This window comes from Salvia miltiorrhiza, chromosome 1, assembly GCF_028751815.1.
Source record: "Salvia miltiorrhiza cultivar Shanhuang (shh) chromosome 1, IMPLAD_Smil_shh, whole genome shotgun sequence".
Lineage (NCBI taxonomy): Eukaryota > Viridiplantae > Streptophyta > Magnoliopsida > Lamiales > Lamiaceae > Salvia > Salvia miltiorrhiza.
Window position 1 is genome coordinate 6,596,133 of NC_080387.1, and position 72,089 is coordinate 6,668,221.

Sequence of the window (72,089 nt, forward strand, 5' to 3'; positions counted from 1 at the left end):
GCTCTGGCATGGCAGCCAGAGCAGAGGAGAAGGATGACAGAGCAGAGGAGAGCGCCAGAGTTGATAAGGCCAGAGCAGAAACTTCACAAATCAAGTACGCCATATCAACCACCAAAGCCTAGCCCGCCTCTGCCACCATCAAGTGTTGATCCAACCCAACCATTACCAAAGAAAGAAGATCCAGGGAGTTTTATTATTGGTATTGGTGAGCTGGAGAATTCACGGGCATGTTAGACTTGGGTGCGGCAGTCAATTTGATGCCGTATGCTATTTTTTAGAAATTGGGTAGGAAGGAAGAGGAGCTTAAAAGCACGAAAACAAGACTTCAACTAGCTAATGGAGCAAATTGTAGCACTCGTGGTCTTTTAAAAGATGTTGAAGTCATGGTGAGAGGAATCACGGTGCTAGCCGATTTTGTGGTGCTCGAGGCAGGGCAAGGTATTATAGGAAAGAATGGGCAATTTGTTCTACTTGGTCGGCCTTTTATGGCTACTACTCAGACGCGCATTGATGTGGGTTCTGGACCGTTGAGCATGGCCGGGTCTGGTAGAGCAGTAACATTCTCCGTTTTTAATAAAAAGCCTATTATTTCTAACTCTTCAATGCATATCTGTTCTCTTGTGGAGATTGCTGACCAGGAGGAAGAAGTAGAAATTTTCAGAGCTAACTGTCTTTCTCCAGCTCTGCCTATTCCGCCAGCGCTGATTACTCCATCTCTGCCTATTCCGCCAGCGCTGATTACTCCATCTATGCCTATTCCGCCAGCGCTGATTACTCCATCTATGCCGATTCCGCCAGCGCTGACTACTTCAGCTCTGCCTATTCCGCCAGCGCTGATTACTCCATCTCTGCCTATTCCGCCAGCGCTGATTACTCCATCTATGCCTATTCCGCCAGCGCTGATTACTCCATCTATGCCTATTCCGCCAGCGCTGATTACTCCATCTATGCCGATTCCGCCAGCGCTGACTACTTTAGCTATGCCTATTCCGCCAGCGCTGACTATTCCAGCTCTACCGCTGGAAGACAGAGCAAAAATTCTTCGAACAACACTGAACAACGCCCCAGCTCTGAACAGCGCCCCGGCTCAGAACAGCACGTACCAGAATTGTGCTGAGGAGAAACTGATGTGCACCAGCCCGGAAGAGGACAAAATTATACAAAATTTTCTTGATAATTTGCAGGATGAGGAGGCCATTGAAGATCAATTTTTGGCCAAGCTTCCACTCGACGTTAATGCCGTTCATGAGGTACCAACTACCGTGAAAGAGGATGCAACCGTTGAGGATGAACGGGCTGATGTGCTGCCGTGCAAGGATGATAACGTGTGAAGAGTGCAGAGTACACCACCTTCGGAAGAGAAGAAAGAGGAGAGATCTCGACATAGCTCTTGGCTCGAGAGAATGATGAATGCGATGAGCTCTGCTTGCTCATTAAGAGGACCCGCAACTGAACTGGAGGATGTTGTGCTTTCACGAGGACTAATTCAGCCGACGTTTCATAGCAATTTTGGTTAAGGGATCCTCTACGTCGGGCTGGCGACTTTAAAACTAGCGCTTAGTGGGAGGCAACCCATCGTTGGTCTAGTTTTTGTTTTTGTTTTTCTTGTTCTTTGTTTTACGTTTTTGTTTTGAGTCTTTCCTAAGTTTTGGTTGCTTGTGCGGATACTTTTATTTTTGGGTATTAACATCTTTATTTTTAGCGCTCCAATTTTTACTCGTACTTTGCTGCCAACGCTGAATAGGCCAGCTCTGCACCGGACAGAGCTGAATTTTTACTCTGAAGGAGGGCAGCGCTGCTCGTATACTCTGACTCTGCTGTGCCGAGTCAGAGCTGAATTCTACTCTGCAGTTGCCAGCGCTGCCACTCTCCACTCTGCACAGATCGCAAATTCCCACTTTTCACCGTCTCCTACGATGCTTCCGCTTTTTAATGCCGATAATCAGGGACATTTTCTCAACTCTTCTTATTTCTTTTGTGCCCTGAGGACATGGCATGCTTTAAGTGTGGGGGGGTGTTTTATTGTGCTTATGCTTTCAATTGGGCGAGATTAGTCTTTCTATGCTTAGTTTTTGGTCTCTAATCTTGCTAATTTTTATGAATTTGTGGAAGAGAAGATGGTTTTCGATGTGAGTTTCGGGTTTGTGAATGAATGGTGGTTATTCTTGTTTTACTCTTGATATATGTTTCTTGTTTATGCAAAGAATTTGAGTTTTGTTGCAACATGATTGTAAGTTAGTAAAACGTGATTTGTCCGGTAGATGCTAGAAGGAGTGTTGTCATTGTGATTGCCTACGATCGTATCTTATCTGTGAAATGTGAAAAATGTTGGACGAATTGCCAACTTCAAAATTGCCAGCTCTGAAACATCTGGCCTGTTCTGAAATGTGATAGCTCTGAGTCTCTGCTCCTCTAGTCTAACTATGAGCATGAGAAACCACGTGAAAAGACTTTAGATTACATCCAAATGGTTTTTATTTCACGAATTATGGCTCAACTGTCGAAAAACTTAAGCACACAAAGTGTGAAAAATAGTGATATTGATTATAAAGGCGATCACATTAGGGAATTCACTTCTAGCGGAGAATTGGGTCTGATCGAATTGCTTACATTACTGTTTTGTTGCTTCTTAAACTTTGAGTTACTTGCATGATCGAGAGATGTGGGTTGATTGTAAAATTTTGAATTGACTTTGAGAATGTTTGGATTGGAAATTAGCATGGTTGAAATCAATCTCTTCCTAGGATTCATACGGATTTTGCTTGAGGACAAGCAAAAGGCTAAGTGTGGGGGGGGGGGGGGGGTTGATTTATGCCTAATTGTTCTAATTTTAGGGGCTTGCATGTGCATATTTTAAGTTAAATCTTCTGGAAATTGGTGCGTTCTATGGTGTATTTTATGCTTTGCAGGAGATTTAGGTTCTCGAGATAAAGAGTGCAAATTTTGGAGAGTTTGGGCTAAGAATTACGTTTTTGTGCATACTCTGACACGTCAGAGAAGCGAAGCCCCGCATGCCAGAGCAGCGAAATGGGAAGCTAGAGAAATCAACATATCAGAGCTGAGGAATCACTAGTCAGAGGAATCACTCGCCATAGAAATCAAAGCCAGAGGAATCAAAGCCCAGAGCAGAGAAATCAAAGCCAGAGAAATCAAAAAGCCAGAGCAGAGAAATCACAAGGCCAGAGCAGAGAAATAACCATTTCTCTGGCGATAGCCATTTATCTGGCGCGAGCCGTTTCTCTGGCGAGAGCCGCGAATTCGGCCAGAATGGAGATGACTTGCAGCGCGCGTCACAGCTGGAGAGTTGCCTTATCTTGCACGATTTTATTGCCTTTAGAGTTCTACTTTGCATGGCAACTTCCATGGTGATCCATAGGGATTTGAAGTCTATAAATAGGGCCATACTTTTCATTGTAACAATCATACTTTGCCCTAGTTTTAGACGCCATCTTGGAGATCTGTTGGCATCCGAGACTTAGGAATTTTATTGCTTTTCTAGTGTTAGTTTCGATTTCTGTTTTAGTTAGTTTAGTTTATAGTTCTTTAAATTCATGTTTTAGAATAGTTCCTGTTTAGAGTTGTAATTACGTGATAGATTACTTCTCGAGACGATTTACGGTATTTCTTTAATCAAGTTTATTTATTTGCTTTTACTTATGCTTTCTTTAAATTCTGCAAATTTACTTATGCGTTTTTATGATGCTTTCTTTAAATTATGCACTTTGGTTTCTGCATAGTTAGATTAGATTAGAAGTTTTAATTAAAGTTATTTAAATTATATTTGCCTAGTTAATTCCTTTACTTTAAGTTGGTTTAAATCTTGCCTAGGGTTTAATAGTTTCACGCCTATATAATTTTAAGATTAAGTTTTATTTAAGTTTAAATTACAAGCATTAGTTACTAATTCTTTTTCATGTCTAGATAATTCTTTAGTTTAAGTTTCTAGTTAAGTTTATTTTCCCAGCTTTAGATAATTTTACAGCTTTCAATTCATAGTTTACAGTTTTCGTGTGACACGATTAAAAGCCCTTAAAGATCTTCCTTGAGAGACGACATTGGGTTAGCTTATCACTGCTAGGATATCCTTGTTCTATTGCAAGTCAATCTAGAGGTGTTTCTAGTTGAGTCAACAACCAATGGTATCAACTGATGACAGATGCATGTTAGTGGAGTTAATTCCAGAAAAAATGGGTTTCACCACTCGTGTGGGTACTGAGATGTCTCCGGCTCTGGAAAGGAAGGTGATAGAATGCCTACGACGTAATGCATATGTGTTCGCTTTTACCACAGCTAATCTGAAAGGGATAGACCGGACATTAGCAGAGCACCGCTTGGACGTGGATCCTATGAAGAAGCCAGTTATTCAGAAAATAAGGCATTTCGGGCCAGAGAATGATGCAACGATCAGGGAGCAAGTAAAAGCTCTATTATAGGCGGGCCATATAGTGGAAGTACAATACCCCATTTGGCTATCCAATGCAGTGATGCTCGAAAAGAAAGAAAAGGAATGGCGAATGTGTGTGGATTATAGGGATTTAAATGTAGCTTGCCCGAAGGACTGCTACCCTCTACCTCGCATAGATCAGTTGGTCGACTCAACCGCTGGGTGTGAGTTGTTGTTGATGATGGACGCCTTTTAGGGCTATCATCAGATCATCATGCATCCGGAGGACATCACCAAAACTGCTTTCGCAGTATGTTATGGAGTTTTTGGCTTTGCCAGAATGCCATTTGGACTTAAGAACGCTGGAGTCACTTATCAGCATATGATGGACATAATTTTTCAAAATCAGATTGGGTGAACTATGTCAGTGTATGTTGATGATATGATGGTTCAGAGTAGGGCTGCCACCTCAACCCGTCAGACCTAGAGGAGGTTTTCGATATTATCCGTCAGCACAGACTGATGTTAAATCCGAAGAAATGTATGTTCGGAGTCAGAATTGGGAAATTCTTGGGGTATCGGGTAACCCCGCAGGGCATCGAGGTAAACAAAGACAAAGTACAAGCTATCATGAGCATGACATCGCCAAGAAACATCAAAGATGTACAGATATTTAATGGGAGACTCACGGCACTCGGGCAATTTATTTCCCGATTAGCGGACAGAAGTTTACCTTTCTTCAAAATCTTACAGAAATGAACAAAATTCGAATGGACCCAAGGCTGCCAGCAGGCATTTAACTAGTTAAAGAGATACTTGGCGGAGCTTCAGTGCTTACCAAGCCGAATGTTGGGGAAATTTTATACTTATATATAGCAGTGGGGATGGAATCTTTGGGGTCGGCAGGGAAGAAAAGGGGCAGCAGATGCCAATCTATTTTGTCAGTAAGATGCTACAAGGTGCAGAGCTGAATTACTCCGAAATTGAACGGGCAACGCTGATCATTTTGGTCACGGCTCGAAGGTTGCGGCCAAATTTTCTGGCTCACAAAGTCATCGTGCGTACATCTTTACCACGAACCGCAATCAAAATACAGACTTTGGCAGATTTTATAAAAGAGACTACCAGAGTGGAAAAGCAGAAGCCCTGGAGAGCATCAGTCGACGGGTCTGTCACCAAAGAAGGCTGTGGGGTGGGCATATATATTCAGTCCTCCACGGACGATGACTTGCAGTTCGTTATTAAAATTTGAGCAGCGACTATCTAATAACGAGGCCAAGTACGAAGCTGTCGTCAGAGCCTTGAGGATTTTGTCAGAGCTGGAAGCTGAGTCGGTACACCTGAAATCTGACTCGCAATTGGTAGTACAGTAATTACTGGGAGAATACGATATCAAGGATAGGGAAAATGGCTGCATACCATGTCAGGGCTAAGGAGTTAATATCTAAGTTCCAGGACTGCTACATCGAATAGATACCGCATGAACAGAAGAACAGGACAGATCTTCTGGCTCAAATGGCCAGCGCAGTCGAACACAGCTGGACAGACTCAGTGACCTTACTCTTTGAGCCTAGTTCAGAAGGGAAATAGGGCGTATTAAGCGTGGACATCAAAGAGGATTGGCGAACTCCCATTATCCATTTTTTAGAAATAGGAGAACGGCTTGATCCGGTCATTTCTCTGCGTTGCCTCAACGGCAGATATTGTATAACCAATTATCAGTTGTATAAGAGGTCCTTCACTCATCCATTGGTAAAATGCTTGTCTCCGGAAGAAGCACAATTTGCTATCAGGGAAATCCATCAGGGCAGCTGCGGAAACCATGCTAGTTACAAGGATCTGATGAGAAAGATAGTCAGAGCTGGGTTTTATTGGCCTGCAATGGCGGAAGATGCCAAAGATTTTGTCAAAAAGTGCGAAGTTTGTCAAAAGTACGCTCCACGCATTAACGTTCCAGGGAAAACCATGGGAACCATGTATGCCACCTGTCCTTTCGATAAGTGGGGGATTGATATTGTGGGAAAGCTCCCTACGACCCAGGAGGGAAGTGCTTCCTCATAGTAGCAGTGGATTATTTTTCAAAGTGGGTGGAAGCGGAGGCAGTGACAAAGATAGATGAATATGCTATTGAAAGGTTTTTATGGCGCAACATCTGTTGCAGATATGGATCACCAAGAGTGCTCATCTCTGATAACGGGTCACAGTTCACAAGGAAGCGGATAGAGGACTTCTGCCACAGAATGGATATCATGCAGCGCTTTGTATCTGTGGCTCACCCATAGGCTAATGGTCAGGTGGAGCTTACCAATCGCACAATATGTAAAGGCTTGAAAAAGCGGTTTGAAAAGAGCAAAGGAAGATGGGCGGAAAAGTTGGCCAGTGTCTTGTGGGCTCATGGAACCAACCCAAAAATGGCTACAGGGGAGGCACCATTTACACTAGTGTATGGTTCCAACGCTGTCATACCAGCAGAGGTACGTTTGGCCTCACATAGAATTCTGCATTACGACCCCATCCAAAATGACGAACTCCGACGTCTGGATCTGGATTTCATTGAGCTGTGCAGAGACGCGGCCATCCTCAGGACTGCAAAATATAAGAGCATCATCAAAGCTGGGTTCGACAAAAAAGTGGCAGTTCAAAAGTTTAACAAATAGGATCTGGTATTAAAACGCAGAAATGCACTGCACCCAGCCAAGAAGTTTGATCCCAACTGGGAAGGTCATTTCGTGGTGACAGAGGTATTAGGCGGCGGAGCATACCACTTGTCTGACAGTGAAGGGAGGTTGCTCACTTGGCCTTTGAACATCAACACTCAGAAAAAAATTTATGCTTGAGGACTTATAGCTCGAACTTATCACTGTAGACCAAATACTCTTTTTCCCCACAAGGGTTTTAACGAGGTTTGTGGCCAAGTTTCTTTAATAAAATGAGATTCTTGGTTTTAGGGTAATTACCCGTGTTCGATCTCATTCTTTATTTTCAGCATGGTACTTATTTTTAACCAATTGAGAATTGCAGGGTTGTCAAACAATCGTACTTGACTTCTAAAGTACGCGCACGACACTGGGGGGGAGTAGGGGTGTATACCTCGTATATACCTGATACATTACTATTCATATCACATTTTTTAGGGATAAAAAATTCAAATTTTTAGATGTCGCCTAAGTTCAAGCTCCCAGAGCTGCCTTAGCGCGGGCAGCTACCTAAACTGTATCCCAATGCTGGTATTAACGTGAACACTTAAGATTTAGAAGTCGCCTAAGCGCGAGCTCCCAGAGCTACCTTAGCGCGGGCATTAGGAGGGTTAAATTTTTAGATGCTGCCTAAGTTCGAGCTCCCAGAGCTGGCTTAGCGTGGGTAGCTGCCTACACCAGATCCCAATGCTGGTAGTAGCATGAGCACTTAGGATTTAGAAGCTGCCTAAGCGCAAGCTCCTAGAGCTGCCTTAGCGCGGGCGTTGCGAGGGATTAATTTTTTAGATGCTGCCTAAGTTCGAGCTCCTAGAGCTGGATTAGCGCGAGAATCTGCCTACACCGAATCCCAATGCTAGTAGTAGCACGAGAACTTAGGATTTAGAAGCTGCCTAAGCATGAGCTCCCAGAGCTGCCTTAGCGCGGGCATTAGGAGGGTTAAAATTTAGAAGCTGCCGAAGCACGATCTCCCAGAGTTGCCTTAGTGTGGGCATTAGGAGGGTTAAAATTTAGAAGCTGCCTAAGCACGAGCTCCCAGAGCTGCCCTAGCTCGAGCATTAGGAGGGTTAAAGTTTGGGAGGTTGCCTAAGCCCGAGCTCCCAGAGCTGGCTTAGCACGAGCAATTGTTCAAGCCAGAACCCAAGTGCAGCTCGAGGAAAATGTTAAGTTGGGAAAATTATATAAACGGGGATATACAGAATCAGTTCATTTCGAATGATGAGTTTATCAAAGCAATAACAGAGGAAGCAGAATGATAAGTAATTTATAATAAGTGTCAAGCTCCATAAATTTACAGATCAAGATAAATGCATAAACAACTGTTCTGAAAAACAAATACTCCCTCCGTCCCATTATTTATGGCTTGTATTCCTTTTTGAGCCGTCCCACGTAACATGGCCTGTTTCCTTTTTGAGCCATAATTAAAACTTAATTAACAGCTTAATTAAACTACAACCTAAAACCTAATTTCTCTCTATTCTCGCTTTTCCTCCCTCTCTCTCACGTCTATTCTCCATCATTTCTTCTAGCCACAGCCTCCACTGCCTCCACCTTAGCGCCACCTTCGCCGCCTCCACAACCTCTACCCTCCACCGCCTCCACCGTAGCGCCGCCTCAACAGACTCCACCCTAGCACCGTAGAGTTTCTCCTTGCGGGTGGTGTCGATCTGAGTTTCTTTAAGGGAGAGGTGGTTGATCTGGAGGCGCCGCTTACACCTTTCCTGCCAGAACAATTGGAAGCTCAACTCCGTCCACGATTGTTTTTTTCACCCACTTTGTTTGTATGGCTCAAAATTTGAGAGATTTATGATGATAAATATTCTTATTGAAGTTGAGAGTTGCTGCTTTCGATTTATTTGGGGCTTTTCTTTGATTAATCTTGTTTTATTGTGTGTGCCCTTTTTCTGTATGTTCTTCTGTGTGCATTGTTGCCCAGCAATCAATTTCTTCAATTCATGAATTATATTCATTTTATTTTTTGGTAATTTGACGATTTGCAAATATATATACACCAGTGTTATAAGATGTATAAATTGTATAATTACTGAGTTTTGTGTGAGAAGAATTATCAATTTTGGTGAGTATTCAAAGTTAGAGCTTTTCATTCAGAATGAGTTCTACATGAGCAGTTATTCTTTGGAGAACTCATTTTTCTCTGTAGATTTTGGGATATTACTTTGGCTTCAATTTTTGTAATTTGTCAATTTTCCTTTTAGTTTCTGTGAGGGGGTAAAGGAAAAACTTAAAAATGATAATTTTCAAACGTAACTAATTAATCTCCTAATGGGATACCTTTCTCCCTAATTTTGTTCTCCTTAATCTTCGTGCTGAAAAGGCATAGGCCATAAATAATGGGACAGATGGAGTATATTTAAAAATAACTTATCTACTTAGGGAAGGTCTCATGTAGTAGAGGAGCCGGGGCTGAAGCAGGGTCTGAGTCGGAAGCGTCAGAGCTGGGGATAATGAAGGAAGGGCCTTCAGCGAATATAGGCAGAGTCCTTGAAGCGTCAACATCCGGGAAATGGTCTGGGTCCCTAGACAGATCCCCCACCAAGGAGCGACTAAAGCTAGCCTCATCATTGTAAAGTTTAGCCAATAACATAAGGATGTCCTCAGAGGAGAGCCCCACAGTGAACTGCTGAAGAGCATGGTCCAACACCGGGTACCACCAGTCAGGGCTGCTGGGGGCATTAGGATCGATACCCAATTTGGCATACAGAGCGTTGTTGTCCAAGGATCTCATCAGGGCTTGCAAATCTAGCTTTGCTGCTTGCGTCGGGGTGGCCCCAGTCATCTTTGCTCATCTCCTGCCAATTTCAGTAATCATATAAGTCAGGGCAAGGACAAACTTCCGCAAGAAATCTGGAGTTTTGCAGAAGGCTTCTATTGTCCCTTCGAAGAGAATTTTGAGGAACTGGTGACCGTGGGGCGACAGAAAGAACTCCAGCCTCTGGTCACGAGCCCCAAAGATATACCCTTCCCGGTGGGCTCGAATGCGCGCCTCCCTCCATCGTTTTTTGGATTCGTCATATTCTTTAGAGTAACGGTCCTTGAACCGATGCCCCAGCTTGTGGTTTTCCCTTTTAGCCTCTTAGTAGGCCGACTCTAGGGAGTTCTTCTCCATTTCCAGCTCTGCCAGTCTAGCTTGCGCGCGGGCCAGCTCTGCTTCCACCTCACTAAGGCGGGATGTCGCTTGAGAGGTTTCCTTTTCTTTAAGGGCCAGAGCAGACCTGGCCTCCTTCAAACCTTCTACCACCTTGTCGAAGAGCTCAATTCGGCACAGGGCCTCCTCATGGGAATAACAGAAATGAGATTAGATGATAAAGAAGTGGCGGAAAATTATAAAGGAAAGATAAAACATACCTTCATGTACATACGGCCCAATGATTCAGCTAGCTCCTTGCCTGAAACCTTGCGAGCAAGGGCCTGGTCTTCCGGGTGAACCCGGGCTAGCATTTGCTCATAAAATTCCCGCACTTCCATACTGGAGACGGGACAAACTAAGAGGGTAGTTCTTTCACCAAGGGCATCCCCTGGTCGCATTGGATCCTTGTCTACAGACTTGCCAAGGCGGATCGCTTTCCTCTTACGAGCCAGTTCCTCAACTTTTTCCTTGGCTGGGTTCTTCTTCCTCTTCTTTGGGGCAGCTTTGGCATCCCCAGGGCGGACAGTAGATACGGGCGAGACACCGAGAATCTCTATCTCCTCATCTACTTGCTCCTCTTCGTCCTCATCCCAAAGCCCGGTGTGAACTGTAGAGACTTCAGGAACACGCTCCAGAACTGGAGTAGGGCGACCGAGGCCAGGGGAGGGACTCAGGAAATCAGGATTGAGGAGATGCCCTCAGTCATCAGAATGTTAATAGAAGAGGGGGCCTCAGTTGGGCCGCCAAACTCTTGAGCATCACTGACAGTCCTGGACGTGTCAGCGTCGGAAGGAACGTTTGCAGGGCCACTGCCATCCTTGGCAACCTCATCACTGGGAGTCACAACCCGGACCTCATCCTCTTCTGCCGGGGCTGGAAGGAGGTTGTTGATTTATGCCTAATTGTTCTAATTTTAGGGGCTTGCATGTGCATATTTTAAGTTAAATCTTCTGGAAATTGGTGCGTTCTATGGTGTATTTTATGCTTTGCAGGAGATTTAGGTTCTCGAGATGAAGAGTGCAAATTTTGGAGAGTTTGGGCTAAGAATTACGTTTTTGTGCATACTTTGGCACGTCAGAGAAGCGAAGCCCCGCATGCCAAAGAAGTGAAATGGGAAGCCAGAGAAATCAACATATCAGAGCTGAGGAATCACTAGTCAGAGGAATCACTTGCCAGAGAAATCAAAGCCAGAGGAATCAAAGCCCAGAGCAGAGAAATCAAAGCCAGAGAAATCAAAAAGCCCAGAGCAGAGAAATCACAAGGCCAGAGCAGAGAAATAAAGCAGAGCAGAGAAATAACCATTTTTTCTGGCGATAACCATTTCTCTGGCGCGAGCCGTTTCTCTAGCGAGAGCCACGAATTCGGCCAGAATGGAGATGACTTGCAGCGCGCGTCACAGCTGGAGAGTTGCCTTATCTTGCACGATTTTATTGCCTTTAGAGTTCTACTTTGCATGGCAACTTCCATGGTGATCCATAGGGGTTCGAAGTCTATAAATAGGGCCATACTTTTCATTGTAACAATCATACTTTGCCCTAGTTTTAGACGCCATCTTGGAGATCTGTTGGCATCCGAGACTTAGGAATTTTATTGCTTTTCTAGTGTTAGTTTCGATTTCTGTTCTAGTTAGTTTAGTTTATAGTTCTTTAAATTCATGTTTTAGAATAGTTCCCGTTTAGAGTTGTAATTACGTGACAGATTACTTCTCGAGACGATTTACGGTATTTCTTTAATCAAGTTTATTTATTTGCTTTTACTTATGCTTTCTTTAAATTCTGCAAATTTCCTTATGCGTTTTTATGATGCTTTCTTTAAATTATGCACTTTGGTTTCTGCCTAGCTAGATTAGATTAGAAGTTTTAATTAAAGTTATTTAAATTCTATTTGCCTAGTTAATTCCTTTACTTTAAGTTGGTTTAAATCTTGCCTACGGTCTAATAGTTTCACGCCTAGATAATTTTAAGATTAAGTTTTATTTAAGTTTAAATTACAAGCATTAGTTACTAATTCTTTTTCATGCCTAGATAATTCTTTAGTTTAAGTTTCTAGTTAAGTTTATTTTCCCAGCTTTAGATAATTTTACAGCTTTCAATTCATAGTTTACAGTTTTCGTGTGACACGATTAAAAGCCCTTAAAGATCTTCCTTGAGAGACGACATTGGGTTAGCTTATCACTGCTAGGATGTCCTTGTTCTATTGCAAGTCAATCTAGAGGTGTTTCTAGTTGAGTCAAATTTTGGCGCCGTTGCCGGGGAAGGTTTTAGGCGTTTTAATTGTGTTGCTTTTACTTTCTTTATTTAAATTTCTGTTTTTCTCATTTTTACTTTTATTTTCCTCCCACCCGGTGCGTTTAATCCGTGTGTTAAGTGTTGTGTATGCAGGGATGCCGTAGTCTAAAAAGAAAACTAACTTCTGACGAAGCTGTCGTTTGAGCTTTGGGCAAATAAAATAATCATGTGCCCACAACTAGATTAGCTAGCGGTAAGTCCAGAGTCGAATCCACAGGGAACTGAGCAGTAATTTCTCTTGTAAAAGGGTGTCACTAAAAAGGTCTTGTTTTCTGCAGTGTTCTGACCAAAACGGGGTTATGGGCAGAACGGGTATCCAATCTAAACTGAAATAACAAAGTAGATAAATCAAATAACAAAACAATTCTGACTTGGGTTCGAATCACTAAACATGAATTGACACTCGATCATTGGTGCAAAGATTAATCACTATATTCACATACCAGTGGTTATAGGCATAAGAATGGTTGTGCCCCTATTGTCACTCGTCACGCACACAACAAACCCCCTGCCCAATCTATCCTTTCAGTTTATGATTCCTTAGAAGGGTTAGCTAATGGAAATCAACTACCCCGGACAACATCCACGCTCTCTGCGATGGCCTATCGCTAGTTGTGCTTTGCCCATAATGCTTTAAGAACTAGATAGACCCACTTGACTCTTATGCCGATATTTCACAGCAGTCACGGCTCCAACACCAGTTGTACTATTTTGGAGGTCGATGGAAACTCGCCTTTTACCCAAAGTATTACTTGTGACCAAAACTCCCTAGTTAACTAGTGATCAATTAATTAACCAAGTTATTTAAGTCTTTTTGGAATCAAACCTAGTGTATCGGGAATATGTTCATATAGTTATTATGCCCAAATTAGACCTCTCGAGTTTATTCATTCATGCTTAGATCATCTTACCCCAAATCAGAATATAAACTTAGCCAACCATAACGTAAATAACACAAGCAAAAGATATAAAAGAAAACATAACTGGAATTGAAATGACTTAAATGAAAATGAAAGTACCTACGGCCGAAAGTGCCGTGCAAATCATAAAATGCAAAGTACTAGGAAATTGCCCACAGCCTGGGCTAGCTTTAACTCTCAAAATAATGCACAACAGAACGGAATTTCAGCCCCCTTGGCTTGTGAAGCTCTTCGGGTATTTATAGGAATCATTAGGGTTTGAAGGCCCAGCCCATGACTTGCGGCCGGATCCATGCAAGCATGGAGATGCGTATCCTTTTTCAGACCTAATCTTCATGAAGATATATTTTCTTTTGGATAAGGCTGTGATTTGGCCTTATCGGTCTCTTTTGGATAGCTACCACCTTCCGCCTTTCTCGGACCCCCACTTGCACTTCTTCCTCGCTCGTCTGTTGCACCTCTGTCTTCTCTTTCCTTCCTTCTTTCTCTCACCTGCCAGCTCTCGTGCGGTACTTATGGACATAAGGGAAAATCCTGCTTTCACAATCCCTTTGCTTCTGGCGCATACCTCTTTCACGAGAGGTGGCAGCGCTTCCGACCCCTGGAATGTTCTGAGGATTCTTCTGCTCAGCTGACTTGGCTGCTCTGGCGTCCAGAGGAATGACTTCCCCGCTGGCTTCCAGAGGAATCGTCTCCGCTCTGGCATCCAGAGGAATTGCTTCCCCGCTGGCTTCCAGAGGAATCGTCTCCACTCTGGCTTTTGTGACTCCTCTGGCCCTTTGAATCCTCTGATACTCCATTTCTCTGGCACTTTGGCTTCTTCCCCGCAAGTTGGTTCCTGCCATTGAACTATGCCCTCCCAGGCAACCAAACCACACAAACACACGGAAAAAGACTCGATCTAGACTTAAAACAAACACAAAAACAGAGCACAAACCTGGGCTCATCACACGCACACACTTTAAACACGATTGTCCTCAAGCGTGCATGCATGAATTTGCCCAGGAAACAGACACGAACGAAAAAGACACACAAAACATAAAAAAAATGAAAACACACAGCATGCTAAACTCTCTCAGTCCAACAGTAAAATGAAGATCAAAAGTAACAACAAGTAGCTGGATCAAACAATCAAAATTACCATCAGTTGAGTCAAGATCGGGTTGTGGGCATAAGGATGTTCCTCCCATTTCACTCTTTCTCTCAAGTGTTTAGGCTCGTGTTTACACTCCGGACATCTTGATTGGGTTCTGACCATAAGCTTGCCTATCTTCTAATATCTTCCCCTTTAGTCAAAGTCCTAGATGCATCTCATTAGGTCTTTCATGGGTTGTAATGTGGCGTAAGGCATAAGGTGAGGATTTTTGGTACGAGGCTAAGGTCATACTGAATTTCATTCTGGGCAACTGACTTCCCAAATTCTTTTGATCCTTGCCTATTCTTACGGGCCTAAGCACATTCTTCCCTTTATTCTTCCTTTTTTTTTTTCTTTTTCTCTTTCGTTTTCTTTTTATTTCTTTTTTTTTCTCTTTCTGGACTTTTCTCTGTTTTGGGATTTAGATTTCCCATTTTGCATTTTCTTTGCACTAGTCCTGCCCATAGGATGCATTACACCATTCTCCCCTTCTTTTTTTGTTTTGCCCTTAAGTTCAGTTTTGACCGGGATGGCTCAAATTTAGGCAAAATTACAAGTGAATTCAAAAGAATTATTAAGCTCAAAATGGTTGCAAGTGATAGATGTAGGGTTGGTCAGTTTGGCTTAGTGGGCTTAAAGAAAGAAAATGCCTAAATCATTCAATACACCTAGACTGTGTACACAGGGTTCGACCAAGAATCAAGGCAAGTTCTAGCATTCCCCTTAATCAAGATGTCAAAATTCACACAATGAAAGAAAGAATTGTTTTGGCATAAAGTAACAATTTAAAAGCTCAAGTTCTCACAAGGTATGCCCAATTCCCTATCCATCGTCCTCAACTACATACGGCATAGAGTTTGCTTAATCTCACTCACAAAATTGCACTTTCAAATCATCACAAACTGAGTAACCTCGATTGTACAGCATGCTTTACACAAACTTTAAAACATAAAAAGATACCAGGTCTTCCCTCCCACTCACACACTTTGCCTTAAGGCAAAGGGTGTGAGAACAAGGATTACCTGGTAAAACCACAACAGACGTCTTGCCCCCCCCCACACACACACTTTGCTTTGAGCAAAGTGGGTGTGTAGAAGGGGTCAAGGAAAACACAAACTAAAAACAAACTAAACAGGCAAACAACAGAAGCACAGACTCAAACGAACTAACAGAACACAAACACAAAGACACAATAAAACAAAACAAACTAAAAACTAACATCCTATGGAGGGTATAATTCAAGGAGCAGGTGCAGGCGGATACCTGAACCCTTGATGCTTGAAGAAGGCTAGAAGGGCCTTCTGGGTTGCTGCCAGTGCTTTTTGGGTCTCCACTATCATGGATTCAATCCTGTCCAGCTGACTCCCCTCATCCTCTGACTCTGATTCCTCAATCTTTTCCTTCCCTTTTTCCAACAGCGGGGGTTTGGCATTCGGCTGCTGAACATTCCCTCTCATCAGGATTGATAAATTTTGGCACACCCCGATCCATTCTGACATCTTTCATGCGGATCAGAGCTTCGATGTTCAGCTTCTCTGGCTCAACTTTGGTGTTCCCCTCTTCGATCTCAATTTCATTCACCTTGGCAAAAGCGGTGGTGAATTGAATGCAGGAAAGCCTCTGATTTGGCTTGCTGATTATGGAATCGATGTGCTCAATCAGAAAGGCCCCAAAATTTAGCCTCACCCCGCTGTGCATAGCCCACAGGATGTAGAGATCCTTCTTGGACATAGCAATTCCGCTGTCGAGCTTGCCGAAGAGGGAGTACGAGAGAATGCGATGGCAAACCCTCAGGGCTGAATCGCGAATCCTGTGCCGCTTAACCTTCTGAGTTCTGAACTGGCCTCCATCTCCTATTTCTGCCCACATTTCATCCCATTCCTGTGCAGTGAATGTGGGGATTCCTCTCTTCGCCTCTTTGTAGTCCTTCTTCTGCAGATCCTTAAGCCTAATCATCCCAAGATTTTGGTTGAGCTCATTCACGGACATGTCTCTGATCTCCCCATTCATGGAGAAACTCATGCCCAAAGGACCACAGGCTTGGTTGATGTCCACCTGCACTGATTCAAATACTTCTCTCACCACCTCCTTGTAAGCGTGCCCTGGCCAATCCAAGAATGCCTTCCATCCGATGTTGTTGAAATACTCCTTTACCTTGTCCACTATGCCCAGGGGTTTTAGTGCGTCCATATCCGGAATCTTGGGCACAACAATCCCTCTCTCCGCCATCTTCTTGCTCCTTGGTGTAGATGCCGGTTCTTCCTTTATCATTCGGATTGGGTTTGGGTCTAACACCTTCTTCCTCCTTTTTGCTGGAGTTTCTTCTTGCTCCTCGCTGGAATCTCCCTATTCTTCGCTCTCTGCAGCCGAACAAGATGGTTCGTTTCCTTCAGTGGATGATTCTTTGGCTGGCGTGGCCGATTTCTCGGCTGCCGGCTTCTTCCTCTTCTGGACAGCTGTGATGCGCCTTTTCTTGGACGACTCTCCCTTGCTTTCCTTCGCCTTGTCAGGTGTCGCTTTGCTCTTTCCTTCAACTACATGCTGGTCTCCGTCGCCGAGAGTAGGGACGTCGATTTCCGCCGTGAGTTGCTCGATTGCATGTTCGTCTACCGGCGAGGGGCTCTCGGTTAGCGTTGGGGTTTTGGATGAGGGAGTAGGTGTGGTTTCCATCGGAAATGGTTCTTTATGTGGGGTTTTCTTCAGTGCTTTTGGTTTTGATGGTGAGGGGTTTTCTCCGGTAAGATCGATTTCTATTCCGTCGGGTATTCCTCTAAGTTTGTTTTTGGGTCTGGTGGATACCATGGTGGCTGATGGTAGTTTTGGTATTCGAAAGGTCGGGAAGGTGGTGGTGATTATGGGAAGTTGGCTAGTTAGGGAAATGACGTCGTGGTAGGGGTTTTTAGGGTTTTTGGGGGATATAAAGGGCTGACAACTGTCACTTGATGTGACGTGCGTCAGGTGGTTTCAGCCGCGTTCTGCCCGAGAACCCCCTTTTGCCCTGGAATCATTGCTTCTCCCATCGACTGTCTTTTTGCCCATAACTCCTTCCCTGTTTCTGCAAAACAACTTCATACTTCTGCGAAGGCGGGAAACTAAAACTCGCCCACAGCTGTGGGCATAACCGGATTCCTGGGCAAACAAAAAACGAAAAACGAAACAAACTGAAAGTAAAGAATAAAACTAAACGGAAATACCAGGTTACCTCCTGGCCAGTGCCCTATTTATCGTCCTGGGCATGACGTGGTACCTTCCAATTAATCTGAGGTGCTTGTGGCTGGGTCGAGATCCACTTCTTCCCCAGCGTCGGGCTTATGCCCATAATAGGCCTTCAATCTTTGTCCATTCACCTTGAACACGTTCCCTGATTTTGGATTTTCGATCTCAACGGCTCCATTTGGGAATTGGGTCTTCACCATGAATGGGCCGGTCCACTTTGTACTCAGCTTGCCTTTTGTGAATTTGAACCGTGTCTGGTACAGGAGGACCTCTTGCCCATAGCTGAATTGCTTGCTTGTGATCAAAGCATCATGGCTCTTTTTCATTCTTTCCTTGTAGAGTACAGCATTGTCATATGCCTCCCTCCTGATTTCCTCGAGCTCTTGAATCTCTAGCTTCCTTGCTTGCCCTGCTTTGTCCCAATCATAGTTTACTTTGTTCACTGCCCAGAACGCCTTGTGCTCCAATTCCACCGGTAAATGACACCTCTTGCCATACACCATTCGATATGGCGACATCCCGAATGGAGTTTTATATGCAGTCCGGTATGCCCATAAGGCATCTTCCAACTTGAGACTCCAGTCCTTCCCTGTTGGGCCAACGGTCTTTCACAAAATAGTTTTGATTATGCGATTTGAAAGCTCGACCTGTCCATTGGCTTGTGGGTGATAGGCTGTCGAAACTCGATGTTGGACTCCATACTTTTTGCACAAGTTTTCGATCGAGAAATTGCAAAACTGAGATCCTTGGTCGCTGATGATTGCTCTGGGTACACCAAACCTGCAAAAAATGTTAGTTTTTAAGAAATTCACCACTACCTTTGAATCATTCGTCGGTGATGCTTTTGCCTCCACCCACTTGGAGACATAATCCACCAAAAGTAGGATGTACAAATTTCCTCTCGAGCTGGGAAGAGGTCCCATGAAATCCATTCCCCAAATGTCAAAGATCTCTACGGGCATAATGGGCATCATGGGCATTTCATTCCTCCTGGTTATGTTCCCTTCTCGCTGGCATTGTGGGCAATTCTTGCAGATGGTGTAGCTGTCCTTAAAGATTGTTGGCCAATAAAAACCATACTCCAGAACCTTAGCTGCAGTCCTCTTATGCCCAAAGTGTCCCCCACACTCCTTCGAATGGCAGAATTCTAGGATGCTTCCTTGCTCCTCTTGTGGAATACATCTCCGAAGCATTTGATCTCCGCATTGCTTCCACATGTATGGTTCGTCCCATATGTATTCTCTGCTATCTTTGGCCAATTTCTTCCTCTGGGCATAAGTATACCCAGGGGGTACATACCCAGAGCAGAGATAATTGCTCAAATCAGCGTACCACGGATCTTCTCTTCTTCCCTGGGCATAGAACAATTGTTCATCCGGGAACGTCTCCTTGATTGGTTCCCCTTCTTCCTTCCTCACGATCCTACTGAGGTGATCAGCCACTTGGTTCTGTGCTCCAACTTTGTCCTTTATCTCCACGTCGAACTCTTGTAGTAGCAGAACCCATCAAATCAGCCTGGGCTTAGATTCCTTCTTGGCCAGAAGGTACTTCAGAGCCGCATGATCGGTGTAGACTGTGGTCTTTCCTCCAAGCAGGTAAGATCTGAATTTTTCAAAAGCGAACACCACTGCCAACATCTCCTTCTCTGTTGTGGAATAATTGACTTGAGCTCCATTCAGTGTCTTTGAGGCATAATAGATGACGTGACTCTCCTTTCCCCGCTTCTGCCCAAGAACTGCCCCTATGGCATATCCACTGGCGTCGCACATTACCTCGAAAGGCATTCCCCAGTCAGGGGGTTGTATTATGGGTGCGAAGATTAGATTGTTCTTCAAGATCTGGAACGCCTCCTTGCAATCCTCATCAAAATTCCACTCTACTTCGTTTTGTAGCAGCCTTGTCATCGGTTGGGCAATCTTTGCAAAGTCCTTCACGAACCTTCTGTAGAATCCAGCATGCCCAAGGAATCCTCGTAGCTGCTTAATGTTCGTTGGATATGGTAGCTTGGCAATGATTTCAATTTTTGCTTTGTCCACCTCTATTCCTCTGCCTGATATCACGTGTCCGAGCACAATTCCTTCTCTGACCATGAAGTGGCACTTCTCATAATTCAACACCAAGCTCTTGTCCACGCACCTCTGTAGTACCTTTTCCAGATTGTCTAAGCACGAGTCAAAAGTTTGCCCATACACCGTGAAATCATCCATGAAGACTTCGATGCATTTCTCAAGGAGATCCGAGAATATGCTCATCATGCATCTTTGGAATGTGCCTGGGGCGTTGCAAAGCCCAAACGGCATCCTCCGGTAGGCAAACGTCCCAAAAGGGCAAGTGAACGTCGTTTTGCCTTGGTCCTCTTCTGCGACCCAAATCTGCATGTAGCCTGAGTATCCATCTAGGAAGCAAAAATATTGATTCCCCGCAAGTCTTTCCAGCATCTCATCGATAAAGGGTAGAGGGAAGTGATCCTTCCTTGTCTTCTGGTTTAGCTTGCGGTAATCGATACACACCCTCCAGCCGGTCTGCAATCTTGTAGCAATCAATTCTCGGAATTCATTCTCCACCACTTGTATGCCCGACTTCTTGGGCACAACGTGCACTGGGCTTACCCACCTGCTATCGGATACTGGGTATATTATGCCCAAATCCAATAGCTTGAGTATTTCTTTCATCACTACTTCCTTCATAGCTGGATTCAGTTTTCTCTGGGGATCTCTGACTGGAATTGTATCTTCCTCTAACAATATGTGGTGCATGCATACAGTGGGGCTTATTCCCCAAAGTCATCTTGACTCTGTTCTCGTTTTCAAGTGTCAACTCTGAGTTGATGATCACGGGCAAAGTGTCATCCTCGCCCAAGAAGATATACTTGAGGTGTTTGGGCAGAGACTTCAGCTCTAGCTTGGCTGCCCTTTGGATCGAAGGTACCAGTCGGTCTTCCTCCTTCAAGGTTGGGATTTTCAGTGCCTCAGTGTAGTTGACTTTTGTGCTCCACGTATTTAGTTCCTTCACCGCTTCCTGCAAATGCTCCTCTTGCAAGTCCTCCTCTGTTATGGCATTCTGGATTATTATGTCATATGGCTCCTTGAATGCTGCTCTAGGCAAAACCTCCTCAACAACTTTCTCGATCATGTCGACACTTCTCACCATCTCTGTATCAGCTGGATGCTTCATGGCATTGTATATGTCGAAGGTCACCGTTTCCCCTTCAAACTGACATGTTAGCTTCCCCGTATCACAATCTATGCGAGTCCTGGCAGTCTTTAGAAATGGTCTGCCCAAGAGCATTACAGGATCTCGTACTTTTGACTTCCCCATGTCGAGAATGTAAAAATCCGCTGGAAAGATGAGTTCCTCCACTTTGACCAGCACGTCTTCCAATATCCCCTCTGGGTAGACACTTGATCGATCTGCCAGTTGGATTACCACTCGGGTGGGCTTCAGCGGTCCTATCTCCAGGTCCTGGTACATGGATAAGGGCATAACATTGATGGATGCCCCCAAATCGAGCATCGCCTTCTCCACTTTCATTGTTCCTATCACACAAGGAATGTAGAACATCCCAGGATCTCCACATTTTATCGGCATATCTCTTTGTAAGACCGCGGATACAGATTCTCCCACTTGAAATTTCGCATCATCAGTGTATTGGACTTTCCTAGTGCAGAGTTCTTTGAGAAATTTCGCACATCTAGGCATAGAGCGTAATGCGACCAAAAGGGGCATATTGACTTCCACCTTCTTGAAGATTTTGACCAGCTCGGTTAATTCTTCTTTTTCTTGTTCCTTGGCTGCTCTGCCTGGAAAAGGAAGTATGGGTTCGGTCTGGCTTGATTTTTCTTTTCCCTTCCCAATCGCCTTCAGCTTTGCCTCTTTCTCTCTGGCAAATTCTTCCTCATCTACTTATCCCATTCCGACTTGCTCGTTAATCTCTGATTTTTCTTGTTTTTTCTCTGTCACCACTTCGGGTAGTTCCTTTCCTCCTCTGAGTGTCATGGCATTCACCTTCTTCACTTCCACTTGGGACGGAGTTTCCCTTGTTTGCTTTCAAGTCTGGCAACTGCTTGGGCAAGATGTGATAGTTGGGAGTTCACGTTCTGCATTCCTCCTCTTGTCTCCATTATGAATTTTTCGGTCTCATTCTGGAACTTCACTTGTTGCTGAGCCATTTGATGCACTAGCTCTGATAAGGAAGACCCTCTTGCTTGTTGAGGTTGTTGCGAGTATTGTGGTGGGTTACTCGTTTGCCCTTGGTTTGGCCCCAAATAGTGGTTGTTGCCGTACCTAAGGTTCTCATGCTGCCTCCATCCTTGATTGTTATACTGCTGTCTGTAGGGCTCAAAAGGTTTTTGGTTCTGCCCTCCATTGTTTCCTCCTGGCTGTTGCCCAATGGCATTAAGTTCTTCATCTTCGAAAAGTTGTGGACATTCATCGGTTGCATGTGAAGTTTCCATGCAGAGTTGGCATGCCCTCACAGGCTTCCGAATGTTAGGAATTCCCTGATTGGATGCTCCTTGGTTCGTCATAAACTTCTCGAACATGTTGCACAGCTTATCCAACTTTTCGTCTTGGGCAGAGGTGGCTAGCGTCAGAGGGTTCCTGACTATAGTTCATTCCTCATCTCTCGACTCCTCTGCCATGTCGGCTATTAGCTTGAAAGCCTCCACTGCGGATTTGTTTAAGATCGATCCTCCACATGCAGCGTGTAACCATTGCCTATCTTGCCTCCGGAGTCCTCCCACGAAATACCTAATAAGATCATGATCCGGTATTTGGTGTTGTGGGCATTTGGCCAACATCTGCTTGAACCTTCCCCAGTACTCATATAGAACTTCTACTGATCCCATCTTTATATTGCTTATTCGAGTTCTCAGATTCTGGATCCGGGCAGCTGGAAAGTATCGCTCCAAAAACTTGCTTTGTAGCTCCTGCCATGTTCGGATACTTCCTTCGGGTAAATCGTACAACCACTCCCTCGCTCCTTCTAACAGAGAGAACGGAAAAGTGAGGAGTCGGATGTATTCGCCAAGTGCTTGGCTAGCGGTGCGCACCTTTCCACATGCCATCTCAAAATCTTGTAAATGCCTTCGAGGGTCCTCTCCGGGCATATCACTGTATTTGGGTAGGATCTGGATAAGAGTATGCTTCAGCTCCCAATTTCCAGTGATCTCCGGCAGTACTATGGCTGAGGGCCGGAGGTTCAGGTTGCTTGGAAACATCATGTCTCGAAGAGTTTTGTTGGCGTTATCATTCTGCCCTTCTGGATTTTCTGCCATCTCCCTCTCCGCTGCTCTCTGTCTCTCTGCTTCTAATTGTCTCTCTCTGGTCTGTGCTTCTTGTTCTGCCCTGCGTCTAGCAGCGTTGTTCTCTCGAGCAATTCTTTCGATATCCTCGTGGAACAAAAGATCTTCGTTACCTGCACTCCTGGTACGACGCATACACAAACGTGAAGGCAAAACACACACAAAAATAATAAAAGAAATTACTAGCGCTCTCAATTCCCCGGCAACGGCGCCAATTTGACGAAGCTGTCGTTTGAGCTTTGTGCAAATAAAATAATCCTGTGCTGTAACACCCCGTACTTTTCCCTATGCTGTGAGATAGTGTCTTAACACTATTGAGAGAACTGAGATGTCGAGATGCGAGACTACTTTTTTTTTATGACCAGATAAGACAATTTGTCTTTTAAATAGATATACGAGTGACTGAACTGATGATAGAGTTAGAGTGATGAGATTCGAGAAATGAGCTGAGATAGAGATGCTGATTGAATTGAGTTGAGATTTTATTTTATTTCCGACTACTGGGAATAGATTTGCCAGATATCGAGTTATCAGAGATTGACTGACCTATTAAGAAAATTGGAATAATGAGTTGACATAAAGTCGAGGAAGAAAGAGTGAGAACCTTGATGAAAAAGAGTTGGTCCGAGAGACGTCTAGTTTGTTTGTCATTGCCGACTGCTTTGTTGTGACGTTATGTGAATCTACGTGACTGATTGATTATGTGATTTTCGTGATGTGTGTCACTGTGACCAAGTTATTATGATTTTTATGTGAGACGTTAGCATTTGGAATTTTGATTAAGTTTCCAAAGCAAGTGTGGTTTATATTTATCGAGAAATCGAATGATGCCGGTTTATGAAAATTTTTCCAAGCATAATATTTTTTTTAAATTATTTTTCCTACGAAGAGGAATATTATAATTGAGTGGGTGCACTAATATTAGTGCTATAATTATTATTTTGGTCACATGAATAATTATACTATGGTATTTTATTAATGAGTGACATTTCCATAGTTATTGTGATTTTTATTTAATTATGTTATATGCCTCAAATTACTAAGTGTAGAGATTGAGAGAGTAGAGATTGAGAGTGTATTATTGAGAGAGTACGGATTGAGAGTGTAAAGATTAGAGAGAGAGAAGTGTAGAGATTAGAGTGAGAGAGAGATTAGAGTGAGAGAGATCATCCATTAATTGCCAAATATTCCCTAAGATCTCAAATCTCTTTAAAGATACACAATATCAATTCAAATCTTGCAAAGCTAATTTCTCTCTCCCTCACTTGAAATTTTCGACAACATCACCTCTCTCCCTCACACACATTTTCGCCCAACACACACTCATCTCCTTCATCTCTCATTTCCACCATTTTCCTCCATTGATGAAAACCTTCGAAGCTTCCAAAAATATTACCAAGCACCTTAAACCACTCTAATATCTTCCATAAACACATTCTAGCCACTTTTAATCAAGAGAATCCTTGAAGAAGAGCTCCAAAGTTAGAGTGAGAAAGTGTGAATTTTGGTAAGAATTTGGGTAAGTGGCCATGTTTTTCTATAATTCTTGATTGAAGGATGTTGTATGTGTGTATTCTTGAAAGATGAAGCAAGAAAATCACCCCCTCCCTATTTCCTTAATTTTCGAAAAAATGGGTCTTCACCCCTTCAAAAATTCTTCTTTTTCTTTTCTTGATTTGGGGTGAAAAATGAGAGTTATGTGATGAGTATTGATGATTGAGGTATGTTGTGAAATATGTGCCTTGAGATGTGAAACTTTGATGGAAGTTAGTTTACCCAAAAATGGGAACTTTTGAGTCAAAGAGTTAATTGATGAATTGATGATGTAAATGAGTCTTTGAAATGTATATGATGATGATTGATGGAGTAATTTGAGTATATGATGTCAATTGATGATTTTGATGTGAGTTAGTTTACAAAAATTAGGGATATGTGTATATATGCCCTTATATGTAAATTGATGGTTTATATGTAAGATTAATTGGTTAAAAATGAAAGATATATGAATAGATTAAAGATTCATATGTGTTTATAATTTTTCAAAGAGTTTAGTTTAGTAAAAATTAGGACTTTTTGGTCTATGTGTTATTTAAGTGATTTTGCTTAAGATTTATGTTTTTAAGCATGATAGTAGTGTCTTTGTATATTTGATTAAGTCTATTGTAGGCTAAATAAAATTTTGGCTTAGTTTAGTTTGTATGAGTTTTGAGTTCTTGTATGATGTGAGTTTGATGCTTGATAAAATGAGGTCTAATTGCTCTATGATCATTATGTGAACTTTATCCATGTTTTGTTGAGAGTTTTATGTTGATACATGGATTTTCATTAAAATATAGTTTACATGATAAAAAGAGAATGAATATGTGAATAATGAGTTATATGATGTAAAAGATCATATTTGAGTATTTGAGTAAATTCGAGCATGAAATTGAAAAGAGAATTTGTTTGATGCGTTCGTTGAAGTGTTTTCTATGAGATTTGAGTTGATGATGAAAGAAAAGAGTCGAGATTGAGTATTATGAGTATTTTGTTGTATTTGAATGTTTTTAAGTGCTATAAGTGCTTAAAATGAGCTTTGATGAGTTTGCTTGGTTTAAATATTGAGTTGAGCATGTTTGCTTGTGTGTATGATTCGGAGTCGTTTTTCACGACGCACTGACATACTGTTTTCGAGGGTTTTTGATACCCAAACACCATGACAATTTTATGGTAAGTATATTTGAGAGTCTTGAGCATAACGGTAAAATTTCAAGTCATTTGGACTTCGTTTGCTATTTTTATAAAATGTAAGACTAAAACCGCTACGTTCTGTCGAATTGTTCGGTGAGTAGCCAATAGAGTCACCTTTTCCAGTAGCTTTCCTTAGCATTCGGGAACCAAAATTTTAATGGTTGAGACCTGAGTGTCTTAGATAAGTACCTACCAAATTTCAGACCTTTTTGACAACGTTTACTATTTTTCAAAAATCAAACTTTTCGGTTGCTAAAAACTGCCGAATATGGTAGACTGTAGTAAAACAGTCATATCTCCTAAACTACTTGGAGTTTTTGATCCTACTTTTTTTTAAATGAAACTAGACTCAAAGAGGTTTCTTTTGGTATAAGTTAAGACCCCAGGAGAGTTCTGTACATAGTCTGGTGAGGTTTTAAAGTTGAGTCAGTCCAGAGTGAAGTTTGTTTTTGACTTGTCTATGTGTGTTTTTAATATGCTTAAGTGTTTATACTTGTTTATGTGCTTGATTGCTATGAGTTTGAGCCGAGTTGGGAGTTAAGTCGAAAATAGGACGTATGAATCCTTAGAAGCCGAGTATACCTAGGGATTGAGTTTTAACGGGTAAATAGACGTTGAGTGAGAAGTTATAGTTAAGATGAGATTGGATTTAGAAATTGAGTTTCTGACTAAGGTTTGTTTTATCACATGAACCTTCGATGACGATGACGATGTGATGATGACATATGAAGGCCCGAGCGAGACGAAGAAGTAAGTTGCCTGATTTCTTTCCAGGATTAGCGAAGGACTTCAGGTGGGCAATATTTTGAGTATATGTTTATCATATGAACTTTCTAAAATGATTTGATGATGTTATGAGATTAACAAATGATTTGAGCTAAATGATATTTGAGAACTGTTTGACTTGCCAATTTTTGATGTTGAGCTTGTGTGTTACCCTCTACTGATGAGACGAATTCGGTCCTGCCACAAGCGGGATTTTGTGCACAGAGGTGACTGCGAGCCGTCTTCGGGTCGGCCGGTCACGGTACTTGAGAGGGAGGCCTACTTCTCAGTACCTTAATAACTGATGATGAGTTGTAGATGTGGTACATGCATGTTAAAATCTTTGACTGCAGTTCTTTACTTATGATGTCATGATTATGAAAACTGCATGCACAGATTCATTTAATACTAACTTATTTATGTGTATTGCTGAGATGTGGCAAGCTTCAAACTTATAGCTCTAAGAGCACCTTTCTTGTTTTTCGACTTTTGCCCACTGAGTATTATGTACTCACGCCCTGCATATATTTCTAAATGTGCAGGCTAAGCAGGGAGCGAGATTGGTCTGGTGCTAGTGGGGGAGAGTTTCTATCGATGTAATTTAAATTTCTATTTTGCCTTTATGATAATAGAGTCTTGATGTTGAAATACTTAGTTTTCTTTTGAGACCAAGCAATACACTCACGGTTATGTGTCTTCATACATATAATCGGTTCGCCTTTTGCTGCGATACTCTGCATATTATGCTTCCTTATGAAAAATGAGCTATACCCGTTTTGTTTTTGTTCGTGAAATTCCTAATAATTAAAAAGTTATGACAATGTTGACGATTTTACCCTTGGGCTAATTTTATGAAGTTTTTCCTTAGCATGCTTTGACGTGAGCTTCCGCATGACGTTCACCTAGTTTTTCTTATCTTTTATTCTTTAAAAATAATCGTATCGATACTCGTACCCCGCTATTACTAGTGTCGGGTTTTCGGGCTGCGACAGGGTGGTATCAGAGCAGGTCATCTGCTCTGAGTCTATTGCTTGACTGAGTTGAACCTTTGAAGGCTTCTACTCTTTTAAGATGAGTACTAGTCTAATTTGAATTCTTGAACTAGTTTGAGAGAGAGTCAGTTTGAAACGAAACCCCAGCACCCCATCTCCTCCGGCTTAATGAGGTAAGAGGTTGATGTTGTTTCTTGTTGCTTTCCTGTTGAAAGTTGAGTTTGTTTTACTAATAAGTTATGAATTGTTTTGATGACGGAATTGTTTGAGATGATGGATTCTGATATGAGGCAGTTGATGTGGAATATGAGGAGAAATGTAGAGGCTAGTATAGCCGATGCCCCACTGTACCAAACGAGGACGAGTATGTTGTTGATTGAGATGTACCAAGTAAGTTTCGTATCCATTTTTCTAATGGACATGATATTTTACAGGATGCAGAGTCGAGAGGAGGCAGCGATACAGAGACGATATAGCGAGGCGATGCGCTGATGGTTCAGGACTTCTGGACTACGAGAGGGCGATACTCTTGGGGAGTTTCTAGCGCTTTACCATCGACGTTGGTTAGAGGCTAGTGCCCATGGGATAGACGAGGCTGAGGCTATCACTCACCTGATTCCACAGTTGCCACTCGGATGGCAAGACTGGGCGGCTTCGCTGGTGCCGCAGTACATCAGGAGGACTGAGTTCGGGCGGTTAGTGAGCGCCGATTTCCGTGGTTTCATCGCGACGTTGAGCCACCGTTATTTTACTTTTGACGAGCCACCTCCACCGCCGTATGGACAGTTAGAGGGACCAGCCCAGGGAGGGGAGCTAGTTGTTGTGCCCCCACTTCCCGAGGAGCCGTTTCTGATTGCACCTCCACCCCCAGTTGATTCGATACCAGTTTTATCTGAGCCTATTGTTTCAGAGCCGACTATCTTTGAGACATACTCTCCAGTGGTAGAGAATGACCCGTTTTCGTTTCTATCACTCATTCCTTTTCCCAGCACCGAGTTACCGCCTTGGGATTGGACACCGGCGACGGCACCTTCGCCATTGCCACCTGTTGAGTCGGCGCAGCCGATTGTTTCTACTGAGCCTGAGATACAGTATGTTCCCTTCGATCCTTATCCGAGGGTTGCCCCGCTGCCTGAGCCTGGCACTTTGGCTTTTCAGACGTATATGCACCCGATTTTATACCCACCGTCCCGAGACGCCCAGGAGGGAAGTTCTCGGCCCATACACCTTGACAGTGATGAGGAGGACCCGGATGAGGAGACTCCAGAGATGACGGTCGGCTACGGACGGACTCAGCCATTGCAGCGTCACACTACAGCCGACGGAGCCGAGACATGGGTACCTGTTCCCGAGGTGCCGGTTTTTGGACCGATGATGGACACTGACGTTGAGGATGAGCCGAGTGATGACAGCGTCTATCGACTGATTGACGAGTACGGGAGTCAGGTGGCAGAGCAGAACGAGGAGACGGAGCCGAGTGAAGATATGGATGATGACGAGGCGACGAGCAGGGTTACAGGAGGTGACGACTGGTGATCACGTGTATTTAGTAGACGCATACATATGTATAGATGCATAGTTGATATATACGTATATGTATATATATATAGGTAGAGAGGCATAGTATAGTGTGTATGTGTAGATAGTATATATCTTTAGGTGCTTAGTACCTATGATGCTTGTATAGTTAGAGCATCATTTTAGTGTTAGGACCGTTGTACATAGGATCCTACTTTTGTAAAAGACCTCGAGAGAGAGGCAATTTTTCTTATATATATATATAGAGATGTTGATGATTAGTGAGTTTCACTATCTTTATCAGAGCTTTGAGAATGATGATGATGTTGATGTATAGTGATAAATGAGAAATAGAGATTGACGAGAATTATGAACAAAGATAGACGAGAAATAGAGTAGACAAGAATTTTGAGAATTTTGAGATCAAAAACGAGATATAGAAGCGAAATGAGAAAAAGAGAAATTGTTTTTTTTATGACGAACGGCTAGTTTTGAGGCCGATAGTTATACGTTTCTTTTTCCTGTTTAGTATGCCTCCGAGAAGAAGGGGGAACAGAAGGAACATAGATCGAGAAGAAGAGGAAGAAGATGAGCAGAGAGATCCCACACCACCACCTCCCCCACATCAAGAGAGGAGGGTAGAGGAACTTTTTCTGCGACAAAATCCACCAACATTCAATGGATCAGGAGATCCCGCTGAAACCGAGGAGTGGATTCGAAGTATGGAGAGAATTTTCAGATTTCTTCGATGTAATGATGCTGAGCGACTCATGTGTATGTCATATCAACTTAAGGGATCCGCAGATTTTTGGTGGGAAGCGAAACAGAAGACGATGAACGAGGAGCAGATAGTAGCTCTTACCTGGGAGCAGTTCAAAGAAGCTCTTTGCGAGAAATACATACCCCGAAGCTATCGAAAGAAGAAAGAGATGGAGTTTGTAAATTTGAAGCAAGGGAGTAAGACGGTAGCTGAGTATGACCGACAGTTTTGCGATTTAGCTCGATATGCTCCATATCGAGTAGATACAGATGAAAAGATGTCAGAACTGTTTTGCTCCGGATTAAAGCAAGAGATACGAGTCGTTTTAGCGAGTCAGAGTGCGCTAACCTACGCTGAGGCTTTAAACCGAGTGCTAGACATGGAACTAGCAATGCAGCCAGAGAGACCGAGTCAAGGCTCGATTCCACAATCAAACCCGAATGTTCAATCGGGAAATCATCCTTTTGCTGGACAAGGCCAAAAGGGCAAGAGAAAATGGGATGACCGAAGTCAAGGTCCCAAAAAGCCGTGGCAGAGTCAGAATGCGCCACCGCAGTTTCAGAACAGAGATAAACGACCTTATGTTGGCCCAGCTGCCCCAGCAGTTTTTCAAGGACCGCGAGGATTACCGCCTTGCCCGAAGTGCAATAAACTCCATTTGGGAGAGTGTAAAATGGGACAGAATACCTGTTACACCTGCGGAAAGGTCGGGCACTACTCGAACCAGTGTCCGAATCGTCAGCAAAGTGGGAGCGGAGGACGACCGAACCAGTTCCGGCCGCAACTCAAAGTAATGGAAGGAATTTTACCGCTACCTCCGCCACAGCAACAACAGCCAGCCTATCGACCACGTCAGTCAAAAAGGCAACCACCAGCCCCGCAGGCAAATCAACAGCATCACCAGAGGATGTTTGCACTGGAGCCGAAAGCACCAGAGAAGAATCAAAGAAATTTGACAGGTATAGGCGAGTTGAAAGGAGTGCCTATCGTAGTTTTGTTTGATACTGGAGCTTCGCATTCTTTTATCTCACATACTTGTGTCGATACCTTAGAATTGAAAGTAGAGCCTGCTCCACGATCTCTAAGAGTAACCACACCCATAGGCAGAACTACTACGGTTTCGCACGTGTGCCCTAACTTAGAATTTAAGTTAGAATCGATTAAGCTCGAGGCTAGAAACCTGAGATTGATGCCTATGTGGCACCTGGATATAATTTTGGGAATGGATTGGTTAGAGGAGAATCATGCGAAGATACAATGCAAAGAGAGACGGATATCTTTTCAGCCACCTGGCCAAGAACCTACTTCCTTCATTGACATTGAGGGAAAATGGAAGAAGACACCGATCATCTCGGCACTGCAAGCAAGAAAGCTCTTGCGAAGGAAGGATACAACCGCGTACGTTGTATATCTGAACCAGAGAGACGAATCCAAGGCAAATATTGATGACGTGCCAGTCGTGCGAGAGTATAAAGACGTTTTTCCTGAGACTTTACCGGGATTACCCCCAGATCGACAACTCGAGTTTACAATCGATTTAGAGCCCGGCGCAGCACCAACTTCGAAAGCACCATACAGAATGGCCCCTGCTGAGTTACAAGAGTTGAAGCTGCAACTTCAAGAACTTTTAGATATGGGCTTCATTCGACCCAGTGTTTCCCCGTGGGGAGCACCAGTTCTTTTCGTTAAAAAGAATGATGGAAGCTTGAGGCTGTGTATCGATTATCGAGAGCTAAACAAAGTGACGTTGAAGAATAAGTATCTGTTACCTCGAATCGATGATCTATTCGATCAACTACAAGGAGCGACCACTTTTTCAAAGATTGACTTAAGAACGGGATACCATCAGCTAAAGATACGATCGGAAGATGTTCCGAAGACGGCATTTCGTACGAGATACGGACACTATGAGTTTATAGTAATGCCTTTCGGTTTGACGAATGCTCCGGCAGTATTCATGGATCTCATGAATCGCATTTTTCACGAATACTTAGATAAGTTCGTGTTAGTCTTCATAGACGATATCCTGAATTACTCGAAGAGTAAATGAGAACACGAAGAACATTTGAGGATCGTGTTGGAAAGATTACGAGCGGAAAAGCTGTATGCGAAGTTTAGCAAATGCGAGTTTTGGCTTAAAGAAATCAATTTTCTTGGCCATATCGTTTCCGCGACAGGAATTGAGATAGACCCAGCGAAAGTTCAAGCGGTACAGGAGTGGAGATCGCCAACCACACCGCACGAGATTCACAGTTTTCTGGGATTAGCAGGATACTATCGACGTTTTATTGAGGGCTTTTCGAAAATCGCTAAGCCATTGACACACCTGCTGAAGAAAGAAGTCAAGTTCGTTTGGACGGACGAATGTGAGCGAAGTTTTCAAGAGCTGAAGAAGAGGCTAACTATTGCCCCAGTTTTAGCTGTTCCGAAAGCAGACAAAGAGTATGCAGTATACACTGATGCATCGAAGCATGGTCTAGGTTGTGTACTGATGCAAGAGGGAAAAGTTATAGCGTATGCTTCACGACAACTGAGACCGCATGAAGTGAATTATCCGACGCATGATTTAGAATTAGCAGCCGTAGTGCATGCTTTGAAGATCTGGAGACACCATCTCTATGGAGCACGGTGTGAGATATACACTGATCATAAAAGTCTCAAATATTTCTTTGAGCAAAAGGATCTGAACATGCGACAACGAAGATGGCTAGAGTTGGTGAAGGACTACGATTGCGGGATAAATTATCATCCCGGAAAAGCTAACGTAGTAGCTGACGCGTTGAGCAGAAAGAATCAGGGAGAGTTATGATTTCTCCTTACTCGAGAAGAGAACCTGATCAAGGAATTCAAGAGGATGAATTTGGAGGTAGTAATACCACCACAAACGACAGAAATAGTAATTTCTGCATTGAGCATTACACCTGACTTACGATCGAGAGTAGTCACAACTCAGAGAGAGGATGAGAAGATGGAAAGGTTGCGAATGAAGATTCGAACCGAAAAAGTGGAGAATTATCAAGAGACGGCAGATAATGCCATTTTTGTTTGAGGGAAGACTATGTGTGCCTGATAAAGAAGAACTGAAGAATGAAATCATGAGTGAAGCTCATGACACCCCTTATACCGCACACCCAGGAAGTACGAAGTTGTATCAAGACTTGAAAACAAAGTTTTGGTGGGAAGGAATGAAGCGTGAGATTGCATTTTTCGTTGAAAGATGTCTAGCCTGTCAGCAAGTGAAAGCGTTACATCAACGACCCTATGGCAAGTTACAACCATTGGAAATTCCAGAGTGGAAATGGAGTGATATAGCCATGGATTTTGTGACAGGATTGCCAAAGTCAAAAAGAGGAAATACCGCTATTTGGGTAATCATCGATCGATTGACGAAGAGTGCACATTTTATACCGATTCAGATTACTTATGGATCTGACAAGTTAGCTCAGATTTATATCCGAGAGATAGTGCGATTGCATGGAGTACCGATGACGATCACATCAGATCGAGACTCGAAGTTTACTTCACGATTTTGGATGAGCATGCAGAAAGAGTTGGGTACTAAATTGAATTTTAGTACAGCGTTTCATCCGCAAACAGATGGACAGTCCGAGAGGACTATTCAAGTTTTGGAGGACATGATCCGAACTGTAGTGCTTGATAGAGGAAATCAATGGGAGCAAGTTTTACCCCTGATTGAGTTTGCTTACAATAATAGTTTTCAGTCAACTATCAACATGGCTCCATACGAAGCCTTGTATGGAAGGAAGTGTAGATCTCCGCTTTATTGGGATGAAGTTGGAGAGAGAAAGGTACTTGGACCTGACGCGATAGAAGAGATGATCACTATTGTAAGACAGATTCGACAGAGAATAAAAGAGGCACAAGATCGTCAGAAAATCTTATGCAGACACCAGAAGGACGGAGATTCATTTTGAAGTGGGAGACAAGGTTTTTCTAAAAGTTTCCCCATCTAGAGGAGTTCACCGTTTTGGAGTGAAAGGAAAACTTAAACCGAGGTATATAGGACCTTATGATATACTCCCTCCGTCCACCAATTCAAGGCCTAAGGCAAGTGTAAATTACACTTGCCCTAGGCCTTGAATTGGTGGACGGAGGGAGTATTAGAGAAGATAGGCCCTGTAGCCTATAAACTAGCGTTGCCTCCGAGCTTCGCGAACGTCCATGACGTTTTCCATGTTTCTCAATTGAGAAAGTACGTGTTTGATCCAAAACACGTCATTCATCAAGAAGAAGTGTCCCTGGAACCAGATTTGAACTATGAAGAGAGACCTGATGCTATTCTGGACCGGAAAATCCAACAATTGAGGAACAAGTCGATTCCTTTGATGAAAATCCAATGGAGACATCACGATCAAGAAGAATCAACATGGGAACTTGAAGAAGAGATGAAAGAGAAGTATCCAGAGCTTTTTCCCGAAGGTGAATAACTCAAATTTCGGGACGAATTTTTTTTAGGGGGGTAGGATGTAACACCCCGTACTTTTCCCTATGTTGTGAGATAGTGTCTTAACACTATTGAGATAACTGAGATGTCGAGATGCGAGACTACTTTTGTTTTTATGACCAGATAAGACAATTTGTCTTTTAAATAGAGATACGAGTGACTGAACTGATGATAGAGTTAGAGCGATGAGATTCGAGAAATGAGCTGAGATAGAGATGCTGATTGAATTGAGTTGAGATTTTATTTTATTTCCGACTACTGGGAATAGATTTACCAGATACCGAGTTATCAGAGATTGACTGACCTATTAAGAAAATAGGAATAATGAGTTGACATAGAGTCGAGGAAGAAAGAGTGAGAACCTTGATGAAAAAGAGTTGGTCCGAGAGACGTCTAGTTTGTTTGTCATTGCCGACTGCTTTGATGTGACGTTATGTGAATCTACGTGACTGATTGATTATGTGATTTTCGTGATGTGTGTCACTGTGACCAAGTTATTATGATTTTTATGTGAGACGTTAGCATTTGGAATTTTGATTAAGTTTCCAAAGCAAGTGTGGTTTATATTTATCGAGAAATCAAATGATGCCGGTTTATGAAAATTTTTCCAAGCATAATATTTTTTTTAAATTATTTTTCCTACGAAGAGGAATATTATAATTGAGTGGGTGCACTAATATTAGTGCTATAATTATTATTTTGGTCACATGAATAATTATACTATGGTATTTTATTAATGAGTGACATTTCCATAGTTATTGTGATTTTTATTTAATCACCCTTTTCACACTTTATTTTAATTTCTCTACCATATGTTATATGCCTCAAATTGCTAAGTGTAGAGATTGAGAGTGTATTATTGAGAGAGTAAGGATTGAGAGTGTAAAGATTAGAGAGAGAGAAGTGTAGAGATTAGAGTGAGAGAGAGATCAGAGTGAGAGAGATCATCCACTAATTGCCAAATATTCCCTAAGACCTCAAATCTCTTTAAAGATACACAATATCAATTCAAATCTTGCAAAGCTAGTTTCTCTCTCCCTCACTTGAAATTTTCGACAACATCACCTCTCTCCCTCACACACATTTTCGCCCAACACACACTCATCTCCTTCATCTCTCATTTCCACCATTTTCCTCCATTGATGAAAACCTTCGAAGCTTCCAAAAATATTACCAAACACCTTAAACCACTCTAATATCTTCCATAAACACATTCTAGCCACTTTTAATCAAGAGAATCCTTGAAGAAGAGCTCCAAAGTTAGAGTGAGAAAGTGTGAATTTTGGTAAGAATTTGGGTAAGTGGCCATGTTTTTCTATAATTCTTGATTGAAGGATGTTGTATGTGTGTATTCTTGAAAGATGAAGCAAGAAAATCACCCCCTCCATATTTCCTTAATTTTCGAAAAAATGGGTCTTCACCCCTTCAAAAATTCTTCTTTTTCTTTTCTTGATTTGGGGTGAAAATGAGAGTTATGTGATGAGTATTGATGATTGAGGTATGTTGTGAAATATGTGCCTTGAGATGTGAAACTTTGATGGAAGTTAGTTTACCCAAAAATGGGAACTTTTGAGTCAAAGAGTTAATTGATGAATTGATGATGTAAATGAGTCTTTGAAATGTATATGATGATGATTGGTGGAGTAATTTGAGTATATGATGTCAATTGATGATTTTGATGTGAGTTAGTTTACAAAAATTAGGGATATGTGTATATATGCCCTTATATGTAAATTGATGGTTTATATGTAAGATTAATTGGTTAAAAATGAAAGATATATGAATAGATTAAAGATTCATATGTGTTTATAATTTTTCAAAGAGTTTAGTTTAGTAAAAATTAGGACTTTTTGGTCTATGTGTTATTTAAGTGATTTTGCTTAAGATTTATGTTTTTAAGCATGATAGTAGTGTCTTTGTATATTTGATTAAGTCTATTGTAGGCTAAATAAAATTTTGGCTTAGTTTAGTTTGTATGAGTTTTGAGTTCTTGTATGATGTGAGTTTGATGCTTGATAAAATGAGGTCTAATTGCTCTATGATCATTATGTGAACTTTATCCATGTTTTGTTGAGAGTTTTATGTTGATACATGGATTTTCATTAAAATATAGTTTACATGATAAAAAGAGAATGAATATGTGAATAATGAGTTATATGATGTAAAAGATCATATTTGAGTATTTGAGTAAATTCGAGCATGAAATTGAAAAGAGAATTTGTTTGATGCGTTCGTTGAAGTGTTTTCTATGAGATTTGAGTTGATGATGAAAGAAAAGAGTCGAGATTGAGTATTATGAGTATTTTGTTGTATTTGAATGTTTTTAAGTGCTATAAGTGCTTAAAATGAGCTTTGATGAGTTTGCTTGGTTTAAATGTTGAGTTGAGCATGTTTGCTTGTGTGTATGATTCGGAGTCGTTTTTCACGACGCACTGACATACTATGTTCGAGGTGTTTTTGATACCCAAACACCCTGAAAATTTTATGGTAAGTATATTTGAGAGTCGTGAGCATACTGGTAAAAGTTCAAGTCATTTGTACTTCGTTTGCTATTGTTATAAAATGTAAGACTAAAACCGCTACGCGCGTTCTGCTGAATTGTTCGGTGAGTAGCCAATAGAGTCACCTTTTCCAGTAGCTTTCCTTAGTATTCTGGAACCCAAATTTTTATGGTTGAGACCTGAGTGTCTTAGCTAAGTACCTACAAAATTTCAGACCTTTTTGACAACGTTTACTATTTTTCAAAAATCAAACGTTTCGGTTGCTAAAAACTGCCGAATATGGTAGACTGTAGTAAAACAGTCATATCTCCTACAATACTTGGATTGTTTGATCCTACTTTTTTTTAAATGAAACTAGACTCAAATAGGTTTCTTTTGGTATAAGTTACGACCCCAGGAGAGTTCTGTACAGAGTCTGGTGAGGTTTTAAAGTTGAGTCAGTGCAGAGTGAAGTTTGTTTTTGACTTGTCTATGTGTGTTTTTAATATGCTTAAGTGTTTATACTTGTTTATGTGCTTGATTGCTATGAGTTTGAGCCGAGTTGGGAGTTAAGTCGAAAATAGGACGTATGAATCCTTAGAAGCCGAGTATACCTAGGGATTGAGTTTTAACGGGTAAATAGACGTTGAGTGAGAAGTTATAGTTAAGATGAGATTGGATTTAGAAATTGAGTTTCTGACTACGGTTTGTTTTATCACATGAACCTTCGATGACGATGACGATGTGATGATGACATATGAAGGCCCGAGCGAGACGAAGAAGTAAGTTGCCTGATTTCTTTCCAGGATTAGCGAAGGACTTCAGGTGGGCAATATTTTGAGTATATGTTTATCATATGAACTTTCTAAAATGATTTGATGATGTTATGAGATTAACAAATGATTTGAGTTAAATGATATTTGAGAACTGTTTGACTTGCCAATTTTTGATGTTGAGCTTGTGTGTTACCCTCTACTGATGAGACGAATTCGGTCCTGCCACAAGCGGGATTTTGTGCACAGAGGTGACTGCGAGCCGTCTTCGGGTCGGCCGGTCACGGTACTTGAGAGGGAGGCCTACTTCTCAGTACCTTAATAACTGATGATGAGTTGTAGATGTGGTACATGCATGTTAAAATCTTTGACTGCAGTCGTTTACTTATGATGTCATGATTATGAAAATTGCATGCACAAATTCATTTAATACTAACTTATTTATGTGTATTGCTGAGATGTGGCAAGCTTCAAACTTATAGCTCTAAGAGCACCTTTCTTGTTTTTTGGCTTTTGCCCACTGAGTATTATGTACTCACGCCCTGCATATATTTCTAAATGTGCAGGCTAAGCAGGGAGCGATATTGGTCTGGTGCTAGTGGGGGAGAGTTTCTATCGATGTAATTTAAATTTCTATTTTGCCTTTATGATAATAGAGTCTTGATGTTGAAATACTTTGTTTTCTTTTGAGACCAAGCAATACACTCACGGTTATGTGTCTTCATACATATAATCGGTTCGCCTTTTGCTGCGATACTCTGCATATTATGCTTCCTTATGAAAAATGAGCTATACCCGTTTTGTTTTTGTTCGTGAAATTCCTAATAATTAAAAAGTTATGACAATGTTGACGATTTTACCCTTAGGCTAATTTTATGAAGTTTTTCCTTAGCATGCTTTGACGTGAGCTTCCGCATGACGTTCACCTAGTTTTTCTTATCTTTTATTCTTTAAAAATAGACGTATCTTTTCGGGCTGCGACATGTGCCCACAACTAGATTACCTAGCGGTAAGTCCAGAGTCGAATCCACAGGGAACTGAGCAGTAATTTCTCCTGTAAAAGGGTGTCACTAAAAAGGTCTTGTTTTCTGCAGTGTTCTGACCAAAACGGGGTTATGGACAGAACGGGTATCCAATCTAAACTGAAATAACAAAGTAGATAAATCAAATAACAAAACAATTCTGACTTGGGTTCGAATCACTAAACATGAATTGACACAAGCAAAAGATATAAAAGAAAACATAACTGGAATTGAAATGACTTAAATGAAAATGAAAGTACCTACGGCCGAAAGTGCCGTGCAAAACATAAAATGCAAAGTACTAGGAAATTGCCCACAGCCTGGGCTAGCTTTAACTCTCAAAATAATGCACAACAGGACGGAATTTCAGCCCCCTTGGCTTGTGAAGCTCTTCGGGTATTTATAGGAGTCATTAGGGTTTGAAGGCCCAGCCCATGACTTGTGGCCGGATCCATGCAAGCATGGAGATGCGTATCCTTTTTCAGACCTAATCTTCATGAAGATATATTTCCTTTAGGATAAGGCTGTGATTTGGCCTTATCGGTCTCTTTTGGATAGCTACCACCTTCCGCCTTTCTCGGACCCCCACTTGCACTTCTTCCTCGCTCGTCTGTTGCACCTCTGTCTTCTCTTTCCTTCCTTCTTTCTCTCGCCTGCCAGCTCTCGTGCGGTACTTATGGACATAAGGGAAAATCCTGCTTCCACAATCCCTTTGCTTCTGGCGCATACCTCTTTCACGAGAGGTGGCAGCGCTTCCGACCCCTGGAATGTTCTGAGGATTCTTCTGCTCAGCTGACTTGGCTGCTCTGGCGTCCAGAGGAATGACTTCCCCGCTGGCTTCTAGAGGAATCGTCTCCGCTCTGGCATCCAGAGGAATCGCTTCCCCGCTGGCTTCCAGAGGAATGACTTCCCCGCTGGCTTCCAGAGGAATCGTCTCCGCTCTGGCTTTTGTGACTCCTCTGGCTCTTTGAATCCTCTGATACTCCATTTCTCTGGCACTTTTGCTTCTTCCCCGCAAGTTGGTTCCTGCCATTGAACTATGCCCTCCCAGGCGACCAAACCACACAAACACACGGAAAAAGACTCGATCTAGACTTAAAACAAACACAAAAACAGAGCACAAACCTGGGCTCATCAACTTCCCCGCTGGATAACACTCGCACACATACCAGAGCAGACGTGTTATACTCTGACTCTGATTCTGAGGCGCACTCTGACGCCAGCTCTGCCTCTGACCGAGCAGAGCAGAACACAAACAAAGAAGAGATGGCGCAGAACATGGAGTACATGGGAGATTTCACCCGGCCCGTCATCGGAGACACCAACACTTCGGCTATTGTGCTTCCCACCGCCGTCAGAAATTACAATCTAAAGCCGAATGATTCAAGTATTTTACCTTTGTTCCATGGGATGCCGAGTGAAGATGCCCTACAATTCATCCGTGATTTTTGCACACAAGTTCAAACCATTCCATTGTTGAATCTCACGGAGGACCAACTTAAGCACAAATGCTTCCCCTATGCACATAAAGATCGGGCGAGAACATGGATGCTAACTCTGCCGCCCAATTCTATCGCTACGTGGGGAGAAGCGTGTGAAAAGTTCATGCTCAAGTACTATCCCAGCCACAAGACACAGGAGCTCAGGATGCAAATCATGGAATTCACCCAAGGAGTGGACGAGCCCCTACATGAAGCATGGGATAGATTCCAAGAACTCCTCCGCCAGTGCCCGCAACATCAATTTACCAATGTGATGTTGATGCAATACTTCTACGATGGGTTAGTGCAAACTGCCCAATTCATGGTGGACAGCACTGCAAGAGGTAACATAGCTCGGAAGACTGCAGCAGAGCTGAAAGAGATTTTCAAAACCTTAGCGGAGAGCTCTTAACAAAAGTTGGTCCGTGGAAAGAGAGTTGAGGCCAGCGCTGTGACGAACCAGTTTGAGATGCAGAAACAATTGGCCTCAATCATGCGCGAAGTACAGCAGCTCAAGATGAGCCATACGGAAGCTGCACCTGTCCCTGCGCAGAGCATAAATTATAATCAAAGAAATGGTGGATGGAGAGGTCAGCACCAAGGGAATTTTCAGCGCAATCAATTCCAGAGTGCACAGCAAATTCCAATGCAAAAACAATCTCTGGAGGATACGTTGCAAGCGTTTATGGAGGTTAGCAAGCAAAGCACGGAGTCTCAGGCTGCCACTATTAAACGCCTTGAGACCACCGTAGGGCAACTGTCAGGCGCGCTGGACCAGCTACAGCAGCAGCAGAGCCAAACTCATCAAGCGCTAGCTCTAGCGAGGATGCCAGAGCAGACTAGGCAGCCAGCTCTGGCATGGCAGCCAGAGCAGAGAAGGCAACCAGCTCTGGCATGGCAGCCAGAGCAGAGGAGAAGGATGACAGAGCAGAGGAGAGCGCCAGAGCAGAAACTTCACAAATCAAGTACGCCATATCAACCACCGAAGCCTAGCCCGCCTCTGCCACCATAAAGTGTTGATCCAACCCAACCATTACCAAAGAAAGAAGATCCAGGGAGTTTCATTATTGGTATTGGTTTGGGTCGAGCTGGAGAATTCACGGGCATGTTAGACTTGGGTGCGGCAGTCAATTTGATGTCGTATGCTATTTTTCAGAAATTGGGCAGGAAGGAAGAGGAGCTTAAAAGCACGAAAACAAGACTTCAACTAGCTAATGGAGCAAACTGTAGCACTCGTGGTCTTTTAAAAGATATTGAAGTCATGGTGAGAGGAATCACGGTGCTAGCCGATTTTGTGGTGCTCGAGGCAGGGCAAGGTATTATAGGAAAGAATGAGCAATTTGTTCTACTTGGTCGGCCTTTTATGGCTACTACTCAGACGCGCATTGATGTGGGTTCTGGAACGTTGAGCATGGTCGGGTCTGGTAGAGCAGTAACATTCTCCGTTTTTAATAAAAAGCCTATTATTTCTAACTATTCAATGCATATCTGTTCTCTTGTGGAGATTGCTGACCAGGAGGAAGAAGTAGAAATTTTCAGAGCTAACTGTCATTCGCTAGCTCTGCCTATTCCGCCAGCGCTGATTACTCCATCTCTGCCTATTCCGCCAGCGCTGATTACTCCATCTATGCCGATTCCGCCAGCGCTGACTACTTCAGCTCTGCCTATTCCGCCAGCGCTAATTACTCCATCTCTTTTTATTTCGCCAGCGCTGATTACTCCATCTATGCCTATTCCGCCAGCGCTGATTACTCCATCTATGCCTATTCCGCCAGCGCTGATTACTCCATCTATGCCGATTCCGCCAGCGCTGACTACTTCAGCTATGCCTATTCCGCCAGCGCGGACTATTCCAGCTTGAAGGAATATTAAATTGAATTAATACTCGATTGCCCGATGATCGTTTCTTGGATTATTATTAATTCATCATACAACGATTAATTCCTAACATGCTCCTATGAATTTAATAGGTGCACATAGGTGTTAGGAAATACTTACTTGAGAATTGGATGCACAGATGATTGATGATCGCGTCGAATGATTCAGACTCCAGCTCTGATCTTCTCGACTGTATCCCGCTCAATTCCCAACGTTGGATGGACAACGAGCTATGAGAACTCCCAAGACAGAAAGCCAATCACGTTCCTGCGCCTCCCTCTGCTCTCAAAACCCTAATTTTTATCAGTGTGTTTTCCTGAGAGCTGACAGCTGTATTTAATAATACACAAAGATGGAGGAGGCGCCACTTTTAGTGAGAGGGCCGATTTTACTGTCTTCTAGGGCTTGGAGACATTGGGCCAGCCCAGGGACCAGATACAAGGAATAAAGATGGGCCTCAAATAAATTAATTTATCCATGGTCAGCCCAGACCATAATTAATTTATAAATATCAGTTCATTCCACTAGAGAACCGATACTGACTTACCCCTTTATTGCCGGTGATGAGTCGGGGCTTGTATTTAGACTTATTAAATCTCCGTATTTAAAATATCCGACATCCATTAATTAATTAGAGCTCTGACAGCTTAAATTAATTAATCTCATAATAATTCCTCAAGCAGTACCACTCAATCTTTATTATTACGCCTGAACTTAATCAACCTGCAGGGTTTAGCGTAATAAACCTTATTGAGCTCCTTAAGGGGATGTCATTATCCTATACCGGATACGGGTACTAATACAGATAATCAAATATCATATATTAACCGCTATCACCCAAGATACAGAGTACTCGAGTTACTATATAACTTTCACCCATAGTAAGTCAAAGTGATATACGAGTTAACATATATATCTGAATACTTATTAGTATTAAGATTTATAAGTCACCGAGATCTTGATTCTTCACTTAAGTCAGATAGAAGAATACATCTCAAACTGTGGTCCTATCAATACGTAATGACGTACCAGTATAGACAAGTAGCCAAGACAAACTACTTCCATCAATACTGCAGCCTAAACCAATAACTTGTCCTAGAGTTATTTCGGCTGTGATCATATTATATCTCTTAAGGTTATTCCAATTATATGGTCTTCTGTGATCTACAACACACCATATAATCTACTTATACAGAGATAAAGAACATACATATGCAATCATGAACACCAATCAGATAGGAGATAAGAATAGTGAATAACAGGAATCATTGTATACAAGTATAAAGTTCTTGCTTTCAGTATACAAATCCAACACAGCTCTGCCGCTGGAAGACAGAGCAGAAATTCTTCGAACAGCTCTGAACAACGCCCCAGCTCTAAACAGCGCCCCAGCTCAGAACAGCACGTACCAGAATTGTGCTGAGGAGAAACTGATGTGCACCAGCCCGGAAGAGGACAAAATTATACAAAATTTTCTTGATAATTTGCAGGATGAGAAGGCCATTGAAGATCAATTTTTGGCCAAGCTTTCACTCGACGTTAATGTCGTTCATGAGGTACCAACTACCGTGAAAGAGGATGCAACCGTTGAGGAAGAACGGGCTGATGTGCTGTCGTGCAAGGATGATAACGTGCGAAGAGTGCAGAGTACACCACCTTTGGAAGAGAAGAAAGAGGAGAGATCTCGACATAGCTCTTGGTTCGAGAGAATGATGAATGCGATGAGCTCTGCTTGCTTATTAAGAGGACCCGCAGCTGAACTGCAGGATGTTGTGCTTTCACGAGGACTAATTCAGCTGACGTTTCATAGCGATTTTGGTTAAGGGATCCTCTACGTCGGGCTGACGACTTTAAAACTAGCGCTTGGTGGGAGGCAACCCATCGTTGGTTTAGTTTTTGTTTTTGTTTTTCTTGTTCTTTGTTTTACGTTTTTGTTTTGAGTCTTTCCTAAGTTTTGGTTGCTTGTGCGTATACTTTTATTTTTGGGTATTAACATCTTTGTTTTCAGCGCTGCAATTTCTACTCGTACTTTGCTGCCAGCACTGAATAGGCCAGCTCTGCACTGGACAGAGCTGAATTTTTACTCTGAAGGAGGCCAGCGCTGCTCGTATACTCTGACTCTGCCGTGCCGAGTCAGAGCTGAATTCTACTCTGTAGTTGCCAGCGCTGCCACTCTCCACTCTGCACAGATCGTAAATTCCCACTTTTCACCGCCTCCTACGATGCTTCCGCTTTTCAATGCCGATAATCAGGGACGTTTTCTCAACTCTTCTTATTTCTTTTGTGCCCTGAGGACATGGCATGCTTTAAGTGTGGGGGGTGTTTTATTGTACTTATGCTTTCAATTGGGCGAGATTAGTCTTTCTATGCTTAGTTTTTGGTCTCGAATCTTGCTAATTTTTATGAATTTGTGGAAGAGAAGATGATTTTCGATGTGAGTTTCGGGTTTGTGAATGAATGGTGGTTATTCTTGTTTTACTCTTGATATATGTTTCTTGTTTATGCAAAGAATTTGAGTTTTGTTGCAACATGATTGTAAGTTAGTAAAACGTGATTTGTCCGGTAGATGCTAGAAGGAGTGTTGTCATTGTGATTGCCTACGATCGTATCTTATCTGTGAATTGTGAAAAATGTTGGACGAATTGCCAACTTCAAAATTGCCAGCTCTGAAACATCTGGCCTGTTCTGAAATTTGATAGCTCTGAGTCTCTGCTCCTCTAGTCTAACTATGAGCATGGGAAACCACGTGAAAAGACTTTGGATTACATCCAAATGGTTTTTATTTCACGAATTATGGCTCAACTGTCGAAAAACTTAAGCACACAAAGTGTGAAAAATAGTGATGTTGATTATAAAGGCGATCACATTAGGGAATTCACTTCTAGCGGAGAATTGGGTCTGATCGAATAGCTTACATTACTGTTTTGTTGCTTCTTAAACTTTGAGTTACTTGCATGATCGAGAGATGTGTGTTGATTGTAAAATTTTGAATTGACTTTGAGAATGTTTGGATTGGAAATTAGCATGGTTGAAATCAATCTCTTCCTAGGATTCATACGGATTTTGCTTGAGGACAAGCAAAAGGCTAAGTGTGGGGGGGTTTATTTATGCCTAATTGTTCTAATTTTAGGGGCTTGCATGTGCATATTTTAAGTTAAATCTTCTGGAAATTGATGCGTTCTATGGTGTATTTTATGCTTTGCAGGAGATTTAGGTTCTCGAGATGAAGAGTGCAAATTTTGGAGAGTTTGGGCTAAGAATTACGTTTTTGTGCATACTCTGGCACGTCAGAGAAGCGAAGCCCCGCATGCCAGAGCAGCGAAATGGGAAGCCAGAGAAATCAACATATCAGAGCTGAGGAATCACTAGTCAGAGGAATCACTCGCCAGAGAAATCAAAGCCAGAGGAATCAAAGCCCAGAGCAGAGAAATCAAAGCCAGAGAAATCATAAAGCCCAGAGCAGAGAAATCACAAGGCCAGAGCAGAGAAATATGGCAGAGCAGAGAAATAACCATTTCTCTGGCGATAGCCATTTCTCTGGCGCGAGCCGTTTCTCTGGCGAGAGCTGCGAATTCGGCCAAAATGGAGATGACTTGCAGCGCGCGTCACAGCTGGAGAGTTGCCTTATCTTGCACGATTTTATTGCCTTTAGAGTTCTACGTTGCATGAAAACTTCCATGGTGATCCATAGGGATTCGAAGTCTATAAATAGGGCCATACTTTTCATTGTAACAATCATACTTTGCCCTAGTTTTAGACGCCATCTTGGAGATCTGTTGGCATCCGAGACTTAGGAATTTTATTGCTTTTCTAGTGTTAGTTTCGATTTCTGTTCTAGTTAGTTTAGTTTATAGTTCTTTAAATTCATGTTTTAGAATAGTTTCCATTTAGAGTTGTAATTACGTGACAGATTACTTCTCGAGATGATTTACAGTATTTCTTTAATCAAGTTTATTTATGTCACGACCGGACTTAATTTAGGATAACTAAGCCGGGAAACCGTGACTAAGGGAGGGAGATTAGAAGCGGGGTTAGAAGGGAGTGAATAATTATGAAGGATCGAACTTAATCATTGACAGTGAAGGGGACATTTATAATATAACTTATGTTTAGCCACAAAGATTCAAATAACTAGTAAGTTCGGATGAATCCGACTTAATTCAAAAGGCTTATTTCTTAAGAATACGCAGCAGAAATAATAATCTGATTACATGTATGAAGACATGTATCCAAGAGTTTATTCAATCAACTTATGACAAATGCTCCGCTCCTCACTTCATCTTCATCAACCATTGCTCAACCTGCACATTTAGAAATACATGCAGGGCTGAGTACAAAAATACTCAGTGGACACGTATGCCTAAGTAAACATATAAACATGCCTCAAAACTGTAAATTGTCATGCCATTATAAACAGTACAGCAAGGGAGTTTTCGTGAAATAGGCCCAAGCTTACTAAATTCATTTGTGATTCTTAAAGTTCGACTGCAGTCTAAGTTCTCATAACCTATCATATCTGAAGCTGCGTGCCGGAGAGGTGGCCACCTCTCAACGGACACCGGACCGGCCAACCCGCTAGATGACTCACGGTTCCTCGTGTACACTAGTCAAGGCAGGATAGCTATCAACTGCTCAAGACCCGAATTTGATTACATGATAACTGGCAAAGCCACATCAGATAGATATCATACTGAAATTGAAACATTTTATGGCAAGACAATACTTGAAATAACTTTAACTCAAAGATTTTGTCATGAAATAACTTGCTTGAACGTAACATTTAAACTCATTTGATATATATGAAAGTAATGCCCACCTGGTAGTGGAGACTCACGACTAAGCCTTAAACTCTTGCGTTCAACCTTGATTCGGAAAAGAAATAACGTACGGTCTTAGTCCGAGGAAATTCTCAAATAAATGAGGATGCGTAATGTAATTATGCATGGCTCATATTCATTTTTATTAACCAATTAACCCAACTAGGTTCCGTCCCATGAAGTCAAGTAATTAACTACATTGATTCGTTCTCATAGGGTGTTCTAAACTGTCAGTAAAACATAATAGTCTCCCTTCGTGAGCAAGGGAAAGGAATAATAAAGATTTAAACACCCTATGTTCTCTTCTCTCTCTCTCTCTCTCTCGGTCTGCTCTGCTTCTTCGCTTTCTGCTCTGGAGGTCAGCCCTGGCCTCTAAGTCAGCTCTGTGGCGAAGTGATTCCTCTGGCGAGGAACGATTCCTCTGGCGAGGTGATTCCTCTGGCGAAGTGATTCCTCTGGCGCCTTGACTCCTCTGGAGCCTCGTCTCCTCTGGCACCTCGACTCTTCTGGCGCCTCGACTCCTCTGGCGCCTCGTCTCCTCTGGCGCCTCGACTCCTCTGGCGCCTTGACTCCTCTGGCGCCTCGTCTCCTCTGGCCATTCCTCTGGCCATTCCCCTGGCCATTCCTCTGGCCATTCCTCTGCTCTGGGAAGAGCGACGGGGACTCCAGTTTCCAAAACCAGAATTATCCGTCCTTATCTCACCTCGATTCTCACTCGTATACAGACCTTAATCTCTACCTATGTAAGCATGCTGTGATTATTCACGTTCGTCTCCGTTTAAAGCTAAAGTTCTCGTCGTTCATCAAGGTTTCAGGTTGTAGGTTCCACAAAGACGTGACTTAACATGTTTTTTGTTCATTCGTTTACAGCCCATAAAACATGATTTCTGCGAGTGTGATGCATGCCGATTGGAGTAGCAACAGAGGTCGAAGGTTACCTTAATATCTCGCATGCTTTGGTTTGGTAAAGAACGATGGTTTCTCTCTCGCTTTTTCGAGCGTCGTGGTGCAAACTGAAAGTGAAATGGCTGCTGTTCTTAGGTCGAAACAGGTGGAAAGAAACTTGGTGAAGGGTGGAAAAATAAGCCAAGTTTTTACCTTGTTCAAGTCGGCAGCAAGAATCTCGCTCTACTCCCCTTCGTGCAAGGCGTCGAGAGAGATGAAACTCCTCGCTGTTGCTGCTGAAACTCTAAGTGTTGAAAGGAGAAAGGGGTGGCTCCAGGATTGAAGAGTGAATTTATAGTTGGAGCTCGGCTGATGTGCACTTGAGTGCTAAAAGGAGGGCATTGGTTGTAGTGTTGCGTGGCGTGGGATGGGGTGCAGCAGGTGAGGTGATGGGAGACCTTTCGGCTGCCCAGCCAATGGGAGGAGAGCTGCTGCTGCAGCTTGCGTGGGAGGCCCTTCGGCTGCCCAGCCAATGGTTGTTGCTGCAGCTTGCGTGGGAGGCCTTTCGGCTGCCCAGCCAATGGCTGTTGCTGCAGCACCTTATCCACCTTTTATTTTCTCCCCTTTTTCCTTCTTTTCCTCAATCATGGCGTTGGTAGGTGGCAGACGTAGAGAGGTGTAGGGTAGGGTGGTGTGGATGGTGATGTGATCTAAGAGAAAAAGATCTAAGTAAAATCCTTCAGTGTTGGTTTCTCAGTATTAGAAATACTGGTTTCGCGTTTCTGTTAAAAAAAATCGATAAATGCTAAATTTAATCCATAGATTTAATTCGTTCGTCATTCTAATACTTAAATTAAATCCGTAGATTTAATTAACTTCAAAGTCGGGAGTAATTCACGACTTAAGCAACAATGTGAAATAAACTCCATCTTGATAAATAACACAACTTTGCTAAGTTGGTTATAACTGAGTACTAATAATTATTCATCGACTCAAAGATTCTCGTCGCGGTCTTAAACACGCGAAGATAAATAGAAATGCATACTGCTAGTGTAGTGACTCTGTCTCCAAAATACGTAATTCAGAAACATAGCTGAAAACATAAGGTGTTTCATTTACTGGCAGATAGATAAATAAACACGCAATACTAGAATTAAATACTGATAAAAGAGCGGGTTGTTACAATTTATTTGCTTTTACTTATGCTTTCTTTAAATTCTGCAAATTTACTTATGCATTTTTATGATGCTTTCTTTAAATTATGCACTTTGGTTTCTGCCTAGTTAGATTAGATTAGAAGTTTTAATTAAAGTTATTTAAATTCTATTTGCCTAGTTAATTCCTTTACTCTAAGTTGGTTTAAATCTTGCCTAGGGTTTAATAGTTTCACGCCTAGATAATTTTGAGATTAAGTTTTATTTAAGTTTAAATTACAAGCATTAGTTACTAATTCTTTTTCATGCCTAGATAATTCTTTAGTTTAAGTTTCTAGTTAAGTTTATTTTCCCAGCTTTAGATAATTTTACAGCTTTCAATTCATAGTTTACAGTTTTTGTGTGACACGATTAAAAGCCCTTAAAGATCTTCCTTGAGAGACGACATTGGGTTAGCTTATCACTGCTAGGATGTCCTTGTTCTATTGCAAGTCAATCTAGAGGTGTTTCTAGTTGAGTTAGTTGTCGCAATCCGCCATCCAATCCATATCTAAAACAACAAATGAGGGTTATTATCCAGCATATGCTATCATTATGCACACCAAGCAAAAAAGAAAACAGAGATAACTTTATTACCTATCTTGAATTCGGGGAAACGGGAGAACAGTCCGTTAACCGCCAGGGCTTAATTATTTTCTACCAAATTCTTAGGAACGAATGGCTTTACAGAATGGAGAAAATTAAGTCTATTGAAGATCTCTAGATCATCATTAGAGGGAGGAGAAAGACGAAGGTATGACAAAGTATGTCGTTCTGGATGCCAAATCACGTTGGTAACGCTGGCAAACGCGCGCCAAGTTTCCTTGACCGTCGACACGATACAGTATTTATTTACAAAACTTTTATCGGAAGAGGGCAATTTGCTCATGAAAGTGGTCTTAAACTTTTTATTGGTGGAAAAACTATAGTGGGTATTGGTTTTCTTCAGGATCTGGGTCTGGCAAAAAAGATGTGCTGTATCTCGACAGCCATGATACCTGACAAGAATATGAAAGAAAAAGGCCCTTCGCAGAGTTGAAGGGGCTATCTGATAAAAAGGGACGCGGAAATAATTACATATCTCTACAAGGAAGGGAGGAGGAGGGAGACGCAGCCCTGCTGCTATCTGTTGCTGCCACAAGGCTATACTTTTTTCCTGAAGTTTTGAAGGGGTTTCTAGCAATTTGTTATCGGGGATAGGCCCTCGGAGTGCCTTCTCCAATTTTGTCATTGCTTTCACTCCCATAACAGAGGCAGGAACAGAGTATGAAGACATCCTTATTGTTTCTACAATACACTCCCTAGAGTTTTTCAAATCAAAGGGACGATGAGGGCCCTTCCAACTACACAACCAGAGAAGATGAGAGTGAAAATAATACCTAAGTCTGGTCGCAAAAATGAGAAAAGAGTAAATGGAGTCTAGCAGATGTCGAGGAGGCCTCGGACGAACGGCGGGAGCATAAAACGAACAGAAGATTTGGGTGGTGAACAGGAACGCCGAAAATGGTAAAATGGAGAAGACGGAGGATTATATATACGAAAGGGCGGTGCGGAGAAGAGGGTTCCATCGGTGCAATGAGAGAGTGACACGTGGCATTTTCAAATGAAGGTTAAAACCGAAGGGGCGCCTTTTTCTGAAAAGGGGTGAGATGATTAGACGAGTCGGGGTCCACCAAACTAGCGAGCATTTAATTCTCCGCAGAAGGTACAAGGAAGCGCTGTAAGACACAGAGGAGACATCAAAAGACAAATTGAGTATAAACCAAAGAATACTCAATTAGACTGGGAAGGGAATAGTTGATGAGGAGTAAAATATGTATAGGGCGAACTTGGTAGCAGCGATGGTTCCAGCCCTGGCAAGGACGGAGTGAAAAAAAGTCTGAATAATATCCGTCGTGAAAAGCACGTAAGTCAGAAGCCCCGGAGCTACTATGAAATAATTCTACCACATAGAGAGTCAGGGCTGACACGACCAAAGGAGAAACACGGAAAGAAGGACAGACCTGTGTGAGAACAGGGCAGGGATAATTCGCTTCATTGAATAGGGTTGACATATCCACGAAGAAAAGTCCAGAGCTGACGGCTGCGCTGGAAAGTGGGCTGAAGGCGTGTGAACCACTGACACCTTTTATCAAAGAATCTGCCTAACTAACTTAGGAGTCGTTATCAGCTAGAAATTTACCTATTTGCCCTCATTGTAAACCTCTATAAATAGGAGATATGTTCACCATTGTAAATACACGCAATCAACAATACTACAACATTCTCTTTTGCTTCCATTACTTTTGCTATTCTCTCGATTCATCGCACACTACAGGTGAACCATCAGAGCTTCTTAATCAACGGGTCATGTAATAATTGAACTCATCATATACGATGAAGAGGACTCAAGCTACTGGCTGTTTTTCATTGTTACTTTACTGCATATTGAGAGTATTTTCGTGGCTTTTATTCAGTGCATGCACTATATGTAAGTGTGTTCTAGTTTGTTCGCTTATTTTTTATTGTAAGCGTTGGGAAGTTGTTTTATTCTTGATCTTACTCCAGCCTGTTGGAGTATGTTTATTTGTTGGGTTTATGTGGTGAATGTGTAGTTTTCACACTTAGAGGGTGAGTCGTTGTCTTGTTTTTAATTATTCATCTTCGTGGAGGTTTAGGAAGATATAGAGGCTAGGGAGAACGAGTCTTCACGTGTAAGCCCTTTATATATCTTATCATCACTATGAAGGAATATTAATTTGAATTAATACTCGATTGCCCGATGATCGTTTCTTGGATTATTATTAATTCATCATACAACGATTAATTCCTAACATGCTCCTATGAATTTAACAGCTGCACACAGGTGTTAGGAAAACTTACTTGAGAATCGGATGCACAGATGATTGATGATCGTGTCGAATGATTCAGACTCCAGCTCTGATCTTCTCGACTGTATCCCGCTCAATTCCCAACGTTGGATGGACAACGAGCTATGAGAACTCCCAAGACAGAAAAGCCAATCACGTTTTTTCTGCGCCCCCTCTGCTCTCAAAACCCTAATTTTGATCAGTGTTTTTTCCTGAGAGCTGACAGCTGTATTTTATAATAATAAAATACGTACGGGGCGCTTCTTTCTTTGTGATAGGCGACTTCTGCCCTACTTGGGCTAGGAGACATTGGGCCAGCCCAGGGACCAGATACAAGGAATAAAGATGGGCCTCAAATAAATTAATTTATCTATGGTCAGCCCAGACCATAATTAATTTATAAATATCAGTTCATTCCACTAGAGAACCGATACTGACTTACCCCTTTATTGCCGGTGATGAGTCGGGGCTTGTATTTAGACTTATTAAATCTCCGTATTTAAAATATCCGACATCCATTAATTAATTAGAGCTCTGACAGCTTAAATTAATTAATCTCTTAATAATTCCTTAAGCAGTACCACTCAATCTTTATTATTACGCCTGAACTTAATCAACCTGCAGGGTTTAGCGTAATAAACCTTATTGAGCTCCTTAAGGGGATGTCATTATCCTATACCGGATACGGGTACTAATACAGATAATCAAATATCATATATTAACCGCTATCACCCAAGATACAGAGTACTCGAGTTAGTATTTAACTCTCGCCCATAGTAAGTCAAAGTGATATACGAATTAACATATATATCTGAATACTTATTAGTATTAAGATTTATGAGTCACCGAGATCTTGATTCTTCACTTAAGTCAGATAGAAGAATACATCTCAACTGTTGGTCCTATCAATACGTAATGACGTACCAGTATAGACAAGTAGCCAAGACAAACTACTTCCATCTATACTGCAGCCTAAACCAATAACTTGTCCTTGAGTTATTTCGGCTGTGATCATATTATATCACTTAAGGTTATTCCAATTATATGGTCTTCTGTGATCTACAACACACCATATAATCTACTTATACAGAGATAAAGAACATACATATGCAATCATGAACACAATCAGATAGGAGATAAGAATAGTGAATAACAGGAATCATTGTATACAAGCATAAAGTTCTTGCTTTCAGTATACAAATCCAACAATCTCCCACTTATACTAAAGCAAAACTTTTAGTATACAATGTGTCTAAATACTAGCTATTACAAAACTTCACTTCATCTCTCCCACTTATACTGAAAGTTTTTCTCTAAGTGGGTGGCATCAACCGCAATCCCATCCCTCGAGCATGCTTCTCATAGGTCTTTTGCGGTAAGCTTTTCGTGAAAGGATCAGCTAGGTTCTCCAATGTATCAATCTTTTCTACTAGCACATCTCCTCTGTTTACGATTTCTCGTATGATGTGGTACTTTCTCTCTATGTGTTTTGACGCCTTGTGGCTCCTGGGTTCCTTAGAATTTGCCACTGCACCCGAGTTATCACAATAAATTATGATACTCTTAGGCAAATTAGGGACCACTCCTAGATCCAAGAGGTAGTTCCGGAACCATACAGCCTCCTTAGCAGCTTCCGAAGCAGCTACATACTCGGCTTCCATGGTGGAGTCTGCAATGCACTTCTGCTTTGCACTCCACCATGATACGGCTCCACCTCCCAAGGTAAACACATAACCAGAGGTAGATCTCTTCTCATCCCGGTCAGCCTGGAAATCCGAATCGGTGTAACCCAAAGGAAATAGACTGTCTGACTGGTAAACTAGCCTATAATCTCGAGTCCGTTTCAGGTACTTGAGAATATGCTTTACCGCAGTCCAGTGTCCTGGTCTAGGGTTCGACTGATATCTCGCAACCATGCCAACGACATAGCAAATATCAGGTCTCGTGCATAGCATCGCATACATGAGGCTACCTACAGCGGAAGCATAGGGTATCTTCCTCATCTCCTCAACCTCACTAGGCGTCTTAGGACATGACTCATCCAAAAACACCTAACGGATGGACTCGAATTTATACGAGGTCGTCCTAGGGTGGTAAGGTGACTCAAGTCGTCTCACAAGGAAGACTTAGCAGGGCTCTAACCGTATTGCTCACAAGAAACTTAAAAGAAATCTAAACACTCTAATCGGGTAATTGGGTCTGGCACTCTCTCCGATTAACTAACGCGTAATTAAATAAGCTTGTAATTATCTAATGCCGAATCAACAGAAAGCATATAAATCTATCTAGGCGGAATGAGAAAGAAGCAGATTAAGAACGCAGGAAACTAAGAAACCTAGGGTTTTAACTAGCAATCTAGAAAGCATTAGATAAATCAATCAATCAAAAACAACGATTATCTAGGCGAGATTAAAGAACAACGATTCATCAATTGAACATGGAACAACGATTATCTAAGCAATGCAATAACGAGAAAGCTTGTAAAGATTAACTAATCAAAATGAAAAACTTACAATCGATCCAATGAAATCAACGATCTAGCGGAATCCACAAGTATCTAGAATGTTTCTATCTATCTAAACTATGGGAAAAAGCATAAAATCGCAGGTGTAGGCTGCTGGAGTCGGAAGTGTGAAATAAAACCCTCAAAATCGGATTTTATAGCAATTTCCGTAACTGCCAGATCTGCACAGGGGCGGCGGCCGCCGTGAGACGGCGGCGCCGTGGACGGCGGCCGCCGTGGGACGGCGCCGCCGTGATGCCCCTTCGCGGTTTCTTCCAAAAAATGTACGGCCCGCGCCGTGGGGCCGCGGCCGGCGTCTGGACGGCGGCCGCCGTGAGACGGCGGCGCCGTGGACGGCGTCCGCCGTGACACGGCGGCGCCGTGGTCCGTCTTCGCAGATTGCTCCCAAGGTTGCACGGCCTGCGCCGTGGGGCCGCGGCCGCCGTCTCCACGGCGGCCGCCGCCTAGCGGCGGCGGCCGTGAGCCTGACTCCAAAACATGCTCGAAACAATACCAAAACGCTCGGCAATTCGCGAATCCTGCATGCGACAATAGTACATCCAAAAAGATCATCAAGCACGTGAAATATAGAGCAAAAAGGTACGAAACGAGCTCGAATGCACAGCAGGAAAACTCACAAAATCATCACAAAATAGGGCTAAACAACCCCCCCACACTTAAATCCTTGCTTGTCCTCAAGCAACAGTCACAACATCGACAGAAAATCCATAAGCGATTCTTCTCACCAAGCAAACACAACCCAATCCAAGTCCTTCAAGATATCAATGTCCCCAATCAGATGCTCAAAGTTAAGGTTTAAAAATGCAACAAGAAGGTGATACAACTCAATCCGATCAGACCCGATTCTCCGCTAGGGGTGAATTTCCTAATGCAATTTCCTTTACAATCATATCTCATTCATTTTTCACATTTCACTTCTCTTTTTTTTTTTTTTTTGGGGTCAAGTTATTTTCGCTCTTAATAGATGGGCCAAAATTCACAAGATTGAACTTTTGGAGGTGATCCAAAATATTCTCGTGTGGTTTCCCATGCTCATAATGAAACCATTAGAGGAGCAGAGACCCAAAGCTATCAGAACTCAACAACCAACCAAAAAATTCAGCACAGAGAAAGATATTAGGAAATTGCACTGAAAACACTCCCCCTAGCATCTACCGGACAAATCACGTCAAGAGTTGCTCAACAGGGTGTTGCACCAAAACCTTAAGCTAATTACACCATGTTGGGAACAAATCAATCATGACAGACAAGGACAACAAACAACACAAACACAATCCAGAATCGCCATTGAATCACTATCAACATGCGATGCACTTAAAAACAAGCAAGAAGACAAGGTAAGGGGACCATTCGCCCCAACACAAGAAAGCCCAAGAACACAACAGGAAAACACCCACAGGATTTACAAATACCAACAAGCGCCCCCCCACTCTTAAAATCTGGCACTGTCCTCAGTGCAAACAAAAAGAGGGGTGAAAGAGGAAACTTCCCTAAATACCGATCCAGTGGTGAGTCTGTAGTGTCCCACGATGTTTGCCTCTCTTCTCATCCAAAGAACAAGCAGTCTCCAACGCAACAACCTGCACCAAACAACAGATGCAACAAAACACAACACAAACAAAACGACAGAAAAATGAAACCAGAAAAAGCAAGAAAACATGGGTTGCCTCCCATGCAGCGCTAGTTTTTAAGTCGCCAGCCCGACTAAGAAGGTCCCTTAACCAAAATCCGATTGGAGCTCCAGCTGCCTTAGCGCCCTTGTAAACACATCTTTTTGAATTGCAGCTGCGGGTCCTCCAAATGAGCGTTCCATGCTCATATCATGAGATGCTCCTCTATCCACCCATCCAAGGAGATTGAGTGACACAACCTCGTCGAGCTTCTCTTCCAGTGGCAAGGCAGACAGGAAGCCTTGCTCTATGTCATATTCCTCGTGCAGCTTATCCAGAGATTCCTGCTCAATGTCAGCCTCATCCTGCAGGTTAGCAAGGAATTCCTCCACGATCTCGTCCTCCTCCTGCAGCTGATTAAGGAATTCCTGCACAATATAGTTCTCATCCAAAGCATCAAATGCTTCAACATAAGAGCAGGTTTGAATTAAGCGAGTGGGGATAGTAGGTTTTTGATCAAAAACAGAGAATGTTACCGCTCTACCCGCCCCTACCATACTTACAGTTCCCGTACCCACATCGATGCGAGTACGGGTGGTAGCCATAAAGGGTCGGCCAAGTAGCACGAGATGCCCATTCTCGCCTCTAATCCCTTTTCCCTCATCAAGTACAACAAAATCAGTGAAAACACTAATCCCCCTCACGACCACCTCAACATCCTCAACAAGGCCTCGTGGGCTGCTAATGGAGCCGTCAGCTAGCTCTATCTTAATGTTCGTGCATTTCAGCTCTTTATTTCCCAACCTCTCAAAAATATCAAGCGGCATCAAATTGACTGCCGCGCCCAAATCAAGCATTCCCAAAACCTTTTCAACCCCACCTAAGCTAATGTCAAAAATAAAACTACCTGGATCTCCTTGCTTGGGTGGTGGCTGTTCTGGTGCAACAGTGACAGGTGGCAGCGGCTCACTGGGGCATTTAGTAGCCTTGATTGCTTGCACGGCTTTGCTTCTCCATTTCCCCGTGGTTATTGGGGCAGTTTCTTTGATTACCGCCAAGGCATGCGCTTGATGCGGCTGTTTGTCCTGGTTTAGGAACTTCCCAGTTGGCTGTTCTTGCTGCAGCTGATTCAGGGCTCCTGTAAGTTGCCCAACTGTAGTCTCGAGACGCTTGATGGTAGCACTCTGAGACTCCATATTCTGTTTGGTCATCTCCATGAAAGACTGCATGGTGTCCTCGAGAGACGGCTTCTGTGGTTGAGCTTGCTTCTGAAACTGTTGGGGAGCATTCTGGTATTGCTGCTGCTGCTGCTGCTGCTGAAAATTCCCTTGTTGTATAGGAAACTGTTGATACTGCTGATACTGCGGGGGCTGCTGTTGCTGATAAGCTTGAGTGTAGTTCTGCTGCTGAGCTCTCCAACCCGAGTTGGAATTTTGTTGCCCTTGATTAAACACGGGCCTCTGTTCAAATTGAGGCCTCCCCGGATAGCTCTGAGCAGCATAGACCTCTGCTTCTCCTTCAGGTGTGCATTCCCCCATGCGATGGCACGCGTTGGTTCCATGACCAAAATCGCCACATATGCCACATCCTTCTGCTGGTGGCGCATGAACTGGTGGAGCCTTCACCTGGTTCATCGTGAGGTGTTGTACTTGCCTCATCAGGTCCGCTACTTGCTTCTGAAGCTCATTGTTGGGAGCTACTGCATTGGCTTCAACCCTCCTTCCTCTAACTGATTTCTGTTGAGAACTCGCGGCAAGTGTTTCGAAAATCCCTTTGAGCTCATCAGCTGTCTTCCGGGCAATGTTGCCCCCTGCTGTACTGTCCACCATAAACTGTGCCGTCTGAATCAATCCGTCATAAAAGAACTGCATCAACATGACAGGTGATAACTGGTGCTGTGGGCACTGGCGGAGGAGCTCTTGGAATCTCTCCCAAGCCTCGTGGAGAGGCTCGTCAGCTCCTTGCATGAAGTTCATTATTTGGCTCCTAATCTCTTGAGTCTTGTGATTAGGGTAGTACTTGAGCATGAACTTCTCACACGCCTCTCCCCATGTAGTGATGGAGTTCGGCGGTAGGGACAGCAACCACGTTCTCGCCCGGTCTTTGAGTGCGTAGGGTAAGCACTTGAGTCTCAACTGATCCTCGGTGAGTTCCAGCAGTGGGAAGGTCTGCACTTGGGTGCAGAAATCACGGATGAACTGCAAGGCGTCCTCACTGGGCATCCCGTGAAAGAGCGGCAGCAGGTTTGAGTCGTTGGGCTTCAGATTATAATTCCGGACCGCCGTGGGAAACACTATCGCAGAAGTGCTAGTGGTCCCAATAACTGGCCTGGAAAAATCTCCCATGTACTGGACATTCTGCTCCGCCATTGCTTCTTGGTCAGGATTGGGCCGAGCTTCTTCTTCTTCTTCAGAATGCACGGAAAGTGTCTCCTCAACGGCTTCCAGAATGGGATTGGAAGCAATTCTCTCTTCACAGTTTTCCTCACTAAACTGTGATTCCACAAAGCTTCTCGAACTGGACTCGGACTCCTTCTCCAGGCTTGAAAGGACCTCACAAGGTCGATGAATGTTGTCAAAGTAAGGCACTAGCTTTCTCTTCAAGCTACAACGACCTTGCATACACAACACTAGCAAACCAAATCAAACGCACCGGAGGGAGAAAATAACCGAGTCAAAAGAAATAAACAAAAGAAAACACGGAAAACAATGCAACACAATCAAATGCCTAAAGCCTTCCCCGGCAACGGCGCCAAAATTTGACTCATCCAAAAACACCTAACGGATGGACTCGAATTTATACGAGGTCGTCCTAGGGTGGTAAGGTGACTCAAGTCGTCTCACAAGGAAGACTTAGCAGGGCTCTAACCGTATTGCTCACAAGAAACTTAAAAGAAATCTAAACACTCTAATCGGGTAATTGGGTCTGGCACTCTCTCCGATTAACTAACGCGTAATTAAATAAGCTTGTAATTATCTAATGCCGAATCAACAGAAAGCATATAAATCTATCTAGGCGGAATGAGAAAGAAGCAGATTAAGAACGCAGGAAACTAAGAAACCTAGGGTTTTAACTAGCAATCTAGAAAGCATTAGATAAATCAATCAATCAAAAACAACGATTATCTAGGCGAGATTAAAGAACAACGATTCATCAATTGAACATGGAACAACGATTATCTAAGCAATGCAATAACGAGAAAGCTTGTAAAGATTAACTAATCAAAATGAAAAACTTACAATCGATCCAATGAAATCAACGATCTAGCGGAATCCACAAGTATCTAGAATGTTTCTATCTATCTAAACTATGGGAAAAAGCATAAAATCGCAGGTGTAGGCTGCTGGAGTCGGAAGTGTGAAATAAAACCCTCAAAATCGGATTTTATAGCAATTTCCGTAACTGCCAGATCTGCACAGGGGCGGCGGCCGCCGTGAGACGGCGGCGCCGTGGACGGCGGCCGCCGTGGGACGGCGCCGCCGTGATGCCCCTTCGCGGTTTCTTCCAAAAAATGTACGGCCCGCGCCGTGGGGCCGCGGCCGGCGTCTGGACGGCGGCCGCCGTGAGACGGCGGCGCCGTGGACGGCGTCCGCCGTGACACGGCGGCGCCGTGGTCCGTCTTCGCAGATTGCTCCCAAGGTTGCACGGCCTGCGCCGTGGGGCCGCGGCCGCCGTCTCCACGGCGGCCGCCGCCTAGCGGCGGCGGCCGTGAGCCTGACTCCAAAACATGCTCGAAACAATACCAAAACGCTCGGCAATTCGCGAATCCTGCATGCGACAATAGTACATCCAAAAAGATCATCAAGCACGTGAAATATAGAGCAAAAAGGTACGAAACGAGCTCGAATGCACAGCAGGAAAACTCACAAAATCATCACAAAATAGGGCTAAACAGGACACATGTCCTTAGACAGAGGAATACCATGTCTAAAAGGTAGCAAGCCTTTCTTGGCATTTTGCATGCTAAAACGAGCAATCACAGTATCAATGTAAGACGCTTGAGATAAGCTCAACATCCTTTTCTGGCGATCACGAACGACCTTGATCCCCAGGATGTACGCTGCATCTCCTAAGTCTTTCATTTGAAACTGTTCGGATAACCACTTCTTTATGTCCGATAATAGCTCAACATTGTTGCCAATGAGGAGGATATCATCTACATAAAGTGCAAGGAAAACCACGTCACCATTGGCATCTAAACGGTACACGCAACTTTCGTTCTCACAACGAGTAAATCCATAGGATTTAATGACCTCGTCAAAACGTTTGTTCCATGACCTCGAAGCTTGCTTAAGTCCATAAATGGACTTCTTAAGCTTCCACACAAGATGCTCTTCGCCCTTCTTCACAAACCCTTCAGGTTGCTGCATATAGATGTCCCTTCCTTCTTCAAGGAAACCGTTTAGGAAAGCGGTCTTGACATCCATTTGCCAAATCTCAAGGTTCATGTGGGCTGCTATGGCAAGGAGTATTCGGATAGACTTGAGCATGGCAACCGGCGAGAAGGTCTCATCATAATCTATACCCTGTTCCTGGGTATAACCTTTCGCCACCAGTCTAGCTTTGAAAGCTGCGACTTCGCCATCCGAATCTCTCTTTCTCTTGTATACCCACCTACTACCTATAGCTAAAAAGCCATCTGGTAGTTCGGTCTTTTCGTATACATCCATAGCACCCATGGATTCTATTTCAGAAACCATGGCCTCGTACCAAGAATCTGCATCTTGATCTTTCATCGCTTGTCTATAGTTATCAGGGTCGACATCCTTTTGTTCATCAACAGGAAGTAAATCCGAAGATTCTCCCAAGAACATAAATCGATCGGGTTGAACTACAACCCTCCCACTACGACGAAGCGGTGGTGGTACAGCTGTGACAATGGTTTGTGCAGTGTCTTGTGGTGCATTCACTTGCACACTTGGCTGGGGTGATGGAATCGCCTGTCCATTGCCTTCGATTTCTTGAAGGACAATCTCGGACCTAGACTTGTGCTCATTTATATAATCATGCTCCAAGAATCGTGAGTTGGTGCTAACAACCACTTTCTGATCCTTAGGATTATAAAAATAAGCACCTTTCGTTTCCTTAGGATATCCTACAAACAGCATTAATTCGCACCTGGGTTCCAATTTCTTCGCTTCCTTGTCTAGCACGTATGCAGGACAACCCCATACCTTTATATGGTTCAAACTGGGCTGACGCCCTGACCATAACTCGATAGGAGTTTTAGGAACCGATTTGGACGGTACCCTATTTAGCAAATAAACCGCTGTTTCCAAGGCATATCCCCAAAACGAAATAGGCAAAGATGCATAACTCATCATTGATCGTACCATTTCCATAAGAGTTCTGTTTCTTCTCTCTGCTACACCATTCTGTTGGGGAGTACCCGGTGCAGTCCATTGGGATGTAATCCCACATTCTGACAAGTACTGTAAGAATTCGTTTCCGAGGTATTCGCCACCGCGATCAGACCGCAATGACTTGATAGATTTACCCCTTCTCTTCTCCACTTCTGCCTTGAATTCTTTGAATTTCTCAAAGCATTCAGACTTGCGTTGAAGTAGGTAAATATACCCATATCTTGAGTAATCGTCAATGAAAGTGACGAAGTACTCATACCCTCCACGAGCTCTAGTGGACATCGGTCCACACAAGTCAGAGTGAATCAATTCTAACACATGCGAGGCCCTATTCCCCTTGGCCTTAAAAGGCCTTGCCGTCATCTTTCCCTCTATACAGGATTCGCAGGTTCTAAATGGAACAGCTTGAAAATCTTTCAAGACTCCATTTGAAACGAGCCTTTGGATCCTATTTAGATTGATGTGGCCTAATCTTAGGTGCCACGCATGCGTATATTGTTCATGAGAATAATACTTCCTCTTATTCGGATTTGGAAGGATTTGTGATGTAGATGCAACATGGACAGAGTTATTAATTGGACATGTAATAGTATAGAGAGAGTTGTTCAAAATTCCAGAACAAATAGTCTTGTTATCTCTCATGATAGAAACACCCCTATCAAAAATAACAGAATATCCATTCAAAAACAATTTTGAAACAGAAATTATGTTCCGCCGAAATTCCGGCACATATAAAATATCTCTCAAAACTAAAATGTCATCACCAAAACATAAAGATAAATCTCCAATAGCAACAGCTGCGACCTTCGACGCATTGCCCATGGAGATGGTGATCTCATCACTTGCTAGCTCCCTTGTTGGGTTGAACCCCTGCAAGGTGTAACAAACATGGTCAGTTGCCCCCGTATCCACTACCCACGAATGAGTAGAAAACGAAGCTAAACATGTTTCTGTTACCAAAACTTGTGACGTACCTTGTCCCTTTGCCTTGAGCACTGGACAATCTTTCTTCCAATGCCCAACCTTGCCGCACTTGAAGCACTTTCCCTTGGCCGTTGGCTTGTTCACGCCGCCGGTAGGGCCATCAACTTTGGCTTTACCGCTCCCACTAGCCTCATGGTCATGCTTGCCTTTTGGACCTTTCCACTTCTTTTTCCCGCCTTTCGACGAAGAAGTAGATCCCTTGGCAGCAACAAGGACCTCTTTCCCATTGCGCGTGCCCATGACTCCCTCCGCCGAAACTAGAGCATTCAATAACTCATTGAGAGTATAGTTGGCCTTGCTCATAACGACGTTGAGTCGGAAGTTCTCATAGGTTTTGGGGAGAGTGTTGAGGATGATATCGACCTTGGCTTCGCCTTCGATACCCCCTCCTAGCAGATCAAGCCTGTCAAACAAATTTGTCATATGCATGACATGATCGTGCACCGAGCTGCCCTCGCTCATCTTACAAGATAAGATTTCTCTCATCAAGTTAAAACGAGCAGACCTCTCGGACTCCCCATAAACCTCCTTGAGGTTTAACATGATTTCAGCCGCGTCATTCATGACCTGATGCTGGAGTTGCAAAGTTTGTGACATAGTCATCATAATATAGCACTTGGCCATATTATTTGACTTGTGCCACCTTTTATACGTTTCTCGTTCCGCATCAGTGGACTCATCAGTTAAGGGCGCGGGACGTGGAGTAGTAAGCACAAAACTGTGCTCATCAGCGTCAAGAATATACATAATATGGCGTTTCCATTCGGTGTAATTTGGACCGATGAGAGGATTGTTTGCTAGAATATTAACTATCGGAGACATAGACATATCTGAAAGTAAACAAATAAACATGTAAGAACATGAAAAGCATATAATTCGTAACAATAATATTGTAACCTTTTGATAAAACAATATTAATGAAACCTCCAACGGCTCAAAGAATCCCATGTGTAAGCCACGTGGGGTGGACAGTTACACACGAACTCCTCAACCAGACTATTCACCTAGTCATTTAATTTCCATCCATGTCAACTTAACCTTTTGACAAAGGAAATTAATAGTTGGCACCTTAACTAGACCATATCATCATCAAGAAGGGACTTCGTGGGGAAGTTGTACATTGTACTTGATATGATATCTAAGCAATAACCACATTTTAACCTTGAAAATTAAATTCTCGAAATTAACATACTCACGCGGACCATGTCGCTTTCAATTTAATTTTCTTGGTTATCTTATTTAATACCATTCTCCAAAGTACTTATGAAAATTATACAAGTAAGCCACGTGGGGTGGACCGTTACTGCATAACTCCCACTACTTCAATGGTTTAAATATTTTTATAGAAACCTCTTCTAACAAACTTATGAGAAACAGATATGAAGTAAGCCACGTGGGGTGGACCGTTACTCATATTGCTAATCACTTTGTCTAGAGACCGCATGTGGAGGTCTAAAATAATTTTTAATTACTATAAAAATTATTAAACAGCTTAGTCTTTTTCTTTCAAAAGGTTTGTTCATGCTCAAGCACATAAACCTAAACATGCTTCTCTAGAATGCAACATGTAAATCATGCTCGCAGAATTCTAAAACATGCTTAAGAAAACGGCAAACCTACTATCATGCTTGTCTAAGCGCAATTAATAAACAAATATTAACAAGCAAAGACGTGCAAAAGCAGGTAAAGAACATAAGGGATTAACAACCACGACATGCAAAGAACATAATTAAAGAATTAAAATTCTTCGTGACCCATTCGTGGAATCCCATTTCTAATCTATTGCAATAAAACAATAGAAACGAAATTTAAAAAAAAATGGGCAAAAAACAGCCCAAAAAACAGCCCAAAAACTCTCCAATCCAGCAAATGGGCTCAAAAGCCGCGGCCCAGCCCTTGTTTGGGCCCAAATTCGCGGTCAAAGGCCCAGAACCCGGAGTCAACAGACCCTACCCGCGAACAGTACCCGGATCCGCGCCTCGGATCCGGTTCCTCACCCTTCTGACCCGCGACCTGCACCTTCGACGCTAGGGTTTCGCGCCGCCAGAGCGGCGCTGCATACAATCCGGTCGATCTCAGGCGTCGTCGCCTACCAACTGCTCTCCTGCTGGCGACATCGTCAGCCATTGCTGCTGCTCCGGTGAGCCTCCACCCGACACCAGCGTCGCAGCGCCGCGATTTCCGCCTATCGCCGCACCCTCCGTCTGCACGGTCCGGCACCTCCAGCAGCGTCAACGGTCGGCAGCAGCTCTCGCTTGACTCGGCTTGACGTCCCCGGCAGCAGCAACGAATGGCGACAGCAGTGGCTCCAGCGTGCGGCAACAGCAGCGGCAGCAGCGGCAGCGTGCCGCCCGCCGGGCGCGCAGCGCGCAGAGCGCGCAGGCGCAGCCCCGGGCGCGCACCGCCCCTGCCCGCTGCTTCCAGCCCTCGCCCAGCCTCGCCACGCCTCGCGCGGCCGCCTGCAACCTGATTCCGTGTTCTTCGTGTTCTTCGTTTGTTCTCCAAAATTACAGATTACAACAGAAAAACGAATACAATTCGAAAATCTAATCTAACCACGGATTTTCTCGTGGTGGAAAAACAATTACAACGTCAAACCGACGTATTCCACGAATCAACGAATCACGAAGAACAACAGCAGTTAAAAACAACGCACATTATTAATCGTACATAAATTAATAATAGAGCCAAGAAATTAATCCTGGGCTCTGATACCAATTGAAGGAATATTAATTTGAATTAATACTCGATTGCCCGATGATCGTTTCTTGGATTATTATTAATTCATCATACAACGATTAATTCCTAACATGCTCCTATGAATTTAACAGCTGCACACAGGTGTTAGGAAAACTTACTTGAGAATCGGATGCACAGATGATTGATGATCGTGTCGAATGATTCAGACTCCAGCTCTGATCTTCTCGACTGTATCCCGCTCAATTCCCAACGTTGGATGGACAACGAGCTATGAGAACTCCCAAGACAGAAAAGCCAATCACGTTTTTTCTGCGCCCCCTCTGCTCTCAAAACCCTAATTTTGATCAGTGTTTTTTCCTGAGAGCTGACAGCTGTATTTTATAATAATAAAATACGTAGGGGGCGCTTCTTTCTTTGTGATAGGCGACTTCTGCCCTACTTGGGCTAGGAGACATTGGGCCAGCCCAGGGACCAGATACAAGGAATAAAGATGGGCCTCAAATAAATTAATTTATCTATGGTCAGCCCAGACCATAATTAATTTATAAATATCAGTTCATTCCACTAGAGAACCGATACTGACTTACCCCTTTATTGCCGGTGATGAGTCGGGGCTTGTATTTAGACTTATTAAATCTCCGTATTTAAAATATCCGACATCCATTAATTAATTAGAGCTCTGACAGCTTAAATTAATTAATCTCTTAATAATTCCTTAAGCAGTACCACTCAATCTTTATTATTACGCCTGAACTTAATCAACCTGCAGGGTTTAGCGTAATAAACCTTATTGAGCTCCTTAAGGGGATGTCATTATCCTATACCGGATACGGGTACTAATACAGATAATCAAATATCATATATTAACCGCTATCACCCAAGATACAGAGTACTCGAGTTAGTATTTAACTCTCGCCCATAGTAAGTCAAAGTGATATACGAATTAACATATATATCTGAATACTTATTAGTATTAAGATTTATGAGTCACCGAGATCTTGATTCTTCACTTAAGTCAGATAGAAGAATACATCTCAACTGTTGGTCCTATCAATACGTAATGACGTACCAGTATAGACAAGTAGCCAAGACAAACTACTTCCATCTATACTGCAGCCTAAACCAATAACTTGTCCTTGAGTTATTTCGGCTGTGATCATATTATATCACTTAAGGTTATTCCAATTATATGGTCTTCTGTGATCTACAACACACCATATAATCTACTTATACAGAGATAAAGAACATACATATGCAATCATGAACACAATCAGATAGGAGATAAGAATAGTGAATAACAGGAATCATTGTATACAAGCATAAAGTTCTTGCTTTCAGTATACAAATCCAACACACTAGTGGATAATTTACCCTGGACGAGGCCTCGGCCTAGACGTAGGTGTTTTATGACCGAATTAGGTAATCAATTTTGGTGTTCTTGTTCTTTATTTTTTAAGAACGATTACTGCATCAATATCTCTACGTGTTCTAACTTTTAGGTGTGCTGCATCAGTATCTCTGCATGTTCTAACTTCTGAATGTACGATATTTAATGTGTTTGAATAGGTGAAAATTTCAATGTTTATCATTAATGTACAATCCAATTCAATATAATTTTTTATTTTTATACTTTGCCATTTACAATTATTTAATCAAAATATAAGAAACAACAATATATAATTTACAATGTTCACCCATCCCAACATTATACAATATTTTGCAAACATTATTTTGGCATGTCATTCGAAGCGTAATTTAGAAAAATTATATATAAAACTTTGCGATTGCAAACGAACTATGACATCCCACATTCTAAATACTATGAAATATTTGAAAAACAATGAAACAAACATGCATAGAAATAAAAGAAAAGCTTAATTGTGCGCCTGGATTAGTTTAGCGATAAGAGGTTAATGCTTAAGACATAAAATCATGAGTTTGAATCCTCCGTCGCGCAATCTTTAAATTTATTTATTTACTACTCCCTTCGTTCCATTTTAAGTGTCTTTTTTTTCTTTTTGGGTTGTTCCTAGGGGTGGGAAGATAGGGTTCGAGTATAGGGTACCTGATTACCCGACCCAAAAAATTAGGGTATAGGGTACCCGATACCCGAAAAATTAGGGTTCGGGTATTTAGGGTGTAAATAAACCAAGTATCAAGTATACCCGAAATACCCGAATTTTTAATTAAATATATTTTAAATTATTTAATTAATTTATTTAAAAAAAACTGAAATTAAGTTTGAGACTTTGAGTATTTGACTTTGACATTTATTTGTGTAACAATGTACTTGGGTACTTTAGATGTTCGTTCAATTTAAAATTTTAGACTTGGGAGCTGAGATTTGTGCTTGTTGATTTTTGATTTGATATTATATATTACTACAGGGAATTGAAAACGTACACAATTATACAAGGCAAGGGCTGAAAATAGGGGCTACATTTTTGAATTTTTTTTAAAGAAAATTGGGTATTAGGGTACCCGAATACCCTATTAAGCCAAATCGGGTAATTCGGGTACCCTAATACCCGATTTACCCGAATTCACAGTTTGACTTTGAAAATTACCATTTTGACCAAGTAATTTAGGGTACCCGATTAAAAATTGGGTTCGGTACTCGATTTTTGCAGGTAGGGTACCCGATCCCGACCCGATTCCCAGCCCTAGTTGTTCCACTTCAAATGTCTTGTTTCCTTTCATGAAAAAAGTTAGTCCCAAAAAGTGAGAATCTTTAGGACCCACGTCACCTTTTCAACTCCACACTACATCACTTACTAATAATCCAATTAATCTCTTCTTAATCCACATCACCTTTTCAACTTTACACTACACTTCTTAATAATCCAAAGAAACACATGACACTTGAAATAGAACTAAAGGAATAGTATTTAATTTATATATTTAAAAAAAAGCCTAATTTCAACTCATACACATCAAAATCCTAGCCACATTACAACCATCACAACCTCAACAAGCCCACATACTAAAAAAAGGCCCAGCTTTAACTCTCATTTTTTTTTGTTGATTAAAAGCTTTAACTCTCATTTGTTTGACGACAAAACGTAACTCACTTGATAAAATATTTCCTCTAACTAGTAAGTCGAGAATTTATATGTAAACCAATTAATAAACCATACAAAAGATAAGCCCAACTTATTTTAATGGTTGTATGGAGGAAAAGTTGGATGAATTATTTAATCATCCCTCCAATTTTATTAGGGGGCGTTTACTTAAAATTATTAGTCTTAATAGATAAAAATAGTAAGACTAATCCATTATTTACTTTGATGAATTGAAACTTTAATATATCTCATGGTCCTTGGTTATTTATATTATTTTAACTAGTTTTATTTGATTCTTATATCATGAAAAACAGGGACTGATCCAGAATTCTTTTGTTATGAGGGTACAAAATAACTCTAGATATAAAATATATTTTAAAAAAATATTAAATAATAATCCAAGTCTATTATAATTGAAACCAATGAATTTTCAATGACTGGAATATTTATATAATTGACTCGTTATCAACACTATCAAAAACCTCTTTCTCAGTATATACAATCAAAATATATATCATTCATCTATTGATCTTCTATTCGACCGTGTAGACGATTCCTTATGATATTCATTGTAAAAAAATACCTTTAAATATTAAAAGGAGGAGAGTTTCGACTTTATTCGACTACACCTTTTTTTTTAGAACAAAGCCACCACTTTATAAATCAATCAAGAGAATTAACAAGAGTACTGGGGACAACACCAGTGAAGAAAGAAACATTGCGCAACACAGAAGCATGTTTAGCTAAATTATCAGCAAAACTATTACCCTCCCTGGGGGTCCAGCTGTAGGAAACACGACGGAAGCTAGCAGCAATCGCACAAATATCCCTCAAAGTAGCGCCAACATAAGAGAAGTCAGAAGAAGAGTTGGTGAGCTTCCAAAAGAGGTTATGGCAGTCCATTTCAACAATAACATCCTCTTTCCTCCAATCTTTGCAGAGGCGCAGACCCTCCGCAACAGCCAGTCCCTCCCCTTCTTCAATCGTAAACGCTCCTTCCACAAAGCTGAAACGGCAACCAGAAACTACATCGTCCGCATCCGTAAGCACTGCTGCCAAACCCACACCCACACCTCTAGCAAAAGCGACATCACAGCTCACCTTCCACTGGTTTTCCTCACATCTCAAAGAGGGGGCGCGAGAGACCCGGGCCTGTGGAGTGCTCACGATTTTGCTCCACAGTGAACGTTGCGCGATCGAAAGGCAATCTTGGTGGCTAAGAGTTTTATCTTGGAAAGTTCTCAAGTTTCTAGCATACCACACTGTCCACAGAGTACGACAAAGAGATTTTGAGTCTCTTTGGAATGATTCTCACGAAAGAAGTCGAACCAATCTTTGATAGAGCACAGCGCCGAAGCAGGGAGAGGCTGAAGACGAAGAGGCGAAGTAGCCCAGAGAAACTGAACCCACGGGCAATCTCGAAGAGCATGTTCCAACGTTTCTTCATGAACACCACATCTTTGGCATTTCGGATCAATACAAATGGAACGTTGGCGAAGAAAAGTAGTCGTCGGGATGGCTCCACTCAAGCATCTCCACATAAACAATTTGACTTTCGGAATAACATCCATCTTCCAAACCCATTTCCACAAATCGTGGAAATGATCGGGGCTACGTCGTGAGTTCCGACGAGCCTACCCAAAAAAAAAAAAAAATTCCGATTACTGTTCATCGCTAGAAGGGGGAATGATATTACTGTTCACTGAAGGAAAAAAAAAGGGGGGCTATCGGAAGTTTTCCTTTTTCTCAGTGTTCCGGCAGGCATAGCTGGCTCTGCTTATGGCGCCCCAGATCTCCACCGCAGCAACCCCAAAACCTCCGGCGTAAAGGTCTCCACCACAGCCCTCTCTCTACCACAGCTCTCACTAGCTTCGGGCACTAATTTCAACGTAAGACCAGAAATCCCAGATCCTCAGAAAATATCTGAAATGCCTTCATCTCCTTGTCGAATCACGGTCTGACGACTTCCATGGCTGTTCTCTCACAGATTCGACAGCCCCCATCCCAATCGCAAAGAAAAATCTCGAAAAAATTGATCTCTCTCTCGTAAAACACCAGAAAAATTCCTAGAAATCTACTGTAGATCTCGCTCACCCATCATCCTTTTGAAACCCCATGTGAATCGAAACTTACAGCTCCAACTCTGAAATCGCAAATCACAAATCCCAATCGGATCCGTTTCATCCTATGTCGCCAGGAGAGCTTCAAGTCGCCGCCGTCATCTCTGAAATCCGGCCAAGCCGCAGCTACTGTCTCGGTGCCTTTGAAGGAAGGTTCCTCCGCCTCAACTGATTCCGAATCTCTCATCGACGAAGATTCTCCCTCACACACAGACCCCAGAGGCCGAGCCCTAGCTCCATCGGCTCCTTCTCAATCCTTCGCTGCTGATTGTGTTTCTCCGGCGAGCAAATCGCCGCTGTCTGGGTGTACAGGCAAAGCCAATCGCTGGCAAACACTCCCATAAGAAAAGGGAGACATCTCCAGGACTCCCCTACTTGTTTTTACTCATTTCATTAATATTTCTTATGATCTTCACGCAGACCTTGAAACTGATATTATTGCAATTTGGCTTGGATTTGAAGACTGATTTCACTACATTTCTGCTCTAATTGCTTGGAGATTTTGCTATGCTTCGGGATTGATATTATCATAATTTTACTCTGATTTTGAGATTGCGATTGTGTTGTGATTCCGCTCTGTTTTTGGGCTTGATATTACTTTAATTTTGCTTTAGGTTTTTGGGTTTTAGGTACAAAAGAGGGGCTGATGCCCACTGGAATCACAGTTGTTGGGTTTACATCGCAGGAAAATTCAGATTCCTCCCATCGGAATCCAGCATAGAAGCTCGGCAGCACAGCCGCCTCTCGCCCTCGTCGCTGCTCTGCTCGGCTGCGCAGCCAGCGCAGCCGCCTCTCTCCCTCGCCGCCTCTCTGCTCGGCTGCGCAGCCAGCGCAGCCGCCTCTCGCCCTCGTCGCTGCTCTACTCGGCTGCGCAGCCAGCGCAGCCGCCTCTCTGCTCGGCTGCGCAGCCAGCACAGCCGCCCCTCTCCCTCGTCGCTGCTCTGCTCGGCAGCACAGCCAGCCTCTCGCCCTCGTCGCTGCTCTGCTCGGCAGCGCAGCCGCCTCACGCCCTCAAAGAGCCTAGAAACGGAACTTTTGTTAAAAGTCTGAGATATTGAAATGTCTATTATGTGTTCTTGATTTGAAGACTCAAAGATTTGGGTCGAGATTGACGTTGTCACTCGTGGGATTATGATGATTGAAAACAAATACGAATTTATGAATCAGTAATGCTTTTGAATTGGTTTAGTTTTTTATTTTTGCAATGATTTTGGGGCTAATTTTGTTTTGGCTGTGGGATTTGTTGTTTTATATTTCGGGACTGATTTTGCATTGAGGGTTCAACGCTGTCAAGACGGGATTACAACCATGTGTGCTGCTTTTCTGGACACCCTGTACCACTCATGGAACTCACGAGTTAGGTAAGTCTATACCTTGTGTGGTAGCTGCGGTCCTTGGTATTAAAGCTCTGGGCTGCGCAAGAGGTTGGCAAGGATTCAAGCCATGGGTGCCTAGAGTAGCATTGCCGCTTATGCACCTTCCGCATTAAGCGTAGCAGCCATGTACAGCGAGGGGTAGGCTCAGGCTTCCAGCCCTAAACTTGGGGATGTTGATTTACGGTTTAGGGATTAACAACACCTCCGAGGCGCTGTTTGGACCGAGGTCAAGATGAACATTGCAAAGCTAAGTTTTCCAACTTTTTTCACTTTGTTGATTTTTTGTGAATTACCAACGTTTCTCTTACTATGATCCTAGTTGGTGTTGAATTCAACACTCGAGTATTGATTAACTAAGATATGGACATGACACTTTATTTGATGAAGAATCGAACAGTAGGGGGATAGTCTAAGTTGATATATCAATCTGTTATAATAACGAGTAACTATCGTTGAAATTTGGGGACTGATTTGGCTATAATTTTTACTATGATTTTATGATGATTTCTCTAAATTTGGAACCGACAGTGTCGTGATTTACTTTGATTTGGAGCCGGATATTGTTCTATTTTGACTCTAAGTTTGGGACTTACATTGTCATGATTTGACTTGAATTTTGCAGTAAGGGCCTTGCTAATCTGGGTACCATTTTTCG

At 42.6% G+C, this 72,089-nt stretch overlaps 1 long non-coding RNA gene across 1 annotated transcript; it reads left to right on the forward strand.

Annotated features, from left to right (window-relative positions):
* Positions 1 to 24,338: 24,338 nt before the first annotated feature.
* LOC131016415 (uncharacterized) lies at positions 24,339 to 27,369 on the forward strand. The gene is made up of 3 exons (XR_009098987.1): positions 24,339 to 24,606; positions 26,549 to 26,610; positions 27,125 to 27,369. It is a non-coding gene; the product is annotated as an uncharacterized LOC131016415 (long non-coding RNA).
* Positions 27,370 to 72,089: the final 44,720 nt, after the last annotated feature.